The 60,948-nt window shown below is 38.0% G+C and overlaps 4 protein-coding genes across 4 annotated transcripts in view; 1 reads left to right on the top strand and 3 right to left on the bottom strand.

Annotated features, from left to right (window-relative positions):
* The first annotated feature begins 225 nt into the window (after window positions 1-225).
* Window positions 226-18,584, top strand: LOC140240902 (uncharacterized). Its single transcript, XM_072320683.1, has 7 exons — window positions 226-265; window positions 3,231-3,653; window positions 5,004-5,563; window positions 14,856-15,158; window positions 15,777-15,926; window positions 17,313-17,416; window positions 18,272-18,584. Exons 2-7 carry the CDS (start codon window positions 3,337-3,339, stop codon window positions 18,344-18,346), a joined length of 1,509 nt encoding a protein of 502 aa, XP_072176784.1. The 5' UTR covers window positions 226-265; window positions 3,231-3,336; the 3' UTR covers window positions 18,347-18,584.
* A 2,534-nt stretch (window positions 18,585-21,118) lies between these two features.
* Window positions 21,119-34,868, bottom strand: LOC140243322 (aqualysin-1-like). Its single transcript, XM_072322999.1, has 8 exons — window positions 34,758-34,868; window positions 32,336-32,473; window positions 30,193-30,334; window positions 28,089-28,195; window positions 27,053-27,194; window positions 25,763-25,947; window positions 21,770-21,941; window positions 21,119-21,249 (listed from the first exon to the last, which is right to left on the bottom strand). Exons 1-8 carry the CDS (start codon window positions 34,866-34,868, stop codon window positions 21,119-21,121), a joined length of 1,128 nt encoding a protein of 375 aa, XP_072179100.1.
* Window positions 34,869-40,071: 5,203 nt separating this feature from the next.
* On the bottom strand, window positions 40,072-51,523 carry LOC140240892 (aqualysin-1-like). Its single transcript, XM_072320674.1, has 8 exons — window positions 51,413-51,523; window positions 49,464-49,601; window positions 46,690-46,831; window positions 45,813-45,919; window positions 44,592-44,733; window positions 43,929-44,113; window positions 41,529-41,700; window positions 40,072-40,601 (listed from the first exon to the last, which is right to left on the bottom strand). Exons 1-8 carry the CDS (start codon window positions 51,521-51,523, stop codon window positions 40,471-40,473), a joined length of 1,128 nt encoding a protein of 375 aa, XP_072176775.1. The 3' UTR covers window positions 40,072-40,470.
* Window positions 51,524-59,194: 7,671 nt separating this feature from the next.
* The window catches only part of LOC140243311 (superoxide dismutase [Cu-Zn]-like), a 21,216-nt gene continuing 19,462 nt past the window's right edge, over window positions 59,195-60,948 (bottom strand). The window contains exons 4-5 of the mRNA XM_072322987.1: window positions 60,366-60,483; window positions 59,195-59,323 (exon numbers count right to left, since the gene is read on the bottom strand). Coding sequence (XP_072179088.1) covers window positions 59,195-59,323; window positions 60,366-60,483 — 247 coding nt within the window. The remainder of the gene's footprint in view (window positions 59,324-60,365; window positions 60,484-60,948) is intronic.

Below are 60,948 nucleotides of genomic sequence, written 5' to 3'. Positions count from 1 at the left end.
TTCGGAACTTTCAAAGAAAGCTTATTTATTTCAAAATTACACTGAAAAATTAAAATGCCACCAACTGACCTAAAAACATATTGAAAATACTTTTAACAACTCAGTCGCTCTTCTACTTTTGTGTTGTTCTTGTTTTTGTCTTCATTCGGATTATCCTTTGCTCCGCCAACATTGGTAACCACAGAACTGTAGAGGGCCTCATTGCCGTACTTACGGAAATGGCGCTCTCGGAGGGTTCGCAGCCCAAATCAACCGAAGAAATAGGGTGCGTAAACGGCTTTCAGGATAATGGCATTATTATCGAATGATACGATATGGCTTGATATTCATAAATATACGAAAATATGTTTTCATTGAGATGATTTGCAATAACTGCAAGAAGTATTTTCGAGGTTTCTGCTGTCGTGTTATACTGTTCGAATCGGGACAGTGGTTATCATTTCCTCAGTCCCACACCCGTCTTCACAAGTTGTTGAATTATGAAGATGGTAACTTTCATTTAGGCCTACTATTAATCCATCATGTTAGATTTAACTACTAGTTTCGCTTCGAATTTGATCGCCGTATTCCACTCTCACACTTGAGGAATTGATTTATGGGCACGATTTATGGATAACTGACTTGAGTATGATTTGACTTCTCGCATTAGGCCCTACTTTATATAATACTGGTTACATTTGTGTGATTTACGATTTCACTGAGAAAGTTGCAAGCAAAGCCACACACAAGGGAAAGTCAATCACAATGTCTGATGATGAATGCTGCCTCGAGCGTAGACCCCGAGTCTTCCCATTGTTAGATCTGACTCTATAACTAGCTTACTAGAAACTGTGTTCTAGACCTAAGTCTACATCTAACTTGTTAGATAGGTTCTGACTTCTGAGAGTGAGACTCTTATCTACTACTATGTAGATGCCTATCGACTATGTGACTAACACTTAAATTTTTACTAGACCTGATTATTCCAAGGACCTACAAAATGTAGGCCTACTGAAATTTTACTTTTTAATTGCAAGTGCATCTTGATCGCAGCGGGGTCAGGTCAGTCTGTATAACAAATTAGAGTTCTATTTAACATAATCGCAGTGCAAGCGATACTAGCAATAATATGAACTAATTTAGTACGGTATCTTCCTCCTGTAAAATGAGGAATGTTTGCGTGCATTTTGATTTTGTGAATTTCGGCGATCGTGGAGTCCTGTACTGAACGCGTACGTCACATTCACGACGGGTTAGAGTAAATATTTTTGCTTGTCTTTAATTTCGCGAATAGCACCCGACTCGCAAAATTCGCGAAAATAAAAACCTCGCAAAATATTTGGCGTATACAGTATAACAAGGCAGTGTATACAACCACACTCGTATTCAGCCACACTCACATGGTTGTTAACTTGTAGCCACAGCCCGAGTCACTGGATATATGGATAAAATTACAGCCACAAGTGGATACAAGCAATGAGGTATAGGCGTAGGTGGTCTACATACATTTATTGTGTACCGGTATGCAACATCACTACGGCGGAAGAAATTTATTTCTCGTACATTCTAGACAACTTTCTGAAAATGGTCTCCATTTTATCCTCCTTGTCTTTCTTCCGCGCTTTTTTTTTTTTTTTTGTCACTAACGTTCGCCTGTTTCAACTGCAAGATCTTAGTTTGGTTTAGTTTGGTTTGGTGCATCCCCATTCTCGCGATCAATGGTGATGTGGCTATGCCAGCGGCCAGTCGGCCGGCGCAGCATTGCAGCAGTCAGTGCTGGCTTTAATACGCTACTATTCATACCCTGTATGCTGTAAATACTCTTACACGCACAAGTACCATGGGTATGCGGCTCTGTTCACGCACTTCATTTAAATGTGCATGTTTTTGTGCAGGGCAAGGCTGCGCTAGACAGAAAAATCCGTCTGTCTGGAGGATATTTTTTAAAATCTTTTTTCTTTCTTTTTTTTACTTAAAAAAAAAAAACACCTTTTATGGCTCTCGTCTATTGCTCTCCGTGAAGCCAGTTGTAGTCTCTGTAGAGCATATCCGCGATTACAAGATGCAGACCAGTCTTTCAGCTAAGGGCTGCGCTTGCTAGCAGCCAAAGTCCCAGTAGTAGCGTTGCGATTGATTGTAATCAATCGGAAGTCCCCCAATCCAGCAGGATTTCATTAATGAAGGATTTGATCTATACATACATATTATTGCATTATGCTTGCAATGTCTCAGACAAAATCGAGATGTGCATTCCATGATGCTTATCTAACACCTTCCTCATGCAACAAATCAAGTACAGTAGCTCAATCCTCAAAAGGTTACAATCATTTAAATTTCTGAAGTGTACTGAAGCACTCTTATGCTGTTTTGTGATGTGTTGCAAATTTTCTTACTAAACTTAATGTTCGTGACAAATTAGTGAAGGTCTATTTCATTTCACACTCACTGTTTCATATATTTTGATCATTTCCTATTGTTGACTGCTAGAGAGAGCAATTTTGAATACTAGTATTTGTAGGTTCAGTATACATTTTTATATTAAGGGCCTAGTATGTCATTTAGTTTTAGAGTTACTACACTTTATTACCTCCGCCAAGGAAGGAGGTTATGTTTTCATCGGCATTTGTTTGTTTGACTGTGTGCAAAATATTAGACTTAAAATGTTGTGTACAGATTTGGATGAAACTTGCAGGAAAAGGTGATACAGATGCTTAAATTTTGGTAGTGATCCAGAAATTGTTATGGACTTTTGAAGGATTTTTTAATCTTTTGGCAGATAGGGTCTATAAATTTGGGAGTTCAAGCTGCACATATTCGAGGTTTGCATGCGTGCTCTCAAGCGTGTGCTCTGCTCAGGCGAGGCACCACGCAGCTAGAAGCTGATGACATAAACAAAAGGCATCTATATTGTGAAATTGGGCGATTTTCAGCATGCATATATGTGTGAAAATGAGCTGCCTGGCAGAGGTCTGCGCTCTCCGACTGCTTTCCTAGTTCTTTTTCATTCTTTTATTCTTTTTATAAGATACAGCACCATTGAGGATGAAGTAAATTGAGATTTTAGGTCATTTGAATGTATTTTCAAGTTTGCACGGGTTTGAGTTGCAAGTGGATCAGTATCTGCTGTAACAGTTTTTAAATGACTACTTAATATTTGGAGCAGTGATTTAATTCCTTTAGAACATGTGAGTTTTTGTTGTAATCATCATTCATTTTGTAATCACTGGAATCCATTTGCCCCCCCCCCCCAGATCTGAATCATCTGACTCAAGTAACGACAGCACTAGTGTTTGCAAGATTGTTCCGCTGACATCTATTAAACCGCCCAGAGAGCAAAGAAGCTTTTCACCTGTTCCAATGGATGGCAGGGACAGCGAAGATGGTGAGCTCATCATTGACGAAACAAAGGTACCAGGATCCGACAAGGATAAGCCTGAGGTGCCGCCAAAGAAAGAAGATGTCGAATACAAGCGTCAGGTGTCTGCACCCTTCAAGAAGCGGCGGGTACCCTCGACGGAGCTAGAGGGGGAACCGGTGTCCGTCAAGGCCGGAGAAAAGCAGGGGGATGATGAGGTGGACCTAGTAACGTTTGGACTCCCGCCGGGCTGGAAGCGCAAAATCACGGAGAGAATGTCGGGAGCATCAGCGGGCAAATTTGATGTGTACCTCACAAGGTTGTTTAGCAGCTGCTATGCATATGTAATGGGGGAGTTGTCAGGAAATGTCAAAGTTATGGGCAGTTATCTGAATAAATGCTTGGTTTTTTGGTCTCTAAAGGCAAGTTTGCCAAGTACAAAGTATGAGATTTTTCAGTTATTTTATGCATGATATTTATTCATTTATGTGTTTATTTATTTACCTCGTTCTGAGTAAAATAGTAACATGAAAAGATATTCAAGTTATGATTGGCCACCATAAAAAAAAAAAAAGACAGCAGAAAATGGAGGAAAGGAATGCATTGACTTTAAATCTGAAACATTGTTCTGTTGCAGGCTCCAGGCTCCATGATGATCCCCTAAAAAAGAGCCTCATTTGCTGTTTACCCTTGCTGTTCTGATGACTTTGCTATATTTTGAAAATTGCTCAAAGTATTGTGAAAATTGGATATTACCAGTTAGTGATTATTTGAAGAAAGTTGTTAGCCATGGGGGCCAAAGGGCAATGGTCAAAGGTCAAGTAAAATGCTTGAATTCCTGAATTCTTGTGCTCTAAAACAATTTATCCATCCAAGTGAAATCTGGTTCAAGGGATGTAAACACTCAACACATTTGTGGTTGTGCTAAACTTTCAAATACCTTGTATGTCAATTCATTTTTTTGCCAATCCTGTGAAAAGATTTACTATTATACTAGTACCTATTAGGAGAACAGTGCGATAGGGCAGAGGCATACCAGTTGCCATGGCAGTCACCAATCAAGTCAGGTACTGTCGTGTAGGTCCTGCAAGCGATAGGTCCCATGCATCTGCTGTTATGCTAAATGGATGTACCAGATATGTTTCAGAAGATTTGTGACAGAACTGTGATCATGAAAGAGATTTCTTATTTTATTTTATGGGAGGTCAAAGGTGAGTCAAAAGTGAAAGATGTGATGCTAAATTGTTGTTTTCTACTGTTTGCTAGAAAAGTCTAATAATGTATAACTTGATAGACAGAAATTAAATAGGGAATATTTCCTCTGTGCAAAAGGTGCTTAGGTTTGCTTTTCATTAGTTTCAGTCACACATGGTAGAGGTTTCAGTTTAAATTATTGCAGGAAATACCCTTGTGGTGTCTGGAGCCTGTAACATCTCTATATGGTGGATAGTTTAAATTCTTGGAAAAGATGAATGAATGTAAATGAAAATAAAACATCTGTCATGGCCTTGCAACAGAAGGCAACATCACTGCCTCTTGTTTGCTAGCTTTGTAGTGATATTGTGTAAAGACCCAACAACCTTATCACTTACAGCTATCAAGTTCTTCTTTTTCTGACATGAGGTCATTAGTTGTTGTTTTTTTTTCCCCCCTTTTGTTCCCCTTGCAGTCCTGAAGGCAAGCGTTTGCGTTCCATGAAGGAAGTCACAGATCACCTGGCCAAGACCAAATCAGCATATACTGCTGCAGACTTTATATTCAAACCCAAGAATCTGAAATCCCAGGCCACCCCGGCTGCAGTTAGGTCTCCACCCCCAAACAAGCAGCCGAGGGCACGGTCAAAGTCCCCCGTCAAGGCGGCAGCGAAGCGATCCAACTCTCGGGAGCCGAGGGGGTCCCCGAAGAAGCAGAAGAAGGCGAGGGAGGAGAAGGCCAGCGTGGTGCGGGAGCGGAAGCGGCGGAGTCCGACCAAGAGCGCCGCCCTGCCCAAAAAGAAGGGGAAGGAGCCGCGCAAAGTGCGCATGCCGCCCCCGGAAAAGGCGAGCATGAAGAAGAACAGGCAGGAGAAATTCCAGAAACTGCTAGTGAAGATCAATTTCCAGCAGAAGGGGACAGACGAAAGCAGTGCGGAGAGCGAGGATGAGGAGGATTCGTTTGACGAGGGTAGTGGTCTCGAGGAGGAAGAGGAGGCAGTTTCCCCTGAGCTTTCGCCTAAGAGAAGTCCCAGAGGTGCGAAAAACTAGATGTTCTGAGTAGACCAATTACATGTGGAATACTTTCTATTTGCCATTATATTACCTCTCTATTTTTTTTTTTTTTTTTTCCTGAGAATGCAGTTGAATTGATGACTTTAGCCAAATTTTTTGAACCTTGATGTATATGACTAAGTCATGTTTGTGTAGCATGCTTGCAACTTCTCCTGTGTATGTGTAGGAGAGGGGGAAAGGGAGAATGTAAGTGTTGCTTGGCTGCAGGAAAGGATTACTTGAAAATTTTGATGCAATCAGGGTAATGAAGTGTTGCATTTCCAATAGGAAGATGTGCTTCTTTTGGTTTGTTGCATGTGTCGAGTCTTAGATGAAGAGAGGCAGATTTTATAAAATAACAAGAATGATGACTAATGATGATTAACAGCTTATTGCATTGTTCTAGCCTGTGTATTAGAAGCAAGACATTTTAAGCCCTTGTACTTCAGTTGTATACAGCACAGCCCTTCATCAGAAATCTCTGGTTTTATTCTAAAAATATGGCTGAATCCCCTCCCCCCATCCCCTCCTGTAAAGAGAAAAATGCTCCGCTCAGTGGGCCTTGAGTTGCTCAGGCAATAATCACCGCAAAACTTCTGCTGTCGGATTATGTTTCTGCCTGCTGGTTTGGTGTGCATGAAGTGTGCTGTTTCCCCAAATATCAATCCCTTATCCTCTACGTGTGTCACTGTGTCGGCAAGGTAAAGGAAAATGAGTTTTAGTGCTTCGCCCGACAAGAAACTGGCGCAAAAATAAAAGCTAGTGAATATTTTTGCTTCTAATATACATGTATGTGTGTATACACTTTTTAATGTTTTGATTCCATAGAGTTGTAAAGAACGTACGCAAAATTCATCTTGCCCGGCCGAGCACGAAAAATTACTCGCGTGTAAATTCCACTTCTACAGTACTGCATGCACTATTGTTTTGAAATGTGATGCCACACCTAATTCTTTGTGACTGATTGAGGCTTACAGTGACCATTTCTTAACATTAGCACTAGGAGGGGATTAAGATCATAGCTAAGATTCATTTTCACAAATGTTATGCAAGAAATAATACTGCGTAAAATCTGCTTTAATGTTCATATTTGCTGCGTAGTTTCTGCCCAGAAATGAGAAATACTTTGAGATGTGAAGGGAAAAAATATGCGTAGCATGATATATAAACAAACTGGATTACAATCAACACTGATACAACAAGATATGTTATTGAGAAGATTTTCCTAGTGCAGACTTTGTTAAAAATGCATGTCATTTGCACAACTCACTCAATATGGTGAGCTGATTTTAATATGTAGATATCATTAGTTCAATAGAATTTTAATGATAAAACAGTCACTACAGATGTATTTCCCTACTTGGTTTCTTTGTTTACAATGACCATTTCTTTGGCATAGATTAGCAGATGCTTCCACTTCCATATGGATGTTATGAATTCATAGATCTATAGCACATCTTCAGAAGAGATTAGAACACCCCCACCCCCACCCCCCCCCCATGAAAATTCAAATAAATAGTCAGGTGGTCTTGATATTAAAATGCAAAATACACATATTGACACACTTCGTTTATGACACAAATTTGTGCTAACCATGTGATTCACTCAATTGCAAGTGGGACTTGATATGTGGCAACAGTCTGTTGTCCTGCATGTGTGTATATATGTAGCAATCTGTAGCTATGGGTATCCATTTTAATGAGATTTTATAATACCTAGAAAAATCTAATAGTCCTTAGAATCTTGGTGTATCTAAATGGGCTTTGCCTGTACTTGGTATGGAGTCCACTCTTTGAAAAAGACTTGTTATGATTGTGATGAACGTATTCTCCCAGTGGAGGTAGGGATGTTTGCGCGTTTGTAAGAGGTCTGCAACATTGCGATAATATTTGCCTTGAAATCTAACTCTGTCTTATGCATGTGACTGGAACTTTAAGCCCTATGGAAGATAAGATAGCTTACAGTTTGCAATAGAAATTAGATTATCACGTACAGTCAACCTCACCTTAGTTGACCTAGCTCAGTGGAAAACTTGGCTAAGTTGAAGAAAAATTATACCCCAAGACAGATATTAACATGTGCTAATTGTATTGTGTAGGTCAGAATTCATGTAGATCAATTTTTTCTTTTTCTGGTCTATTTGGATTTGACTAATAGTTGAGGTTGAAGTGTATTTATCTTTTATCCTTTTCAGTGAGAACTGACATATTTATGATTTGCATTTTGAATTAAAATATACAGTCAACATTGCCTAAGTCAAATCTATTTGGACTGAAGAAATAGCTTCAACATAGAGAAAATTTGACTTATGAGGGATTAAAATCAATAGAATATAAAGAGAAGAGGACTTGAAAAGACCCTCAACTTGAGGCAATTATTCAACTTATGCGAGGTTGATTGGAGCAAGGTTGGCTGTATATCAGAATTGTTGCTTTTAGCTCCATTTTCAGCTGTACGAGTTATTTTCTCTCAGTGTTATCGTCACCTCAACCAGTACTGTACAGTCCCTTAATTAAGCACTCCTTAGACTGTACACATCATTTCAATTGATGACCATGGCATACATTTTGTTGATTCCCTATCACATCCTGTATACCTATAGCCTTTTTTTTTTAGGGTTCACCTATTTTTGTCTTCTACCGCCCAGAGTTAGATACTGAAAAACCATAAATTTTTAACATGCATGAAACTTTTCAAGAATTTTTTGAGGAGCCAAGATTGGCAAAAGTAAAGTGCATGTGAAAGGTTTTGTCTATACAATGCATTGAATGCCAGTGGCAATTCGAGAAAGTTTCATGCCGCAGGAAAGGCAATCGCTCCAATTCGTGATACATTGTAGTTTCATGCTGCCACTGTTTCTGCATTGCACTAAGTTTGTTATCCACTCTTTGTCCCTGGAATGAGTCCTGACGAGGCTATGGCTCCATATCATATTAAAAAAGTTTCTTTGAGAGCAACTCTTGCTGCGATGGCAAGTGTCGTAGCAATGACATGAATCCTTCTTCCTGAATGTCTGTTGCTACCAGAAGTTGTTATTCTAGCAAATATTGCTATACTGACACCTTTTATGAACTGGGGCCCAGATGACTTGTCACACACCATACATTGCACAAAATCTCACACAACATAAACTGTTTCCAATTAAGAAACTCTTGGCTGCCTGTGTGAATATGGTGCCAGTGTCTCTGCTATTGTTCGTAAACAAAGCTGAACAGAACTGGCTTGATATCATTATCAAATTCTTCAAAGAAGTGAAAATCTGTAAATGGATTGAGTTATAACAAACTCATCTTCCCGTGGACAGTAATGATAGAATGAATCATTCCAGAATGGCTTTAATCAGCACAGGGAGATTTATTGAGAGATACATATCATGATTGCTACTACAGCATAATTTTCCAATACCTACTGTATACACCATATACTTAGCAAGTCTAAGTTTTCACGAATCGGGACTTACCACAATTTGGCAAGTGGTTAGATTTGTGAACTTGTGGAGCACAACCTTGAGCAAAGAAAAATATGTGTGCCATGTCACATCCATGTCGGGATCAGAGTTAATATTTTTTGTGTGTTTCTTAATTCACAAATAGCACTTAACTCTCAAAATTCACAAAAATAAAAACCTCATAAAATATTCGACGTGTACAGTACTTTGTACTGTGGAGTGTTTTCATCCATTTGAACATCATAATGCAGGTCAGTCAGCCAAGTTTGGCAACTTGTTAAATTTATGCCACCACACTGTAAAACATCCAAGACACTGTTTTACAGTGTGGTAGCACAGTTCTACAAGTTTTCAAACGGTGTCTTTGATTATGCACGGTTAATGTTGTTGTCCATGCAGTGTTCTAAAGCAATTCAGACACCTAGCAAATGAGCAAGCTAGGATGATCCATCATAACAGAATGCTTTATTGGAATATTGCTACTGCACAGAATATCAGTATGAAGCACCTAAAGCTGATTAATGCATGATCTGCTTCCAGGGATAAGTTGGCACAGATATTGCAGTGTCACTTGTAACCTAGCACAATATACCAAAATTATAGAAATTGGGGCGATGGCAGGCAGGGGCAGGGAATGAAAGATTTTATAGCATTATTCTACATAACATTTGTTTGTTTGTTTTTAACAGCTATTGTTTGTATGTTAACACGTTGAGGACAGGTTGACTTTGCTACAGCACACATTTCCCATAGACACCTGGCCGAGTATACTCAGCGCTCGTCCTCAATGGGTTGCTTTTCCTTATTTCAAAATCTAAAGGACGGGAACAGTTTGTCATCTTTTGGAAAATGATAGTGTGTACATGTACAGTATCATTACATCTATGCTTATCCCCTATATTATCCCCTATTTGTTTGACATGCAATTGTACTAGACAAAGGAATAGCGTGACAGTGGTTTGTGTAAATATTTTTCTTTGCAATATTAGAATCCCTGAGACTCTATTAAGTGTTATTTTGTGTGCCAAGTGCCATATACTGTAACAGAAAAAATGAATAGTGACATTCGTTTCTGAAAGGCTATCTGCAAAATTTGATCCTGAGGGTGGGGGCGGGGGTTATGATGGGATTAAGATTTTGTCAGTTATGACCTCACACCTCACTTTGTGCATTTTATGATTGATTTGTGTTAATGCCATTGCCTGTTTGCTTCCTCACAACATATACAAACTGGACTGTCATCTAACCCTTTCATTATCACTGGCAAGTTAATTGCATGCAATGTAAGTGACACTTTCAGGTAGTACCTCTGAAAGGTTTTACTAAATCAAGCGTGCAAGCAATGCACACGTTGCATTTCTTGTGTACATACACGGTGTATAGTCTTGAATTTGGGGTTCTGGTAAATGAATTGTAGGTTAATTTCATTAAGTGCTGGCATATCCCTGCCAGCAATTGTCACTGCAGCCCTTGCTTCTGTTAATGGATTCATTGTACTACAGATGTGTTTTAGCATTTATTTCCCCAACAGTCTGGTTTTGCATTTATGAAGGTTGTCAGACAAAAGAACAAACAAACAAACAAACGACGAATAAAGGAGTTTGGATTGTGGAGTGAAGGGAGGGGCACTTTGGATGTTGGAAGGGGTTTACAGCAAAAATATGTTGGTCTTGGGTTTGCAACACTTTAATAACATTTTGTGCTAATCCTTGTATCCATTCAGAGAGGAAGATGTATTTTCTAATGCTGGCCTTTTCTTCATTCTTCAAAATACAGTGTACATTGTAGGCATCACAAGCCATTCATAGGTATGGTTGTACAGCTGTATTGTGTTCTGCCATTGAGTTTCATAGGTGATATAGGTACATGCACCAATGATTTGTTCTGGCTCGATAGTACAGTATACCAAGTCGTGTCCGTGTTCCAAACCTGACTCTATGGTTTAATCCAAATGTTGTATACACACTGTAGGTGTTACAGATACAACTGTAGTACAAATGTATGTTGTTTCAAGGTATCTGCACATTTCACCAAAAATTATGATGTAGAAATACAATTGTAGATTGAATGCTTGCAATGAATACTCAGAAATTAGATTTATACATCGGACTATTTGAAGAAGAGAATATATATCTATATATATATATTTTCACATGCAGGATAGTTACTTTTTTTCCTGTAATATGATGTCTGTACATATTTGAATTTCTATCGTCTTTTTATGAATTCATACTATATATAGACAGCTTGCTAAAATGTAGTTTCATGTATGATTTTCATGGAATGGTAATTGTATTTCATGTCGAGGCATTGTCCAGATATGTGCTAGTTGTAGACTTGTAGATTTGTATTTGTCACCGGCTTCTCCTGACCTGGTAAATAGTGATGAACTGCTGTGTTGTCTCCCTCCCTTTTTTCTTCTTTTTTTTTTTTTTTTCTCTTAGGGATAATTTGGTATTTTTCTTCTCTTTCAAGAAATTAGACATGTACATTGTATGAGTACAACTGTGCTTATGGATTTGTGATGCTCCATGATGTATTTAATTAAACTGCTTAATGATTTGTACTTTTACACCATTTTGGCATGCATGTTTCTTGTTTTGTTTGTAACTTTGGCATCATATTATATTCCCATCCATTACCCTTGGCAGACACAATGTACATGTATTCAAAGGATGAAGGAAAGGTTATGCAAAATACAGTATCAGGAGGGAAGAAATGAAGAACTAAAGTGAAGTGTTGTGAAAAAGGGGGATACATGTACATATGTATGCATCATTTGCCAACATACTGCATATGACATTTGATTCATCATCACTTTTTCTTTTCATTTTCACAAAGCTAGGTTGGCTCAGCATTGCATGAATCTGCGCTAGACAACACAAACAAAGAAATGACCAAAACAAACAGAACAACAAGAAAAAACAAAACAAAAAACAGTAACTACTGTAAAACCAAAAAACATAATGTTCACATCCATTTTAATTTTGTGAATTTCATAAGAGCCAAGATTCACAAAAGTACAATGCACACAAAACTTCTTCTACATTACATACTTGTATATAGCATTGATTGCCAGTGGCAATTTGCGAAAATTGCATGTTGCAAAAAGACCGTCGCCTCCAAACCGTGAAAAAATTCATGCCGCAAAAAATATATTGCTTTACAGTATTTTTAATGTTCATTCGTGTGAAAAAGGGGGTGCAAATTGAAGAGGTGTATAAACAGATGGGACAAGTGCATAACAGCAATATAAGAATTTCACAGGCAAATGCTTACATACAGTGACATGTACTTTGTATACAGACAAACAGACACACACACACAAAGGACTGGAGTTCCCCAGCTGCAGACATCCTAAAATTGTCTCACCTATGCTGCTCTGTAGCCATGCACATGAATACTGTGCACATGCTCTCTTTCATACTCTACACAGTTGTGCCAGAATATCTTCTCCTATAATATTGTTTTCAAGAAGCCTATAATAAAAATGCAATACATCATAATATGCTCCACTGTGAATGTACTTTATGTACATTGTACATGCATTGTACTGTATATCCAACTCAAATGTTGAGAATCCAGCATCTCAATGATTTGGTCTGTATTATTTTCAATATACAAATGACATATAACAAATATTTCCTTTCAATTTCAGACCCCTTCCATTTTTTTTTTCGCTATAACTGATGCAGTGTCATGCCATGTACATCTATCATGCAGTACAGTAGCTCACGATGTTATGAATGCTGCCACCTACGACAAGTGGTTATTATTGTAACTGCGACAGTGCACATGCCATTCCGGATTGAGATGCCATGCAAGCAATAAAAGCCGAGTTCCATAATTCCAGTGCCCTGTTTGACTAAACATGGGAACTAATACACATGTACATAAATCGAGCCAAACAGTGAAGTTTTCTATGGGACAGATTTAGATCTGGTTGGCAAGGGTATACATAAACATTCAAGATATACATGTATTCGTAACGTGGCAAGATGGGCGCCGGAATCTTATTGTTCCCAAAATAAAATGGCTTAGTGAAAAAGTTTCTTACTTCTTAGGACTGCATGATTGATCCAAAAATTGGACCTAAGATCAGTTGGATTGAACTTGGGATTGATTTTAGAGTTTATTGAAACCGAGACTGGTGTCAGTCTGAGTATGTCAGGGGTTATGGAACCGTACATTACGTATCAGGCCCTTCCACGGAATACTTATGTTTACCTCCAAACCAAATTTGCAGTCATCTAATTACGCGATGTATAATTATATGCTGTATTTGATAGTGATATACAGTAAGACTGTTCTTCACTTTGTTAAAAATAAACAAAGACCAAAGTATAACTTAAGGCTATCAGGGTAATGCCATTGTTATCATATTGCTTGGTCTTTATGTTTTTCATTTATTTTTCGTAACATATTTTTATTTCTTTTTCAGAGAGAGAAAAAAAAACCAACATTAATATGATCACGGCTTTTTTCCAGCAAGTTAATTATCAAATTATGATGTTTGTTTTGTTTTGTTTTGTTTTCTCAAACACCTGTCTTAACGGGGCTTTTCTGACGATTTCTCTCCTTTGAAAATACTACAGAGATAATTACGTACAATGTACGTGTACTTGATATTCGTGGCTTTGATTCTCCGGTATGCAAAATAGTAGCATTTGACTGACAAAATGCTTATGCAGAAACAATATTATAGTATTCGTAGGCCTGGTCATAACTATATTTTAATTTAAAAAAAAAAAGGGGGGGGGGGGTTGTTTTGGTATTACAATGTACATGTACTTGTGTTTTCTTTTTCCAGATTATGAGACGGGATATGTCTGCGTATATTAAAACGGACGATGTGGATATTCATCATGTATCATAATGAAATAAAATATCTGTACGGAGAAGAAAAATATGAACAATCCATTTCATTTTTATTGCCGATAGGATTATTGAGAGGTATGGGGGGGGGGTCGGAGAGACAGCATGCGCGTTCCCTAAATCTCCTTTAGAGGAGTACCAATAAGAACGACGAAATACGTTCCGAGAATATTGTAAACAACAAAACAAAACAAAACAAAACAAACAAACAAAAAGGGTGTGTTTGACTTCATCTGGTAATATCTAATAATTTTTTTTTCCTCTCTCTCTCTCTTTGGACTCTTGAAAAATCTAAAAAGAGGGTTAAAAACTATCCTGATATATTTTGAAAAATATCTCGAACATTAAATGTTAATTAAATGAATACAAATTTTGTATTCAATTACATTGCGCCTTTTTCAGCGTTGCATGAAACTAGGAAAAACAATCAAAAGTTTCTCCTTTTCATTTATTTTGATTTTTAAGATAAAAATGATGCGCTGCACTTGATGGCACACGACAGTATACCTGCGTATTTCGCATATCCCTTATTTAAATACACTGTATAATAGTAAAACTGTAAAACTGTTAATACGAATGAATACATTAGCAAAATGAGTAAATAGATATACAGGAACTTGTTAGTAATGATAGATTGGATTCGTAGATGTCTAGCTATAAGTACATGATAGCTGTGAATTAATGTTAATAAATACATAACTAGAAAATGCATGTACTGCATGAGTGAATGTTTGATCAGGAATCACACTGAGCAACGTGTAGGCCTACTTCCCTCTCATGATCACTATCTTCGTTTTATCTATCCGCTCTTGTTGCGAGCCTTTAGTTATATAAATATAGGGGTGCCATAATCACGTTTACACACAGTCAACCAAAAGTAAGTCTGTTCAGCACGTGTTTCACCTCCAATATCTCATACGTTATAATGTAATTTCTTTTTCGACTTTAAAAGGAAAACGCTCGACAGGGTCGACCACGGCCCGACATGTTACCCGTAATCGCTCACGCATTCCATCATCAACGACAAGCAAGACGAAAGCGAATTTTTCCACCGGTGTTTCACCGTCAACGAGGAGGAGTCCGTACTTTGGACGTAACAGTGTCTCGCTCCCTCCTCCCGGTAACTCCCGCAACGGAAACAGGTCGGCGCGCCAATGGACCCCGCCGCGCTCGCCGTACAATCTCCTCCAGGAGAGCCTGTTCCACGACCCGTGGAAGCTACTCGTTGGGACCATCTTCCTCAACCGGACCACAGGTAAAACAGTGACCCTTCACGTTGTGATCGCTTGACGGGACCTCTTATTTCATTCAATATTCAAGTGTTGCCATATTATGAGAGTATTATGAATTACGCAGCTGAAGTTAAATGCGATCTCCAGTATAGAAAATGAAATGATAGTTTTTACAGCCATATTAATGTTTTCAATCTGAAAATGTGTCTCTCACTATTAGTCCAACAACTTGGTGACGCTCTACTTTTTAAAGTCAAGACAATACCTCACAGCATTAGAAAATGAGGAAATTATAACATAAATTCTAAAAGTCCTCTCATTATACTGTTCCAGAGTGATATACTTCTGTCTTTCCGTTATCAAAGCCCTTGTCGACATTTTACTGAATTCTCGACATTGCGCAGATTGTTATACCAGTGATGAAGGAGACAATAGCGTCATGTAGTAGTACATGTATCATTATCGACCACATAACCATAATCCCGATACTTGAGAAACATGATTATTAAAATCTGTACTTACTTATAGACCCAAGAACCTGTTCGTCTGAAGAATCTGTAAACGATGTGCAAGATATGCGTGATTTGTTGGATATTTTTCTCCATTGCTTTGTTCTATATCATTTTACCCTGAAATATCAGGGAAGAAGGCAATCCCAGTTGTGTGGGAATTCTTCAAGAAGTGGGACACACCGGAAAAGACCAGGGAGGCGGACTGGAAGGAAATCGCAGACCTGCTACAACCGCTCGGTCTCTTTGAGAAGAGAGCCAAGATGCTCATCCGTTTTTCAGGTACCGGCATTTTGGAGATTTTGTCTTATTTTTTTTTTATACCTCTAACTAGCCGTACTATAGGTATGATAATTAGTTCCTATATAGTATGGAGCATGCGCCGCGTCATACTGTCGGTTACAGTTCGTTTAGAAGGTTCGTTTTTCCGAAGGCCGTTCTTTCAGAGTTTTGTTATTCCGAAGGTTCATGATTCTCGTAAAGAAATTGTGTTCGTCAATCCAAAAATTAAATAAGGTTCGCTCTTACGAAGGTTCGTTAATCCAAGAATATATATATAAAAAAAAGGTTCGTTATAACGAAGGTTCGTTTGTACGCACCCTTCTCCCCCTTTTTTTGTATTAGCTATTTTTCGAAATAAGGAACCTTATTTCCTTTTTGTATTATCGAACCTTCGGAGTAGCGAACCATATACATCATTTTTTGATGAACGAACCTTCGAAATAACGCAACAAAATGTTTGGATGAACGAACATCCATAGGTATTATACGGAATAAGTGTGTTGGAATATAACGAACCTTATTTCATTTTCGGATTAACAAACCTTCGGAATAGCGAACATCACCCATAATGCCTCTCACGGCTAAGGACTCGTAATAACCGGAAGATCTTTGGTTTTATTCCTGGCCAGTGAGAATACTCTTTGACAAAGTTTTCTACGTCATAATAAGTGTGGCTTTTGACTCGGAAGTGAATACAATTATCTGGCACTGCTTGGGTAAAAACAGTGATTGAGTCATTAGGGAAACAGTGCGAACACCAAAGGGGTTTCCATTGATGAATGAGACCGACATACGCGTAGTTATACTGTCAGTCAATATCCTCTGCAGTCGTTACTGTCGGTCGATTTAGAAGAGCGGTTAAGTACTTTTCGTTTGCAATCGACTGTCAATTTGTTTTCTACAGTTGATTGATAACATCAAGTCTTTTTGGACGATTGTTGGACAATTGGATATTCGTGCTTGCCTTATACCATTATCGGTGACCGATAATTTCTATCTTTTTAAATAAAATTTGAATTGCGGAAAGCATAGTAAATGATGGTGTCGCGTTTCGTGGCTCAGCTTAACACACATACAGGCACAAACAAAATCTCTTTGTAGTCGTGTAGACTTACACAAATCAGACTTTTTATTTCGTGTTATCTGAGAGAAAAGAATAATATTCTATCACCTTTATTGATTTGAACAGTGGCAAATAGAATCACATCTTGACCAGTCTTATGCATTCGCGGTTTTCACATAATACCTTTGCCTCTCTCTCGTCTCTTTTTAAAGTGAAATAGTTTGTATGTATAACGTATATATTTGTTTATTCATTCGTTCATTTATCTATTCATTTTGTTTGTTTGTTTATTTGTTTTTTGTGTTTTCTGGTTATTAATGAAGATGAGTTCCTCACCAAGGATTGGACCTACCCCATCGAGCTTCATGGTATCGGAAAATACGGCAACGACTCGTACAGAATATTCTGTGTAAATGAATGGAGACAGGTAAAAATATCTGTTTCTGTCTCTGCGTGTCTGTGTTTTAGATTTGTCCTTTCATTTCGCTGATATTCTTTCTGTATCGTTTATCATCGTTAACACTCTATTAGTCTGTTCCGATAATGAACAACAAAATATTGATGTGTCTGAAGGTGTCGTACCAATAATACCGTTGACTGCGGGTGATCACATTATTTTCAAGATGACTGTAGTTATGTTACGATCATTATGATCATATTCATTGATCACATTAATCGTATGATCGTTATCATCATGGACATGACAGGGGCGGATCCTGGAATTCCGTAAGGGCGAGGCGCCTTAACAAAATTAAAGGGGATCGCACTCCTCCCCCCCCCCCCCACCATTTTTTTCTTTTTATTTCTTTTGTTTTAACACAAAATAAAGAGGGGGCGCGCACCCAATGCGCCCCCTATGGATCCGCCATTGCATGAGGCTACAGTGACGCAATGACTCTTTTGTCCCGTCTATGCCTTTATTTCTTCGATCGCTTGTGTGCCTGTGTGTGCGCTCTGTGTACTTCCATACCATTACCTTTTTTTTCAATAAATTGAATGGTCACATAATCCTTAAGCTTGTCTTTTACGTGAGCTCAGTCTTTTCCACTGACACAGTGATTTTGAACAAATTATTGATTGTAGGTTATACACTTGCTCATTTTCTTTTTCTCTATTCCGCATTCAAAAGTATGCTTATAATTGTATTTTGTGTGACATTGACTTGTTGTATCTGAAAGAATTTGTGATCATTGAAACAAAATATGAATTGAACTGAACTGAACTGAATTGAAATGGTACCAGGAAAATTTCGCTGTGTGTCTTCTTTTGTCCCGCCATCCAGGTGAAACCGACAGATCACATGTTGAACAAATACCACGACTGGTTGTGGGCCAACCACGAGGAACTCGGCGTGTGAAAGGTGTAGCCTCCCGGTCAGCTCCATCACAGATAAATACCAAATATTAGGGTTTTTCCCAACATACTACACAGTCAATATATCCACAACCTGTTGAAGATTGCAGATGTGTATATTTGTAGTTATGCAAATTTTATTGTGTACATTGAAATGTACTATGTGACAGTCGCCTTTAAGAGTCGTTATTATAACCAGATATATATCCGCACAAATCTCCAAAAAGATTGCTTATTAAAGAATGGACTTATTTTATAACTGAATTTTTATGATGTTTATATCTTAATTGTGTGTTTTATGACTATGATGGTACAAGAATGATAACGAAAATTAGAAATGTCTACTCCCGTGTATGAAAAATAAAAACAATGAATTAAAACCAAGGAGAATTACAGCTGTATCAACAAATCGAGGGCTGAAGATGTGTACATTATGTACAGTGTATGTATACATGTATGTTCTGTTATAAACGAAGTTATATACATTCTCAGTTTCTTTGAAATCATATCTACATTGAATTCTGGATATTGGGGTGCATTGATAGCATGAATGATCCAGCTTGTAATAGTCATAATTATGCTTTCCCTGTGGTACATGCAGGCCGATTGTGTAGGCATTAACACATCTTTGTGGTATCCACGCCAGTTTCGTGGACAGAAAAACTTTAAAAACTTGTCCATGAATTTTGTAATTGCTAGAGGATTCTGAGGTATTGCTCTTAGTACGTAATCAAATCTGTTCAATTTTTTCCATTTTTTTTTTCTAATGTCGCTGGAATGTCTTAATGGCTAATCATTGCTTGCACTCATGAGATCAGGGGCCGCTTTCGTTTTTCGTGTTTTTCTTCTTCTTATACCTGGTTCTCCTTCCAACATAGTGTCCAACAGTCCAAGAAGAGTGTATCCCTCATTGCTCGTGCAGTCATTTCGTCGTAATATTGCCGAGGAAGTGAATGTTGCTCTGATAATGACCATAGAAAATTGTTTTCATCTCTCTCATAGATATTTTGATAAGTGTGGAATTTTTACTGTCATTATGCGCAGATTATACATAAGCCACATGATACACTGTTCACCATTTTGTCTTATATGTCAGTTCGGGTAATGTACATGTCAGTGTGCGAGGGAGTTTCTTCCATTTTTTGATGAAAATGTTAACAGCCTCCCAGTTAAGACAAAGAACTGAACACTGTGATATCAAAACCTCTCTGGTAAAAATGTATAAAAGTGTAGCAAAGTTAATCAATTTCGTCTGAAACCCTATGAAGTTATGTACTTTGTAGTTTATGTGATTACTTTTCACAGAGCCTCGTAATAATAATAATCAAATAATAATGATAATAATAATAATAATAATTACAGCATTTGTAATGCGCCATCGATCTAGTGGCCTATTCTGAGGTGCATCATTATGGATACTGAATTCTGAATTTACATTTTTCTCATGGCTTTTTATACAATTTCCAGTAGTGCTAACTCGACATTCCTTATACATAGACATCGAATCAGCCAATCCTTAATATGATACATCTGGACGATGTGATATGACCAAAATAATCCGCTCAGATTATAGACGTGTACGTTTGCACTTGACGGTATTTAGGCTTGATCTAAGGCGCAATTATTTATCTGTTTTTATTATTATTTTTTTTTTTTTTTGTCTTGGTGATACATGTAACACATTTTCCAAGAGATCGAATCGGATGAGACGGATGATGATTAACTACCAGAGGATGTAGGTGATGAGTTTATGTTTCCTTATTTTTGCACAAAAAGAAACAAAAACAAAACAACAACCCACAAATACATGAATATAATGTCGCAGTGAATTGCAATTGTAGGTACATGTACATGTGTAGGTAATTGTGATACTGTATATGTAATGGCAATTTTATCGTTGATTAAAATTAATCTGTTCACTTTGTCTTTGGCAATCGCCTAAACTGGTTTTGTTTCTGTCAGATTTGCATGAGTGATTTGTCTTTCTTATCTATTTTAATTTACTACATCCTGATTTAAGTGCCTCCATTGTTGTGTAACTTTCATTTACATGTACAAACACTCACACAAAGGCACAACACACACGCCCACACACACACACACACACACACACATGCAATAAGGTAATTACCCACACAAAGAACAGGAAAGTAAGATTGCAATTTAACCCTATGTTATGACATTAGAGTAGAATGGCGCATGGCTATTGATTCAGATTTCACATCGAGTCTGTTATCCTTACAAAGTATACATGCGCGCAACCAAAGCTCCAGCCCACGGTATACGCGTTCAGAAAGTGAATCATAGAGGCTGTAATGCATTTACGGCTCATTTTGGATAAAAGAATTCCATTTTATTTTTAGAATAGGACTGTATGAGATATCATTTTTACTTGGAAAATCAGGATGTTTTATTCAAATAAGTGACCAAACTCCCTGTTATTTCTTTTATTGTTAGATTCACCAAAAAACAAATACACGGCAAACAAGATCAGGTTGATCAGACTCATTTAGGATGATCATTAAGTTCGTATTCTATTAGATGTATTGTCTGTTCAAGGGTTTGTTGATATGGATTTTCCGTGAATCTACGACCACACCATTCCAAAAATCGGCTCAAGTGCTGTTCCTCCCGAGAAATGTTAAACCTTTATCTGGAAAGAAAAACGTCGTATGACATGGAATACGCTATACGCTCTATAAACTACCATTCGAAGATCATTATTCATCGGAGTGGTTTTCTTCGTCAAATTACGTCATTTGAGGAAGACCAGTATTTAAGCACAGTAGGCCAACTTGTTTGGTGTGTCCATGGGATCTTCCACCACATCATTGGTCGCACCATTCTTTATTGTGTCATAGGTCTCAGAGACGGACTTGCCTAAGCCGAGAAGAACAGCAGCAATTCCTGATATTTGGAAAGTAGAAAAAAGAGAGAAAATGATTAATGAAATTGATAGAATATGTTCAGTTATCATAAAAAAAAAAAAATCTTACAATTGACAGTGTTTGTGTGTGTATCTTCTTCTTTTTTTCCCGCGAAGGGGGGGGGGGGGTTAACAAATTAAACCACTTCATTTTACATTGGTTTTGTTGAATTTATCATCACAAACGAACCGATTGTATACATTCAATGCAAAATAATTAAATGGATGCTTTCCCAAGTGCTAATTGACGGATCATTTTGGTCGTCTGGTCTACGCAAGTTTATTCTTTGTTTGAAGAGGACTGATGGGTCCCATAAATTGTCACTTAAAGATTATGCATTATGCGTTACGAAAACGAGTGAAGTGCCCCTAACCGACAAAGGAAAAAAATGGTCATTCGTGCCAAAGAGTTAACTCCGAACTGGCCTATTATTTTGCTTTTTTGTTGTTTTACTTTGCTTTTTATTTTGAAATAATGGAAGAATGTGGTGCTGCCCTCACCGGAGACATGTGGACACGCCATACTGGTTCCGCTCAGCGTCGTGGAACCAGTGTTGGAGTTGTGCGTCAGACTGACGATGTCGCTACCGGGAGCGAACAGATCCACGCACTGGCCATAGTTGGAAAAGTAGGAGCGCTTGTCCTCACTGTCGGTGGACCCAACCGTGATAGCCTGGTTACATGGATGGAGCAAGCGCGGAATATCGGCATATCAACAAAGACTTTCATGGCAATGCACAGTTGCACACAAATTATTGGTGAACAATGAACATTACCAAAACAAACAACAAAACAAAACAAAACAAAACAAACAAACAAACGAACAAACAAGCGAAAATTCATTGAATTAATGATGATGATGATGATGACACATGCATTACCCTCCGGAGGGGGAGGGGGAGGGGGAGGCACTGGCGTAGCCAGGGGGGGGCGATGGGGGCGGTCGCCCCCCCTAAGATTTGGACCGGGGATTTGGGAGGCGAAAAAAAAAATGCGTGTATACTGTATGCATGCACATGAAGCGGGTCTCCTTTGCAACCTTTCATTAAATAAGATATTGTTTTGAATATTTCACTCAAAGTGTGCACCAGATCGTTGAATTTCAATTCAAAATATGCAAAATCTCTCGTGCTTGGGAGGGGGTATCCCCCTCCCAAACCCTCCCCCTCTGTGCCTCTTTCCCTAGCTTAGTAAACTTTTTAGATTTACCAAAAAAAAAAATATATGAATAATTCTGAGTGCACAAGACTTATCACTTATATTCCGAAAACTCAAGGTTCCCTCATGTATAAGGGGAATTTCCCCTTTTAATCGACCCTTTCCTCCCTCAGCCCCCCCCCCCCCCATCAGTTTTTTTTTTTTGTTTGTTTGTTTTTTTTTTTGTGATTTCCCAAATGTTGATTCCATCAAATATGCGTATACGAGATATCTCAATTTCAGGCAAAAGCTCCATCGGAAGGGAAGGGTGGAGATGACACTCGCCCACACCTTCTCCCTGCTCGCCCGCCCCTCCCCCCCCTTCCGCCATGCATAGAAGTAGACTGTGGCTATACCCAGATCACTTTGTTTCAATTCTAAAAACGCAAAAGCTCCGTGAGCGGGAGGGGGAATCCCCCTTCCCGTAAGCTCTACCTCACTAGACTTTATACATACACACAGATGGTGCACATTCGGAATAAGAGCTAAATTCCGTGATTTTAACACTTCGATGAAAAAGTATTGCACCAAAAATTTGCACCAGATCGCTGAATTTCAGGTCTGAAAACGCAAAATCACCTTCGTGTGGGAGGGGATATGCCCCTATCTACACCCTCGTGTGCATGCTTTTTCTGTTTGATTGCTGAACTGCAGACAGCGTTCATGATATTCAGTGTAAGAATTAATACAAGAAGATTATTTAAATGATATACCATTTTATAGGCAGAGATTGTTCAGTAATAATCTACACTAAAATATACTGCAACCTTAAACAAGTGGGACTGTTTCAACTCGTTAAAACACGCAAAAACATGCATCAAATTGCACCATTTGCAACATCAAAATGCAAAAAGTTCTCACCGTGGGAGGGGGACACCCCCCTCCCACACCCTCCCCTCCCCCCTCGCTCGCTCCGCTCGCTCGGGTTCAGTCGCGTTCATGATATTCAGTGAAAAGAATTAACACAAGAAGTGTATTTAAATTGTACCATTTTATAGGCAAATTGTTCAATAATAATCTACATCAAAATAATACTGCTACCTTAAACAAGTGGGACTGTTTCTCGTCGATAAAACGAGCAAAAACATGCATCAAATTGCACCATTTACAACATCAAAATGCAAAAAGTTCTTACCGTGGGAGGGGGGACACCCCCCTCCCACACCCTCCCCTCCCCCCTCGCTCGCTCCGCTCGCTCGGGTTCAGTCGCGTTCATGATATTCAGTGAAAAGAATTAATATTGAGAAGTGTGTTTAATACCATTTTATAGGCAAATTGTTCAATAATAATCTACACTAAAATATACTGCTACCTTAAACAAGTGGGACTGTTTCACGTCGATAAAACGAGCAAAAAAATGCATCAAATTGCACCATTTGCAACATCAAAATGCAAAAAGTTCTTACCGTGGGAGGGGGGACACCCCCCTTCCACACCCTCCCCTCCCCCCTCGCTCGCTCCGCTCGCTCGGGTTCAGTCGCGTTCATGATATTCAGTGAAAAGAATTAATACAAGAAGTGTATTTAAATTTATACCATTTTATAGGCAAATTGTTCAGTAATTATCTACACTAAAATATACTGCTACCTTAAACAAGTGGGACTGCTTCACATCGATAAAACGCGCAAAAACATGCATCAAATTGCACCATTTACAACATCAAAATGCAAAAAGTTCTTACCGTGGGAGGGGGGACACCCCCCTCCCACACCCTCCCCTCCCCCCTCGCTCGCTCCGCTCGCTCGGGTTCAGTCGCGTTCATGATATTCAGTGAAAAGAATTAATACAAGAAGTGTATTTAAATTTATACCATTTTATAGGCAAATTGTTCAATAATAATCTACACTAAAATATACTGCTACCTTAAACAAGTGGGACTGTTTCACGTCGATAAAACGAGCAAAAACATGCATCAAATTGCACCATTTGCAACATCAAAATGCAAAAAGTTCTTACCGTGGGAGGGGGGACACCCCCCTCCCACACCCTCCCCTCCCCCCTCGCTCGCTCCGCTCGCTCGGGTTCAGTCGCGTTCATGATATTCAGTGAAAAGAATTAATACAAGAAGTGTATTTAAAATTATACCATTTTATAGGCAATTATAGGCCACACCCTCCCCTCCCCCCTCGCTCGCTCCGCTCGCTCGGGTTCAGTCGCGTTCATGATATTCAGTGAAAAGAATTAATACATGAAGTGTATTTAAAATTATACCATTTTATAGGCAAATTGTTCAATAATTATCTACACTAAAATATACTGCTACCTTAAACAAATGGGACTGTTTCACGTCGATAAAACGCGCAAAAACATGCATCAAATCGCACCATTTGCAACATCAAAATGCAAAAAGTTTTTACCGTGGGAGGGGGGACACCCCCCTCCCACACCCTCCCCCCCTCGCAAGCTCCGCTCGCTCGGGCTCGGTCGCTTCGCTCCCTCGCAGACTAACCGCCCCCCCTAAGATCAAATCCTGGCTACGCCGTTGGGGGGAGGGCGGGCTCTAGCCACCCCGTCCACTACAGCTACGCCACTGCCAAAGCTCACGGTTGGTGAGCCATGCTTTTATATTTATGTTGCCTGCATGTGTTGATTATTAAGTGCTACTTGAGCTTCAATTTTTTCGTAAACTTTGTGAATGATATATAAATCAATAATTCATAGACGGGACGTGTACGTGTTTCGGAGTAACAACCCTTTGGATTAACGAACCTTATTCTATATTCGGATTGACGAACCTCCGAAATACGAACGTCTCCTGCAAAAGTCACAATTTTTCTCTTTTTTTAACATAAAGAACAGATCATCTCACAGAGGAGATTTTGTGATGATATCGCTTTGCAGTTTGTTGGAGGACTTGTGAGGAGATCTTTACCTTATTCATAATAACATTGATATGTATGATTACAATCGACATAAGTGACTGTCGATCTGTAAAACTTCGTAAGGTAATAATGCAGATGTCTGATTTTATTTAATAAGAAATTCCTCTGTCTGTTAATGTCTTTGTTGTTTTTTTTCCTCGCCGTTCGTTTAACCCTTTTGCGTTTGCATGTCAATTAGCAAAAGAAACCACATAGTGTTTTTACACTCTCCAAAGTTTCTGGCACAGAAATGATTCATTCAACTTGAACATGGGATGAAGTTCCCTCAAATTAGGTCCACTTGAATAATCAATACAATGCAGTTACACTTCATTCCATTTCTTTTCATTTCATTTCATTTCATTTCAGTACATTTACTTCATTTCCAAAACAAAACAAAAAATTGTATATAAACATTTGAACAGGTCAAACTTACATCAGGGGCGGACGCTGGCGAGCTCGAGCATGCATCGGTGTCGCTGTTGCCAGCCGCGACGACGACCACTGCTCCGGCGTTCTTCGTGTTTGTCACGGCTTCGTTTTGTGCTTCAGAATAGCTCCCCCCGAGGGACATGGAAACAACGGCTGGACGTTCCCCAGAGCTCGCCACCCAGTCCAGGGCTTTTGTCGGGGAAGTGAGGAGGGAAGGTGCAGAGGTGGGATGGAGGAGGGGGAGAGAAATGGTTCCAGACATTTGCTCCTTGTTAATGACCTACCAGGGTTTTTTTCATAAAATGTTCGTAAAGTTACGAACGACTTAAGAACGACTGGTGATCAGTTCTTGTGCTGAATTATGGAAATTTTGATATGTATAGCACATCAGAACTGATCACCAGTCGTTCTTGAGTTGTTCGTAACTTTACGAACAGCTTTATGAAACAGGGCCCAGGTTGATAGCCAATTACATTACGTTTAACATGGTTTAAAACACATTCTATAAGAAACATGAGCTTGAAAAAGTGTTTTCTTTTTTTTCTTTTTTTTTCTTTTTTGCTGAGTGTATTTCATTAATATACGTATTTGGTTCAGGAGCGCAAAGCGGAGAACACAGATACATACATATCCTTCGCAGCAGTAAAATCATACTACATGTACTTTCGAGATGACGTCATTTGGCTGTGACGATTGCCTTGTAAGGATTGTTTGCCAAACTCCTTTTCTTTTTCTTGATGCCTTACTCACAAAATGACGGCGGAGATGAGATGTGATGACTCCCGACCCCGGTATACCATCTCATTTGCGTATTATTATGTAATATGAATAATATCAACGGTGATTAAAGCACTTTGAAATGCTGAATGAGATAACTAATGCTGTTCTGTATGCAAAATAAACTGTCTGCCATACAATAATCTTGAACAAGTAATCGTGTAGTCTATATGATTTTATTATAGAGGTAAATTCAGTGTAGTTTTGTGTGCATTGAGACTTATAAAGCGATGACGCATCATTTCATCTGTTTTGACTATACAGGTTTCAACCTCCATCACTTTCCGCATGAAATAACACGAACCATGTATAAGTTTCATTAACTTATTCAGCGTGTTTGTTGATCAGTTTATCATTATTATTATCTATCATTGTAATCCTACCATTCTACGTAATTGTGTTACCTGTACCCAACAAATGCCTGTAGTAAGCCAGATTAAGAATGGAATGGCATTTCGCCGTTATGCCAGACATAATGCGAGCTATATGAACATGCTCTATGTCTGCCAATATTTACCAGCAATTGAGGAACTTTTCGGTCCAGAGCCAAAGCAGTTCAAGGTGCGGAGACCATAGACGTACGCTTCATTAGCAACTCCAAAAGTAGAGCTGGCAACGGTGCCGGCGCAGTGCGTGCCGTGTCCGTTGCAGTCATCGCCCTGCACACAACCGTGATCCAAATAAAATCATGATTTGACGCTTTAAAAGAGTCGATCTGACGTGTATCTAATGATACAGGTTAGAAGCAATTTATAAACTGTTTCTTTTGCAATTTGTGTGTTCCTCGTGTCCCCCACTTTTTTGCATAATACACAGAAATACATAGGGTCTAACCACTTGGCCCCCACACTTCTTTTTTTTTTTTTTACCCCAGAAGTGGCTTTTTTTAATTCCGGAAGTTGTACCATAAAATTGCTGTTGAGGGCCTTTTTTTTTTTTTTTTTTTTTTGCTTGTTAGCTGATGAAAGTAGCACCAGAATATAATCTGCCCCCCCCCCCCCCCCTTCAAAAACGCAGCGCCGGCCCTGCTATATAGTCTAAGCTTTATAAGGATGCATGTGATGCTACGCTAGGATATCGATCCTATAAACTCACTGTCAAAATATAAGAAATACAAGTTACTGGATAAAAATAAAACCATAAACGTAGTTAAAAGTCATAAAGATTTACGAATGTACTTGTAAACACCAGAAGAATGTATGCGCTCACTTCCAGCTATCCCAATGCCCAAGACTCGATTTGGTCATCACACGACACATTTTTGGGCATCCCACCAGATTATACGGAACAACCTTCCGACCAGCGTATTTCATTTGTGATGCTTCCAATCTTGTCTCTTAATGTACGTTGCTTTTCACAGTTGATTGTTTTTGTCCAGAGTTTACTTAGACAATTTGTGTTGTATTCTATGAACCAAAAGATAAAGGACGGTATCATTATTAGGCCTATACTGCATTGTACAATCAGCAGTAACAGTATCAAGTAATATTCCTATCTCTGATGATAGATTTAGTATAGTAGGAGTCTAAACGGTCCAGAGCTGAAGTTCTTACGTCTCCGCCGATGAAGTCCATTTTGATGGATGCTCGGCCATGAAAGTCTTCGTGCTCCTCATTGATTCCCGTGTCGATCACGTAGACATGTACGCCTTCACCGTAGCCTGGAACCAGACGTGAAAATTAATGTACGTAAATTGTACACACACACTGTGTGCAAGAGCGATGTATATTAAGAGCCCACAGAAGATTTGAAGTTAAAATTTAAGAACATGACGATGAAGAAAATAATTTCAGTAATCTGAAAATCAATTCAGAAAATCATTTCAGTAAAATCAGGCCTATAGTGATAGAGCAGTAATATGATCATAATTGTGATTATTATTATAATCACCATGAGAATGATCACAATGGTAGCAGTGCATTTCATTAAAGGGTGACACAGCCGCAGTGTTGTGCCTCCTTTGGAGTAATACGTTTTTTGATAAAAAGCATTATTTTTCTTAAAGACATGTAAAGTGCGTGCGTGCTATAACATGTGGACTGATAAGAGATGATAAGTACTGATGATTGATGTTGACAGTGTGACCTCACGCCAACGTGGGCAGCGCAGATATCTTGTTGGCAAATTCTCCCCGATACGATATAAGACGGTGTCTTACCAAGTTTTCGAAACGTTTGAACATAGATCCCGAATAAAGTGATGAGAAAGAGCCATATTTCGTTCAAGGACCCAGTTGGGTGCACCTCGACAACTGACATGATCGAATAATATATGCAAGCCTTTACAACGCTATTCAAGTATTTAAACAACCTATTACGACTAACATGACAGCATGACTAAGGTATTCATTTTCTCCGTCGAGCTAAGTAGAAAATTTGATCACCTGCAGCGTTTGGCCCTTTCACTGTCAATCTCATACGATATACATGTTTGTTTTAAAACATAAAAGGTATAAAACATATGAAAAGAATGGTAAACGCTCCATCAAAATCAGAGAGAAAATAAGAAAAATATAGGATTTTAAATTCATATGTTATCACCGGAAAGTGATATTATTACTCACAACCACATACATGAAAATAATGATTGACGACAATGACGTCATCGACCTGGAAGGCGTTATTGGCTTCTGATTGGTTCGAACAACAAATTAAAAAAAAAAAAGGTCAACAATTTCATATCTACGATTCTTTTCTCCTATTGAAGCCACGCATGATTGCCAGCTTATTACAAGACTACAATCAGACAATAATATGTTGCAAGTTCTTCTCATTGCTTGCATGTTCAAAATACATGAGGCCTATATTTTGCCGAAAAACGTTGATGTACAGTTAAAGAGTAAGGGTGCTATGACATCATTATATCCTCCATTTTGAATAGATATGCGGCTCGATTGACATAAAATTGTTTCATGAAACCATTACAAACTTCAAAACTTTATAGTACTCCTTATGTAGTATTCAAATTCATGAAATACTTCCGTCGAGATGTTTCACACTCCAACCGATTGACAAATTGCCCTACATCGACATAGGGCATTTACGTCGACGTAGGGCAATTTGTCAATCCCTAGTATTAGTTTCCAATATCGATTCGGATGTCATGAGACCTCTGTCATTTGTTCATCTAAACAATATGAGTTGATCCTACTCTATTGATTTTAATGAAGCTCTTGTTGACATGGTGTGAGAAATGAAACTTAATTAGTTTTCATGCTTTTTTCAACTTGAAGAACTTTGCGGGTTTTTTTTTTTTCAATTTCTATGGACGATTGCTGCCGAGTATGAATGGAATCTGTTTTGATCTGAACAATTTCCGTTATGTACAATTCTTTTCAAATCTACTTACTACTGAACATACACGGCAGCTTTTTCAGCGACCTTACAACTGGTATACCGCACATCCCAACTATAGCAACAAATTAGACTGTAAATTAAATATTCTATACTGAAACATGCTTAATAAGCTGATAAAGAACCCTTTGTTGGGTTAGTTACACTGCGCTTTCTGTGATCTGCTGTACTCATATTATATCTAAATGGCATTTTTTTTTTGTTGTTTTTTTGAGGAATGGGAAATTTGTGATACACAGCTTTGTTAAAAACAAGAGGAGTGGAAGTTGCGCTAACAGCCTAGACTGAATAACGAGTCACATACCCTCTAGATTCATTTCGTCGTCAAGCTCCTTATTGAATTGATCAATGCGATCAATACCCCAGGAGCCTGGTTGGTAGTTGGCACTGTAGATGGAGATGACTTCATCTTCCTCAATGTACTTCACACCTGGAAGACTGCGAAGCTGTTGCACCAATCAAAGAAAGGGCGCGCGCGCCCGGAGCGGGCAAGAGGGGAAAAAGGAAGAAGCCAATAACATTACGGGACAGTAATTCTCAGAAGGGCTCAAAATTCATCTTCCACCACTTTGAATTTCCTTGCAATATGTTGAAAGTTTTTTTTCTCTCTTTTGTTCTTTTTTTTTTTAGATAGCACATTTCCCATTTTCATGCATTACATGTGTACATTCTGCAGTTCTGCAGGCATATGGCAAAGTCTGTGCTTCTATTTTTCTATCTCACCAAAATGAGAGAGTTGTGGAATCTTGAATTATAATAATCTTCTGGAGAAACATTACGTAAATTATCATAGTTAACGCCAATGCAATTACATAACGTTATGATGCCACTGTCAAATATCTTTTCCAGAGGTTTATACATTATAGACATGTAGTAAGAGAAGTGAAGTTTCAGTAGTAGTAGAAGTAACATTTGGAACATTTGAAGACGAAGTAGTATAAAGTAGTTCTATTGCTATCATTCTTTACCATTTCTCTACATCAAAGATCTATTCATTTTGTCTGTTATCTTAGCGACTATAAACTCTTTACTCTTTACGAAAACATCATTTCTAAGTCATCAATTCAATCAATCAAAGTTTATTTCCAATCAACGAAAAATCAAAACGTAATACAAAGTATACATATCATAAAATGATATTGTCTACACTTTTACAAAAGGTTCATGTAATATACGAAATAAATTATATACATCAACATATGTACAATAATCAGAAGGAACGATGCGTATACATGTATACTTCGCGAGCTTTCAGAAAATAACGTCAATTTTGGAAAATAGCGATCCACAAAAAAAGCTAAGCTTGTAGGACGTGGATCCCTAGATAATTGATGAGTAAGCAATATATTATTCAAGTTTGTTTTATTATTTTCTTACAGCATTTATATTGAATATAGATTACTTAAGTCGTTTGTAAAAATATAGCTATACGCTGGCTTCGACAATAATAGGAAATAAGTATCAATGCTAATGCCCAGACGGTGTTCATTGATGTGAAGGATATAATTTTCTTTTCTTCTCGTGAAAGAGCAACAACGACAAACGAACAAAAACAATGTCGCATCTAACGAGATGTTTTAGACCGTTACATCAGTTCTTAATTTAAATTTTATACCGATTATGACTGATGAATTTGAAATTTCGGGTCTTACGATATTTCGATTGCTGTTGACTGTTTTGCCTTGATTTTCAGGTTTGATTTGCATGTATTCGTTGAAGTTACCGACGAACACTGCTCCTTTTGTTTGATTGTTTGATTCATTTTCCATCTGAGAAGATGGCTGGATAGCCCATATTCAGCTACGTTAAGCTGGTCTTCCATGGGGTCCAGTTGGGTGTGAGGTGGGACCACTTCACCGGGTTAAACACCCTGCTCTTTGCGATGAATGAATGAAGCGGGATCTTTTACGTGCATGAGTTGTTACTCTCTCTCTTACACGGGACCTCCATTTTATGTCCTATCCGAGGGACAGTCTAACAGAGTGTTTTGCCTCTTGCTAGAGGGGACGGTATGCTTACACACAACATTGCTCAGTCCAGACCGGGTTCGAACGTGGGGCAGACGTGCTACCGAGTGAGCCAACTCACCGCCCTTACTGAGCCAACTCACCGCCCTTTACAGTCTTTAAAGTCTAAAGTCTATATCAAAGCCCTTTCGGCAAGGAAAGCAGACTCAGTGTAGATTGCACAACTTCGACCATCTCTTCAACATTGATTTAGCTTTGTTATACAAGAAGATTGACGTTAATTCATTTAGAAACAAAAAAAAATTGAGAAACAATGACGTGCACTAAACAGTGTTAAAATCCACATTACGGCCAAAGCCTGATGCCCTCTTATCCAATTATATACATCAAATGGAAATTAGGATTATTAACTATGATCCAAGAATAATTGGAAGGTTTGCAAAACAGGAAGTCGTGAAGAATAAGGCTATATTTACGCACGAGATTTAGGGCTCTACCGGCAACGTCGGCTTGAAGAACAAATCCATTCAGAGCCGTTGAGAACTTTCTTTCTACGGCGGTTTTCACCGTCACTTTCTGTTGAAAACGGCTGATGAAGGAGTCTAAGTCAACGCCATCCTGCGGAAATCAACAAAGGATTGATAACCGTGAATAAGATAATCTACGATTTGCGAATATATTTGAAGAAGTTACCCTTTTTACTTGCTTGTAGCTTCATTCATGTACTTATATATTTCGGAGAGCTAAGAAGTCCATAATGACTGAAATTATTGCATAATTAATATCCAAATGGCAAATACTTTCTCAACGTTTTGTGCATAGTAGTTATTTCATGCTCAAAACTCATGCATTACGCGAAAAAAAAAAACATCAGGGAAATATGAAAGGACATCACCCTTATGGAGGTGGAGTAAGACACTAAAATATCTTCCACATACATATCCGCACTTAATGAAAGTGTTAGAGTGTTTTCATTTCACGCAGACAATATGATGTGTTGGTATCGAAACATTACAAAAAAAAAAAAAAAACTCCCAAGAAATGCTGCAAATATATATATATATATATATATATATATATATATATATATATATATACAGGCGCGCCGGAAGCAGTTTTGGATTGGGGGGGGGGGGGCAAACATTGGAGGGGGCTCACGATAGACCATACATATGTTACACAATATACACATACACACACACACACACACACACATTATATATATATATATATATATATATATATATATATATATATATACAGATATATATATATATACATATATATGTGTGTGTGTGTGTGTGTGTGTGTATATATATATATGTTAAGTGGCGTACGATGGGTCGAAACATTGGGGGTGGCCACCTTGTGGAAAAGTAATTTTGGCGGTGTGTATGCATGTCATGTGCGTGTGTGCGTGCGCAATAATGGGACTACAATACATTACGGAATGTGATACATTCAACAACGCAGTCATTGAGCAACATTGTAAGTTTTCCTTACATGGATTATGGAATGACGGTGTGAAACGACAAATTATATACTGTCAGCAACATCAGGAGAATTGCATAACAATAAAATGCGAGCGAGCGGAGCGAGAGAGCTTGAAAATTTTGACATTTTACAGTCCCCAAACTGCCGTTTGTAGCTATATCTTTCGCTTTGGAAATTAAGGGGGGGGGGCATCGGGCGCAACTGCTGGCAATTACTGGCGGCAACATTAGGAGAATGGCATTACCATTCAATGCGAGCGAGCGAAGCGAGCGAGCTTGAAAATTTTGACATTCTACAGCCCCGAAACTGGCGTTTGTAGCTATATCTTTCGCTTTGGAAATATGGGGGTGCATCGGGCGCAACTGCTGGCAATTACTGGCTGCAACATTAGGAGAATGGCATAATGATTCAATGCGAGCAAGCGAAGCGAGCGATCTTGAAAATTTTGACATTCTACAGTCCAAAAACTGCCGTTGGAGAAGCACCGGGCTCAACTGCTGGCAATTACTTGCTGCAACGTTAGGAAAATAGCATAACGAATAAATTTGACGATTAATTTTGACATTTTACAGTCCCCAAACTGCCGTTTGTAGCTATATATATATATATATATATATATATATATATATATATATATATATATATATATATATTTAGCTTTGGGAATTAAGGGGGGGGGGGGGCGGCCCAGGCGCAACTGCTGGCAATTACTGGCAGCAACATTAGGAGAATGGCATAGCGATTGAATGCGAGCGAGCGGAGCTAGCGAGCTTGGAAATTTTGACATTTTACAGTCCAAAAACTGCCGTTTGTAGCTATGTTTTTTCGCGTTTATTCATTTATATACATATCTATCTTATTTTATCTATTTTTATTTATTTGTTTATTTATTTATGTATTTTTTTTTTTGGGGGGGGCTTTTTTTTTGGGGGGGGGGGGGCAAAAATGCGTTTTGCCCCCCCCCCCCCCACTTTTTGGATTGGGGGGCGGCCGCCCCCCCCCCCTGCCCCCCCACTTCCGGCGCCTATGTATATATATATATATATATAATTCGCTTTCATTTCATCTCAAAGAATAGGCCTACTGAGAGAATCAGCCAGTATTAAGATTTTTTTTTTCTCCCCAGATAAACACAATTTTATAAGCTTTTTTAAATCAACGTCATGTTCTTCTTTTTTTTTTATGAAATAGCCAAGAGGAAAAGTTACAAAAGTGTTCGAGAAGTATGCCTTACATTCCTCTATTTTTCGTGGAATAAAGCTTTTACAGCTCTTAGAGACCTATACCTTTCTATATATATGACGAACATCTTCCAGCCATAGTGTATAGGATTTTTCGTCTCCCATTTCATTCTGTTTATGAGACAATATATGAGGATAATGAAGTAATTGATCGATCGGCAACTCACCTCTAACACCACGATGTAGCGCCCCTTAAGACGGTTCTCGGCCGGAATGTGGAATGGAGCCAAAGCGCTGGCGGCGGCCACCATCAAGGCGAGTAGAAAAACGTTCGTCATCTCTGTTGATATGTTCTCAAAAAACTCTTCCAAGTTTCAAAGGTCTAGAAGTGGAATGTCGTGGAGGATTTATAAATCAGGCACACCATTTGTTTTACCTGTTCTTTTAATACAACTTAGCTCTCAGATCCTTAAATAGTCTACTATAGAAAGTGATCATCTTATTGGTGGTGAATGCCAGCAAAGAATTCATCGTCAAGGGGGTTATTGATGGTAGTATAACAGTTTATTACCTCACAGCTAACATCCAGGAAAATCTTTTAAGGCTTGGGTACTGCCAACTTAAAATGCCTACCTATACAGATGGAAAATTAGGTCCTATTGTGAGAGAAAATAGTCCAAATCTATATTACTCATCTATGTCAATTCAATAATAATTATAGGTTCAAATTTTCATAAATATAATGCATGGCATAACCAGTTTTGAAAGCAATGGGCTAACTGAACTGTTAATATCTGCAGATGATGCACGATGCCTCCCCGATGCCTACCAACTACCTATATGGGCATTAATATGGGCCACTAACTTACTACGAATAAGTACTCACTCTCCGAAACACGGTGCAAACTTCACTTCTCCAACAGGGTGAATGTTTCCAGTTCTCGAACTTAATCCCTCTTTATAATAGTCTTCGATTGCCGAAGCGGTACCGGTAGACGATGGTAGCGCAACTTTGATAACATGAGACTAATACCACCTGCTCTATCTACATGCTGCCTTTGAGCCTTGACAAATTGCAGCCATATCTTCCCAATATTTGCCCTCAAACCAATTACTGCCAAGAAAGTGGGCAATTAGGCCTACCCCAGAATATCAAGATATTGATGCCTCTCTGTTTAGTGACATCCAATTTCGTATAAAAGGACGGAAATCCATTTCGGAAGTACCTCAAAGATATCTGATATCCCAAACTATCCGAATCTTCTTATAATATTTTACTCTTTTTGAAAACAAAAAAAAACTATGATATCACTAAAACAAAGTAAATGGGGTTCAGTTGATTTACTCACACCTTTAAATTGCCTATGTAATTAAAACAAACAAACGTCGAATTGTTACAGAACAAATTTTCTCAATGGATGTTTGATAGCAATTTCTCAATTTTCTCAATGGAGTTTGATAGCAACAGAACCACTACGACTTCGTTTTCAAGTGCTTCAAATGTTGCTTCTACTACTACTACTACTACTACTACTACTACTACTACTACTACTACTACTACTACTACTACTACTACACTCTAAAAACGCAAATGTTGAATCAACATTTAAAAGGGCCGAGGAGTGACAGCATTTTTTGAAGTGTTGCATCCAACTTTTAAAATAACAGTTTAAATGTTGAATCTAGCAGGAAAACCAACACTTTCAAAATGTTGTCACTCCTCGGCCCTTTTAAATGATAATTCAACACTTGTGTTTTTAGAGTGTACTACTACTACTACTACTACTACTACTACTACTACTACTACTACTACTACTACTACTACTACTACTACTACTACTACTGTAACTACAAGACAACTTCACTTCTTTTACTTAACATACCCAGCTCAAACTACAATACTTTTACCATTAATAAGTCTCGATGGCGCCTTGTCATATTTGATGTAAATTTTACCTCATTTCTTTATTTGTCCTATTGAATTTTAAAACCATGACATAAAAATTTGGCTTTGTTACACGAGCAACATCCAAACATAATATAAACAATGTATAGTTAGAATTTGGGTTCAAAAGTTTAGTTAGTTGTGCACTCATTACAACAGATCCCTGAAGCAGATCCGTCATATAAGGTTGTAGGGTACACCATACATGGGAGAAACGGACAGATGCCGGCATACAATGTTGATTTTGAGATTGTCAATAAATGATTATGTCCAGAGAACTCCGAGAAGCTGTTTGCTATTAAAGTGACAACCTATATATTCCATGTTTATATAATACTAGTAATATATCAATAAATAATTCAGTATTATACTAGTAATATAATATGATACTATTATTTAATGTTATATTATCATACAGAATTGATATGTTTAAGACATCAAACATGCAGAACAATCAAAGTTTTACGAGTAGTTGACAGAAAGGAATCAAAAGAAAGTAACAGAATTTCACATCCTTCTCGGAGTAGCCGTGTCGGTCACAGTCACATATGCAAATGAGACGAGTTTGATTTCAGGGTCTTTCATAAGCCTCCCGTTGACCTATACACAAATCTTTGTTTTATACAAAAGACTACAAGGAATATACTTTGCATTACATTGTTATGCTGATGTAGTTATCTAAAAGTCCTTACACACATTCTATTTGAAGGGTCCTGTTTCAGAGCGTATGCGAGATTGCAAGTTTACAAAACAGGTTCTACTTCTAAAGTTATGTGCTATAGGTCAATCGTTGGGAGCTCAGAGATTAGACGCGACGGTAAATCTGCCTCATCTTAGTTAGAATCGTAATAACACTAGTGTTACGGATGTCACTGTTCGCTGAAAATAAAATACATCACAACTTCGAATCTACGAAAGGCATATTTTGACTTTGACTCTGACCTTCTCCAGTGGGCTCTAGCTATTGCCTATCTCAGTCCACACATGGCATGATTCACATAATTTATCATGCAGAAAATGGTGCTTGACCCTTGCGACTTCTTACACACCACGATACTAGCAGTTGATAACTCCATGGCTGTCTTAACTACATGGCTTTTTCAATGTAGCGCCCTCCACTCCCAAAATTTGTCGTCAATTTTAGCTTGAAATAATTGTTCAATGGTACTCCAAATCAGAACATCATGTTCATTGTGCTGGCAAACTGTAAAATTGTCTCAAGAATGAAGAGATATCGAATCTGTTCATTGCCCATTTCGTCATTTGGATTATCTTTTTTGATAACCAAGGCTGTTTTCAGACGTAAGTGATGAGAAACTGATAAGTAATGTGAAGGATTACAGGTTCTGAAAGTGATTCAATGAGAATTACATAAAGTTTTATGGGAGTGAAGCACCTTTAAACCGACACCAAGTGATTAGGAAGACGCTAATATCAGGTGATCTGAACTAACTAAACTCTTACGTTCAACTGTGTGTAGCGTGGTGACTTTTTACTTATTTTCATGCGGAATATTTTGCGTTTTGTGTATATCATCATCAGCAGAGCCATTAATGACCCTTTACATGTGCACAAAAAACAGAGAAATATTTCAACAACCTGCACTATGAGGGCAAGTGAATAATTGGACTTACTTATTCTCATTGATTATTGCTTACCAGTGTTTTATTTTGCCGAATAAATGGCCTAAATTGGCCTCATAAATACACAGACACAGACACAGACACAGACACACACACACACACACACACACACACACACACACACACACACATATATATATATATATATATATATATATATATATATATATATATATATATATATATATATATATACAAGAAAGGGGGTCAGAAAAGTTCCAGGACTGGTGTCATAAAAGATTTATTTCAAGCAAAAACTTCAAACTAAGAGGTTTCACCTTTGAAGTAATCTATCTGGAGTATGTAACTGTGATCTCAGCTCTCTGCAGCCATCAGACTTTGTTCTAGATAATTTTATAAACACATCCTCTGTTTCAAGTCGTTCAGCAATGAGCACAGCGCAATGAACAAACTTGAAGTTTCTGGTACGGTTGGGGAAAACTCCGTCAGAGGCGATGAGATTACTGCAGCTGTTAGTGTACGGAGATGAGACGATGTCGCAAACATGTTTTTGAGTGGTGCAACAGGTTTACTGAAGGATGAGAGGTTTTGGAAGATGACCCTAGAAGCGGAAGGCCCTCAATGACCAGGACTGAGGTCAACGTTGAGCGCATTAGGCAGATGGTACATGGTGATCGTCGGCAGACTGTTTGAACGATGGCAAATGAGCTGGGCATGAATCGGGACAGTGTCTGGAAGATTCTCACTGAAGATCTGGACATGTGGAAAATCTGCGCAAAGATGGTGCCAAAACTCCAGAGTGATGACCAAGAGAATTGACGCATGCAAGTTTTATGCCCAGCTCATTTGCCATCATTAAAACAGTCAGCCGACGATCACCATGCACCATCTAATGTGCTCAACATTGACCTCAGTCCTGGTCATTGAGGGCCTTCCGCTCCTGGGGTCACCTTCCACAACCTCTCATCCTTCATTAAACCTGTTGCACCACTCAAAAACGTGTGTGTGACATTGTCTCATTTCTGTACACTTGCTGCAGCAATCTCATCGTTTCTGACGGAGTTTTCCCCAACCATACCAGAAACTTGTTCATTGCGCTGTGCTCATTGCTGCGAACGACCTGAAACGGAGGATGTGTTTATAAAATTATGTAGAATAAAATATGATGGCTGCAGAGAGCTAAGATCACAGTTAAATACTCAGATAGATTACTTGAAGGTGAAACCTCTTAGTTTGAAGTTTGGGTTTGAAATAAATCTTTTATGACACCAGTCTTGGGAACTTTTCTGACACACCTCGTGTATGAATATATACATTTTTTTTTAATTTATTTATTCATTTATATAATAAAAACAGAATAGAACAGCGAGTAAAACGTAAAATATTTCATGAATGAACGACACTCGTTTATTTTCTTTTGGCACAATTTTTCCCCTCAGTCTTGATGATTGATTGAGTGCATAATGTACGTTTTCTTAAGCCGTCCTCTCAAGGAGTGACATCTTGTGAGTACTGCGATTGCACACTCGAACACTGTATAAGTAATCTCAGTTTTATCAGATCCAACATCTAGGTAAGTTTTTTTTAATAATAACCTCTATTGATGCATGTGTGTTTAAGTTGTGGTTATTAATTTTGTTTAAATGTACTTCTGTCAAGCGTGGCCATCTCGACGAACAGCTTTGCTCTTTATGACTACCCCTGCGAATAGTTTTCATTTTATTACTTGAGAAATGCAGCAATTCTAGATATTGCAATAACAAATACAAGATTCTTTCTTTTATAAACCCTACTGGAAAGAACACAGTATCGCACAGTGTGTTCACAATGTGTTCTTATATTCGACTATGTGAAAACGTTCGAATTTAACAGTGTGAAGATGATTTCACACTGTGGTGTGGTTTTTCACAGAGTGTTCCCATAGTAATGCTTTGTTTCACACGATGAATTGACGACTCACATTAATTGTATTCACACTGTTAAAATGATCGAATTTAACAGTGTGGAGAGATTTCACACTGTGTTCACAATGTGCTCTCACTATAGTTCTCACACTATGGGACACTGTGTTCTTTCAAGCAGGGAAATTTGCTTCGAATAAAGAAATCAACAACTGAAAATCCTTTATGTGATAATATCTTCACTTATGTCGTTGAATTTGTTACTGTATGATTATTTCACTGATTTATCATGCATTCACGTTATGCATTTTGTTCTCTGTGACCATTATAGTATGTTTTATACATTTTTAAAAATAGATTTTCGAGTTTGTATCATGAAAAAGTTGAAGAAATAAAATGAACTAAACTGCACTGAATTTGAATTAGGATTATAGTGTCATCATCCACTATGGTGCCTGTTTGTTTGTTAGTTTGTTTTCACTGGACACTTTTAGCCACAGTATGCCAGCTTATTGGCAGTTCCCATGCAGTCAGACACACAATCTGGAGTGGCGTCGTATACGATCTTGGCGTAAACCTGCTCGGCGCTGTAGCCCATTCCCAGCATAACGGCAGCGATACCTATAAGGACCGAGAAAGAATTAACTTCGAAGCTTATAAGATCCATCAAGTCAGTATCTCTTCTATTAGCACAATCAAAGCATGAATTATCGATACAGTCGATGCAAATAGATGTGAAGGTTCTGATTTCAATTACAAAGAACATAGTATTGAAAAACACTGCCCAATTTGTGTATATTATGCTTGCCTCTTTGTGAATTTGAATTCTACAACGTTCATCATGGCATGATACTCATGAGAATTTGAATGCGTTACACGTACTGATGAAATTAAATTGAATGAACTACATTGCAGTTAGCTTTTTGAATTTTGATCTTGGTGATTATTCAAAATCGCTCGAACTTGAATGATCGCATCATTAAGTCTATCGAACGCATATCTGACAATCTGGGGGGCGGATAAACTTATATTTACATATCTCAACATGACAATCGACAATTACGCCTATTCACCAACTCATAAAATCATTTGTCAACTTCTCACTGAATCAGGGACTGTATACAGGCCTACAGTAAACGAATAAATCAATGCAAGTAATGCTTTTGATTTTCATCCATTTTTGATGGGGTGTACCTCACCAGACCGACACCCACTAATCATCCAGCCTACGACTAATGCTGCCCATGATTCATACAACTCACGAGTTATAAAGCCCACGAGTCAAACAACCCATGAGTTCGACACTAAGCAAACAAGGCCCGCGAGACCGACACATCGAGCTCCATGCTGTATCTATGGAACTCGTAGGCTTCTTTTTTTTTTTACCTATGTGTTGAAATTATGGGCCATATGACTCGTGGGCTGTATGACTTTCGGAACCTTTTTTTTTAGATGTCGAACTCGTGGGCTGTATGACTGGTGGGTGTCGGTCTCGTGGGACGACCCCCTCTGATGGGGCATGGACTTTTGTAAGAAGCACTCACATACCGGAGACATGTGGACAAGCCATGCTCGTTCCGCTCATTGCTGTGGTATCGTAGTTATCACTATAGTCAAGACTCGTAATGTAGGAGCCGGGAGCGAACAAATCGACGCAGTCACCGTAATTGGAATAATAGGCGCGAGTGTCGGTGTAATCGGTGGCTCCGACAGTAATGGCCTAGAAAATGAGGAAATTAAATTGTAAGGATGAATGCTTTGATCATCAAATTTAATTTTAACAATTTCACCAATGGTTCAAGAATTCAGAGGAACAAAGCATTATTTCACCCAATATTTCGATACTGGACAAATTAGATCACTTCTCTTCTTTTCTAAGTTGTCGGTTATGTTTTTAAAGTATCTTCCCATGCTGGGGAAGAGGTATGGACAATATTCTTCTTCAGAAGAAAAGAAGAAAAGGAAACATCTAAATCAATGCTATCCATCTTCGTAATATCCTAAACATTACAATCATGGAGAGAGACAATGTACACGTGCATCAGACCTATCATTCATCCAAACATACAAACGCTTATACCGGATTTGATTTGTGGTGTCACGTTTTAGATGCATTCAAACACATATAATAACTATGTTGTGAGTGTGTAGAATATTTATTTGAGAAGCACCCTACGGCTTCAGTAGAGTAAGAGATTATCCAAACCAATTACACGACCGAATTGTCTTTTGCGTCAAAAACAAATAATTAGAAACAACAACATATCCAAGTCTAGGCCCCGAATTTATATTCTGCAGGGTTATTCTATCTTGGCAGGGCTTTACACATTTATTGGTGCTTCTCCTAAATCTGGTTGATTTTGATACTACGGAACATTCCAGTAAAAAGAAAAAAGAAAGATGACTTTCTCTTGCTACGGATATTTTCTTCCCCTTGTCTAATCTCGTATTTTGTTTGTTGACTGGCCAACGAATCGAAGCTGACTATACAGGCACAAAACATACCACTGAAGAAGAAAAAAAAAATCAGATCATCGTTTTTGTTTCTTCTAATATTCATACCTCATTTACTGCTTTTCTTGTTCGGCTAGCCGAGATTTCACAGGGCTCTTACATTTATGCTCATGGTGTCCAACAGTAGCAATTCCACGAGTCTACTATGTTGCACGTGTATATTAAACAGGTTGAGTCTAATAAACAAGCGCCCCCCCCCCCCCCCCCGGGGGGGGGGGGGGATTGTTCTCTAGAATAATGTATTTTTTCTTATTTTTTCTCTTTTCCTATTTTTCCTATATGTTATGTAATATGTAAGAAGGCTGCATGCAAATTAAGCAATGCTTAAGCTGTAACCCTTCTGTATTATTCATTGCACCGCTGAAAATGTTTTGTTGTACATCAAAGGCAATAAAGAAACTGTGTTGCTGTAGTGTAAAGACAATGAAGAAACTTGCTTTGTTAACAACTAATGTTTATGTATATGTATGGCACCAATACATGTGTATGTATCTGCATGTGCAATGATATAATGCACGAACCAATAAATCAAATGAAATGAAATGAAATCAAATCAAATCAAATCAAACACAAAAGTCTGTTCTGTTTACTCCTCACTTGATGCGGCCATAGCTTTCCATTTCTTTTCCGAATGTTCCATGTCTCTAACTATGCCAGTCTCAAACAAACTTCAGAGAAATCATCGAGAGAATCATCCACAGGGATAAAAAGAAGGGGCTGGGAAGGGAGTAACGGATAAGGACTTGCATGGGCGTGGCTTCGAGGTCATACCCCAAGGCGGTGGGGTAATGACAAGTGGACTGCTTCTTCTAATATCTCTGAACTCCCTTACGAACATGTATTTCAAAACTCCACCAACTTTCAAAATTCCTTTTAGATAACATCTGAACACTGTGTACAGTTAGCTTGCCGATGGGATTAATGAGAGTTCATCTTTTGGTTGTGAATTCAGCTGAACATTGAGCTTGGGGTGTGTTTATACCCAAATTGGAAAGGCAGAACCAGCGTTTTGAAACGCTGATCCAAAATGCTGATACAAATCACCGTTTAGGAGGATATTATTTATGTTCATTTTTTTTTTTTTCGAGAAAGAGCCGATTTCGCGAACATGCAATGTGCATTGTTTAAAACTATAAACCTGTCTCATAAGAAGTTGTTGTTCAGCGTAAGAGATTTTGTGCTTATGCTTCCCCTGTAAATACGAGTATAGAGAGAATCGTAAACGCACCTTTTTGTGCGTTTTGAATCGACGTTTTGAAACGTTGTTTATATCAAGGTTAGTTGGGATGCAACCGTGTTTTGCGCTAATCATATTTTAAAATGCTGAATATCCCCCCCCCCCCCCCCCAAAGGCAAGCATAAACCGAACCATAAGACTGGAACTCTAATCTATTTTGATTTGGGATCGAAAAAGAAATAGATAGTTATGAGTACCTCTGGTGCAGACGCCGGTGAGGTTCTGCATGCATCTTTATCCTCGTTCCCCGCAGCCACGACGACGACCACTCCAGCTTCCCTTGCCCTCGCTACAGCTCTGTTTTCCGAGTTAGATTTGCTTCCACCGATAGACATAGACGCTACGGACGGCCTATAACCGTATTCCACAATCCAATCAAGGGCTTTATCATTGTTATGAAACAGGGAAAAAAAACCCGAGAAAACAAAGATTAACGATTATGATGATAGCAGAATAAGATGATGGAAGATATTGCAATCCATAGAACATGGAGTTAAAATGAGTGAATTTGTAATTGCATTTCTGTTTACGATTAGACATTATCAATGAAATGTTGTAGATCGTATAATCCAAGGCAAGTGGCGAATGTCTTATATATATATATATGTACAGTATATGCAACTCTTTACACTATTTTTGTAGTTTCTTAAAACACTGCATAATACCCACATTCGCACACAAACAACCGATGTATATAAATGACAAGTGTGTTTTTATTGTGGGTGTTTGTGGTTGGTGTTCGGGGTCTTGTCAGACTGTGATAGTTTTAGAAGAAAAGAAAAACAACAAAAGGAACATAATTTTATTATACCTGTAAAGATATATTCCTAACGTAAAATTTTTGTTTCGTTTTGTTTTACCGGCAATGGAGTCCAGCGTGGATCCCGACCCACGGCAATTCAGAATGCGTATCCCAGCCACGTATGCCTCATTAGCGACTCCGTAGCTTTCACTGGCAGCGGTTCCGGCGCAGTGTGTTCCGTGACCGTCACAGTCGATCCCCTACAGCTTTCAGGCATACAGACGAAATCGACGCCATCTTTAAACTTTTTTTTTCTACCTCATTAGTCTTCGACTTTATTAGACTAAAAGCTCATCTGTATTGGAAATTCAACTGAAATTCGTGTTAAATTGTTGATCACAATACAAGATATTTACCTCCGGAATTTTCAGCCGTCAACTCTATATTATATATATATATATATATATATATATATATATATATATACAGCCTTTATCAGCGGAATGACCCGTCTTTGCCTTGATCACGTGACGGTCAATAAGTGAAAGTCTATTTCCGGTGGTAAATATCTTGTATTGAGATCAAAAGTGTAACACCGATTTCAATCTTCGACTATGTTGCTATTAACCTATTCACACTGCAGAACACACGACATTAAAAACCAAAGGTCCAGCTAAATTAGTACAGCGTTTTCAGTATAAATAATCATATGAGAATAAACATTTCATCAGAACATCAGTGACACAGGCATAATTTGAACTTTAACCATAGCAACAGACAAAACCAAGAGTCGTATGCCATATATTGTAATATTATCACACTTGGAGGAGAATTCCATCCTGATATTATGCTGCTTTGCAGGGGAGGATCCAGGATTTCCGTAAAGAGGAGACACCTTTTCAAAATTAAAAGGGGCGCACGCCCACCCCCATTTTTCTTTTTTTTATTTCTTTTGTTTTAACCAAAAAAATAAAAAATAAATAAAGTGGGGGTGCGCGCCCGGTGCTCCTCCTCCTGGATCCGCATACTGGCTTTGTTTGAGAATAGACAAATCAGAGAAGTAAATCAGTATTTTTTTTTTATTGACCTACCAGTTTGATAGCCGATTAAATTACCTTTAATATGGTATATAGTACATCAATTTCAGCCAAGTATTTTATGAGAAATATGAACTTGAAAGAGTGTTCACTTTCTTTCTTTCTTTTGGCTGAGTATATTTTACAAATTTTAACTGATCTACTTTTCCGATGCTTTTTGTTGTTGTTGTTTTCATAAAAAGCAACATCAGGACAGAATTCTCCTTTTCCACGTAAGACAAGCGTCTTGAGAATCTTCTTACGTCCTCGTTCAGCATATCGGCTGCGACATACGCACGATCACCAAAGTCGTTGTGATAAGGGTTTATACCAGAGTCGATCACGTAGATGTGTTGTCCAGCCCCATAACCTAATGAAAATTAGCGGTAGATCGGAATACCGAGATAATGTAATTTACCAGCAATTTGTTGTAGTCTGCTCATCCAGCGATGGCGGCGCTGAAACTCTGAAAATTCAGAACTTTTGAACGGATTGTCCGATTTTCCTCACACTTAATAACTGATGTGTTCTGTCTATATTGCTGCATTCACTCACTCCACACGTATATTTGGATGAACTTGCCTTTCATATATTATTATGTCACCTATTTAGGGCCTATTATTTTGTTTCATCATGACCACATCAGTCTTCTACGAAGGACATGATTTATTCATCAATTTGTCAACTTGTCATCGGTTATCTGTCAATAAAATTGAAAATACCATAATTGGCTTTTTCAGTATTTTTTTTCCACCGCTTTTGGTCCCAGTATCATTGTCAAATTCGAGAACAAATTCTTTCATTAGGGCAAACCTATAAAGTTATTAGAGTTCATGTGAAAAACGTTGTGTCGAATAATCTAACTTTTCGCAACTTTCCAACAACTTGAAAATGTGATTGAGTTTGATTTATGGAATTTGTCAAAGAAAAAAGTGTAACAGATTTAGGCTTTAACGCGGGATACAAAGGGAAATGATAGAAAAATATGAAGAGCTGAAAAATGTAGACGTTGATCTCCCACACTTTTTGTCCGTACTAAGATTCTCTTGAAACCAAACTCTCCAAATAATTAGAAAATGACAAAGTGCAATCAGTCGAGTTATGGCAATGATATTTTTTGTTTCAAACGCAGTAACGTACCACTAAGAGTCATGTCTCCGTCTAAATTGACTCCTCTTTGATCGATGCGATCGATCCCCCACGATCCAGGATTTCTGTTCCTTCCCTGGGCGAAAATAACGCGGTCTTCTTCTACAAAGTCCACTCCAGGTAGCGATCGAAGCTTTAGATGGATTGGAAGAGAAAAGATATATAATGTAAAGAAACTTATAATGCATTTTTGGCCAATATAATATGTTTTTATTTGAGTCAAATTTTCGCTTTCTTCAGGAGTCTTTACAATAGCTGAATCAAAGCAAAGCCAAAATTGAACATGGATAGAGCGCGCACTGTCAGACAGACCATGGAGCTACTAACAGTTCTCTGTTAGTAGCTCCATGGGCAGACTTTGCTAGGAGACGTGTTTTGGGATTTTGCTTTTGTTTTGACACTGAAAAGTGTCAAATCTCCTGGAGAAGGCGCAGGACGCAGAAAATTTGGGTCAAATAAACATAATATATTGGAAAAAATGCATTACAATTTCTTATCTTTCTTGTGGAGGCAATGCGTGAAATCTCTACACATACATACATACACACACACATTTATATATATATATATATATATATATATATATATATATATATATATATATATATATATATTGTAGTTGCTCCGCGTATTGGCAGTACTAGAAATAGCAATAATAATGTCACAACAGGGAAATGCATTAAATGCCAATCTTGATTTAATGAATAATCTGAATTTTCGAGGATCCTTCCTCTTCATCAGGGATGACTAGTCATCCCTGATGAAGAGGAAGGATCCTCAAAAATTCGGATTATTCATTAAAATCAAGATTGGCATTTAATGCATTTCTCTGTTGTGACATTATTATTGCTATATATATATATATATATATATATATATATATATATATATATATATATAATGTGAATCCTCATACATACATGTAATATAAATCCTCAACAAACTATACATTCCCTATGGATATATACCCAACGGATATTTATATAATGATAATTATGGGTCTAGGGCAATTACCCCCTGGGCAATAAGCCATTTCGCTATCTCAGCGCCGCGGTGCATTGTGGGATAGACTCGCGGATCGCTGGAGATAAACAAAGAGCGTTGCCATGCGTAACGGAGTGCAATACACACTGACCGAGTGTACCGAGTCACGCGGCCCTGATTGTTTTGCTCATTAAACTCGCAAAATATTGGATATCAGACCCCTTTATATGACTCAAAATGGCTGGAGACGGTGTTCAGTTTAGTCTTGAACAAATTCAACAGTTCACTGTGAAGGAATTACAGATATTTCTTCGCGAAAGAGGACTGAAAACCGTGGGTAGAAAAGCCGAACTACCGGCTCTCGTATTCAGTGCTGTATGATTGAGGGTACCACCTATCGTCACCCTAAGGACTAAGTTGTAGCTTGTTTATTCCTAAAATATAAAACAAATTCGCCTAATTCTTACCTCAAATATGCCATAAATACTGCAGTTTTGAATGTCGTGACCGTCTCGTTGATTATGAATCTCCGTTATAAAATAGCGCAATTTTAGTGCATGCTGTCCGTTTTCTTCGCGCAGCTTAAAAGAGTACCTACAAATAGCGATCGGCACCCCCTCCCTCCATAGGTATAATACACGTGCATTTCAGAGCCGTCGTTACTGAGCGGATGTGTAATTGAAACTGTTTAGTTTGGTTTTTTAGTTGTTTATGAGTTTGATTTTCGTTTCTTCGTTTTTATTGTTTTCATAGCTACTACTATACGCAAACAGCCATGATACGCAGGGGGTGCCGATGCCAAGGTACCCTGCCGATATACCAAGCTCAAGACAGGATTACGAGCAGAGAGCAAAATTACAAGCTTTTTGTTTTTTTCATTTTGAACAATTTTTCATTAAAATTGAATGACATTTTCCCGTTAAAAATTTGTCTGCACTACCTACTTAGCTCGGATGGTAAATATGGAATAAGATTTCGGTATTTCAATCACGATTTCAGTTGTGTTTTGTCACACGGCACGGCTCGGAAATATTCTAATCGTAGTTATATCACAGTCCCACTTGTGATAAAATGTGTTATGTTTTAACTAACTGGTGGAATTTCGTTGAAAGCAACGTAGGAAAAATACATTTTAAACGAGACTAACAATACATATTAGGGCTTAGATATTTGCCAATGAAACTATTGACATTCGTTAGTAACAAAATAGCGATAGAAATGAAGGAAATCCAGCGATTCTAGTAGTACGGAGTACGAGTACGAGTGAAGATGCACAATCCGCACGGTCAGGTCGCCTCGCTCAGGCTTGTTTATCTCCAAAAAATTGGAGACAAGAAAATGTCGCGCATGCGCAGTCGAGACTGCGAAAAGGCTTATTACCCCGGATCCTTTCCCTGGCCCTAATCATAATCATAATCATAATCATAATCCTGAACCTAATCCTAACCCTAACCCAAACTTCTAACCCTAAACCTAACCCTAACCCTATAATCTTTACTCTAACCTTACCACTAACCAGTAATTAGCCGGGGGGTAATTGCCCTCTGGGGGTAATTGCCCGGATACGATAATCATATATCATATACTGTACATGTTCTTCTGAGCGCATGACACGATCCCTTCTCATGCCTTCACAGCCAGCCACAACACAATACACACGTCTGACGAACAGCTAATTACACTCTGCCAGTATCATCTGCTTTGACTTCTTCGCTTGCCATTCCTTAATTCTTCTACTATGTTATGCCACATATTTCTACAAATCTGGCGCTGGTACCTACAAGATTGAGAGCGACACCGCCAACATCTGCTTGTACGCCAAATCCGTTCAGCACCTTTGAATACTTTCTCTTAATCTCGATCTCCACGGACACCTCTCTCTCAAAACGACTGATGAAAGAGTCTACATCAACTCCATCCTGTACAAAATAGCAAAGAAAGATCGGTGCTCCTATTGAATTAAGATTAAGTGCTATATGAATTTAATGATGACATAATTCAAAGGATGTCAGACAGCAAGCCCAGTTACAAAAAAAAAAAAAAGTTTAGTCGTAAAAATATGAGGGTTCCAATTTACCTTGGTGCAATAAATATTAAACTCAAAAGTTTTTCATTAAATATGTAGAACATAATGAACAATATGGAAATACATTCGTAGTATGCATTCACAGTAAATGCATATTATATTCTCATGCACCTAAATGTTTTGATTAAATCTTTACCGCATACTGATGAGCAGGAAATATGTCTTGCCCGCGAATGATGCTGGTTTTACCAACAGACCTTTTACCTTGAAAAAAGAACTTAAATATCAGATCCACAATAAGTAAAATGGTATGATGATGATGATGATGATGATGATAATAATAATAATAACGATAATAATAATAATAATAATAATAGGGGGTATCTATAATACCCTTTTACCATTTAGTCTGAGTGCTCAAAGGGCATGAAAAATCGCACACACAGCATAAAAACAGCATGTGCTAAATACCAACATATTTTTCTGCTCCGACTTCTACACAGAATTTACAGGATTTCATTTCGAAGTTCTGTTTTTGACGTGAAGTTAAATCTTGAAGCCAAATATAAAAGAAGAAAATTAACTAAACATAACCAAGTCACCAAAATGAAGCAGAAACATCATAAGAACTTGAAAGAATAGTTTCTATTTGCTCAATCTACTTTAAATTTGTATCTTGGAATCTATATATACACAAGCAACGCTTCTTTGGTATAAAATCCTCATATTTCTAATGTATATATATTTATATATATATTTGTTATTTGGTGTATTCGACAATTCAAACGTTCAATTTCTTTTTATGATTTACTTGTAAAAATGAATACAAAAACAAACAAACAAATTCACAAATTGTAAACAATGAGATGGGGCAGAATGTGGAATGAATGGGGCGCAACCAGCCATGAGGGGCATGTTTAACAGCATTTCGTAAAAACAACGCAAATCATAATTATACATAGCAAGACGCGAAAAGTAAAATGCATACGCATTTCATCAAAAGAAAAAAATCCGAAAAAAAAAATGAATCGCAAACTGTAAACTTTCCATTAATATTCATTTCCTTTACGTTTTGCGGAGTATAATGAGGTCAGCTAAAAACTAGATGTCAAATCGTATAAACTTGCTATGGAATATTTCATTTTTCATATGCAAAGTCCCCGCCCCACCAGACTAATAGATAAAATCACACATTACTTGAGATTGACAGTTGTAAAGAATGACAATTAATGAAGCGGGATTATGTATACGTCAAAGAACACAAAAGAAAATTAGACAAAGAAAAATAAATGTCTGTTACGTTAATCTACAAAAGAGCGGCGTGATCACCCTCATCGCAGCAAGACGTAAGCCCCGTCCACACAATGGAGGAAATGTAAAGTATATACATGGAATGCTCAGCCAACTTCTGAATACTGCGTTTTGTGAATAAAACACACTCAACATCGCCGATGGCACTCGCCACTCAAAACTTGCAAAAGGGCGAACAGAATTTGAAGGAGGAGGAGGACAAGAAGAAGAAGAACAAGAAGAAGAAGAGAAGAAGAAAAAGAAGAAGAAGAAGAGAAGAAAAAGAAGAAGAAGAAGAAGAGGAGAAGAAGAAAAAGGAGAAGAAGGAGAAGAAGAGAAGAAGAAGGAGAAGGAGCAGAAGAAGTAGTAGAAGAAGATGATGATGATGAAGAAGGAGAAGAATATTATAATTACCTCTAAGACCACAATGTAGCGTCCTTGGACACGGTCCTTGTCCGGGATGTAGAATGGAGCCAAAGCGCTGGCGGCGGCCACAGTCAAGGCGAGAAGAAACAGGCGCATCATCTCTGATTCTCTTCGGTTTCTGTCGAAAAAAAAAATGTATAAAATGAGGATATATGAAATACATTGATATGTATGATAATGTTAAACAGCATCGTGAGTGCTTACAGTAGGTTTCCCCAATCATTTTCAAACTTTTTTCATTCGATTTAAAAAAAAAATGTTACTTCAATTTCGTCGCAGGATGTCGGGAATAGGCCAATCTTGCTTTCAAATTCGTCTTTCGTCGTTCATTTTCAAATAAAGTCCATTCAATTTAGACATTTGGCATACATTTTCGTCATTTACAGTTCAAATTCGTCAGTCTCACTCGCAGCACTCAAAACAGCAGGATCGATTTCGTCTTTTGTCAATCATTGTCGTTAAATTTTCATTCATATTCGTCTCATATCTCTATCCGGTGTGATTTTCCAGACATTCATGTATTTTTTTTTTCTGTAACCGTTCACATTTTACATTAAGAAGTTAACATACACACAAGTGCCCCCCCCCCCACACACACACAGAACCACAGATACAGACACACACACAAGCAATCCGAGTCCACACTGATACACACAGACGTACTGTCTCGCAAACGAAAATACTGACAAACAATAAATTTCTAGGCAAACATGATTAAAGACAAAATTTAAGTGTAGAATTGTAGCCTGTTCAATGTCAAAAAATGGATAACATACTTATGTTTGCTGCTTTCCAGGGTACAAAATTAAAGTTTGCTTCATGCATTATGATGCTAAACCTGAACATTACGAGTTAAAGTTCAAAAGGTGACACTGACACACTGTCCTGGGTTATGTCTTTTGACTGTCGTTTATCCTTCAATCAATTTTGGTTGGCAGTCATGTTTTTTGCCTGTATTGCCTAAGCAAATGGTTAGGGAATAATGTGTAACGATGTGATTTACCAGAGAAAGTAAAAATATGTCGGCTTAAAGTTGGTTCACCATCAAAATAAAGAATCAATAACATCTGACTAATTTGAATGAAAAATTCATGAAATTGTGTGAACAAAGACGAATTTGATCTTCACATTCTGTGATCCGTCAGCGGGAGGGACGAATTTGAATGACAACTGACGATTTTGAATGCTATGTCTTCGAAAATGTTTGACGAAAAACGAATTACAATGACAATTGACGAAATTGAAGTTAGGATTTGCTTTCCACCTGCTTCTCGGGACGAAATTGAATAATAAATCTTTGAAATTGAATGACAAAAGTGCGAAAATGGATGGGAAAACCTATAGTCAATAAAGTTGAACAAAGACCAGTTAAACGTCTGAATGGACATTATGCTTCCAACTGCAGGAAAATATGTTGTTAATGCTGAAAAGACATACGAAAACTCAACTAAAGCCTCGATGATATTAACGTCATTCATTCTGTTTTTCTGTTCTATCAAATTCAAATAAGATTTAATTTGTATTCAAAATGAAACCAAAAGATATTCAGGGCCTTGTGAATAAAATTGTACTTCACAATGTGCTTACCAGTCGTGTAACTTGGCTCCTGTCGTCGCAGCAAAACACTGAGTGACAGTCAGAGCTAGATAGTAGATGATAATTCGTCTGTTGCAACAGGAACATTTATAAACAAGTTTCTGCTTGCTGAGGACTAGTGCGAAATTCTGCATCTGTTTGACCTAAATCAGCTATGACGGGAGACAAGCAGCTACGTGCCTCCGATAAAGAAATGAATCTGTTTCTATATTCATCCTCTGAAGAAAGATAATGATCATTTACCATTTGTCGCTGAATCATTAAGTCTGTAATCATTCAGTATTGCTACAGCTACTTTAACAGCTTGCATTTTAAATATTTATTGTCACTTATGGCTAAATACCTTAAAACTTTCCGGCCCATGGAATGCAGTGGATTTTTTTTTCTATTGGTACGCCAGTGATTTCCTCCAGCAATTAAGAAAAAAACAAAACAAAAACAAGTTGAATATTTTTCATTGAATCTTCTTCAAAACAGAACTCTTTCGCGAAGAGCATCCCAAGGGAGAACTCAGTGACAGAATGTTAGCATTGGAATTGACGAGACGAAATAGGATCCAGGTGGAGTAAGGAAAGCAAAGAAAGATGATTGAGGTAGGAAATGTACCCAGAGAGGAAGTCAACGTTGAAGTACCCGATTGCATTAAAGTGTAGTTCCAGTCCATGTTAAACTTTGGCTTTCTGTAGCCAGGGTAAGGTTAGGGTGTTTTCAAACTTGGACATGACATCAAAATAAAAAAGGAAAACAACCATGTGACGATAAGTTTGGGTCATGAACTTACGTTCAAATCTTTACTTGATTTCTTCTTTTTACAAGAAAAAAAAAAACTTAAATCACTCGCATGAGATGTTCTGTAATAACTATATAAGCAAAAAGCAACTTCAGAGAACAGGTGTTTAATTACTGAAAACTTTAAAACATATTATGGGTCATCATCATTACATGATTCTTTCATTATCAGAATTAAATTTCGCTAGAACAGCATTTTGCCAGCGTCAGATAAGTGCACAATTCACCACACGCTATCTTCACCTCAGTCAACAAAGCTAGTCAGTTTCGTGACTAGACACCATGTCTCCAGTCTACCACATATCTTCTGATATCGCAATCATCATCAGACACCGATAAATTTCAACCACCATCGCCTGAAATTCACATGAACGGTAATAGTGTATAAAGGTAAGTATACTGTTCTACCACGTGATTCCAACCTGCTTGACGTAAATTGGAACATGAAAACATCCACGTCTTTCATATGATGTTTGATTCCTCTCTTATTGAATCGTCATTGAATCGTGAAACCTCTGAAAAAGACGAAAAATGTGTATAAGGTACAAACAGTGGAAAAATGTGATTGAAAAGTGACATAGTGTAGGCTGTTGTTTTGAATTGGATTTCTACCCTGATATGAAATAGGAGAGAAGATGAATTTCATAATGCATTAATTTCACATTCAATGATTTTCTTTCAAAATATGTCACATTTGAGAGGGTTTAGAGCTGTTACGTTATATTGGTGATATTGCTATGGGTTAATAATGCACATTACAGAGGACTTCAGTGAGAATTATCCTGCCGATAGTAACTTCGGCAATGTGCATTATTTGTTTTATAAAAATGGTGACATGGATCCTTGCTATTTTATAATGCAACTTAACTATATCCAAGCAGTGTGCTGTACAAAAATGGGCCTATAGCATGAGAAATCAAGTATTACATTACTTATGAGACCGTTCTGAAGCAAATAATTTTCACACAACAGTAGATATATAATGTACTCTTAAATGAATCCCACAAGAATTGGAACAATCATCCTTCAGCATTCCCACTGATTCCCACTGATTGGTTACTAGCCATCCCCTTTAAATGCCACTTGAACAGCTAAAACCATGAAAACAGTGTTTTGTGTAAATAACATCAAACAAGTGTGCAGTGTAATCGTTCTCGTTAATGATACCTTGTCGTCAAAACTCGTGTAAATAAGCGTCAATCGGGAGGGGGGGGGGGGTGAAGGCAATTAAAAATGTTGGGGCAAACATAGCATTTTGCCCAACCCTATAATAATTCCATCTTTAGCTACAGAAATTTATGAAATATTTCAAAATTCGAATTCGCGGGCCATCGGTTTCCTTGAATTATGTCAACGCATTTAGACTGAGGTTCTTCTGATGGTAAATAATGGAACCTAATAATTCTCGAGCCACCCTTTAACCGATTACATTCTCTAGTATTAGCTTTATATTTGATCTAATTACGGCTATCATATTTGAACATAAGTCTACTAATTACAGCTTTACTGTACATAAATTTATGACGAACGGTTAAAAATAGGACGGGACACAATCACACGCCTTATGCAACGTGGAGGTGGGGTGGGGTGAGGTGGAGGACAGTCCCACACTCCTCCTGTTCTATAGACTCGGACATTATGTTTTGAATCGATTTGGTCAGAAGTCAGAAAATCATGCAGCTATTAATAATTCTGTTTAGGCTCTATTTGTTGTTGTTTTTGTGATGATAAATACATTTCTCGTTATGCTCGTGTGAGAGTACATATTGTGTTATCGTGATTATGTCACCCCTCCATTCACTTTATTTTTGTCTTAGCCGATGAGTGATGTCCACCTAGTCCATCAGTTGTCATGATTTAGCCATTCCTTGCATTTTTACTTTCTTTTTTTTTCTTTACTGTTTGATTGAAAATCAATATTCCAACCAAAATGTGCACCAGATCGTTGAATTTCAATTCTGAAGATGCTCAAAACTCTGACATGTAGGACGGGGAAACACCCCTTCTCAGCCATCCCAGCTTGGTCGCTTCGCTCCCTCGCACGTTTCCGCACGTTTTGTCGCCCTCATCCTAAAAACGGATCGGCGCTCCTATCTGTGTATGTATGTATGCCTCCGTGTAAGTGCTATGACACTTAGGGTTGATGAATTCTTAGAAAAACTTACACATAAGCTTAGCTGTAACCGTAAAAGTAATACATTTATGGACAGCAGACCCTTAGCATTTTACCAACGCGAAAATCCCATACATGGGACTACAATGGGCTTTAGGCTATGCTCTCGATTACGAGTTACTTTCTTTCTTTTGTTACATTAGTTTCTGAACTCACATTTGAAGCACAAAAAAAAAAATGTTTGTTTTTTTTTATAAACAATCCTGATCAGGAGCCTTGTCGTATGATTTTGACCCACAAGCACAAACTGAGATAAAGATGATTTTACTTGACAACATTTTGTGCAATCAACCACACCGTACTGCATACTGTTAGTGCATAGCTCAGATAATCACCAATCAGTCAATCACTTACACATGAATGCAAACAAGAAACAACAATCAAGAGAAATAGGCGATGATCTCATAAATAGAAAAAAAAAAAACCTTTCACAATCAAGCACTGCATATACACACTATACGTTGATTTGATATGATTGGATTTATTATATCCACCCAATTCATACCAATTTGAACTTTGACAGCGCAGTTTGTGTAAATATATTTTGAGTTTTTGTGTACTTTTATTTACAATCAAGTGAAATACCGAATATAGTTATCATAATCATAGTTATCATCAAAGAACAATATTAATCATACACAATTAAACACTACACATTTTCCACATGACATTAACTTTACACTATGTTAAGGTGTTTCTTAAAGATGAAAACAAAATCGAAAACACGGTGCAAAAGTTTACACTAATTGACCTTTTTCTACAAAACTGCAAGTACAAAAGTTTGTAGCGCATTACGAATAAATAAGTTCTTTATCTACGCTTACATTTCGCAACATTAATACATAAGATATTGACGTAAAAAAGCATTTTGTTCCAGATGGCAGCTACATAATCTATAATTTAAAGGTGGTCTTACCTTTAACATGTTTCAACTTTTTTTTTCATTAAAGGATCCTGGCATAAGAGTTCAAGCAAATAGTCATTTATCATTGGCATGTGAGCAGTTATTACAAAATACAAAACAAATCGCCATGCATTGTATTTTGTTTTGTTTTGTTTTGTTTTGTTTTTGGTCTCCGTGATACTTGTTAGTGACAGACTACAGACTAACTGAAAATGGATAGAAAAGGTTCAGAAGAGAGTTTCCGTCCTTCAATAAAATAAAGAATATATCCTCTGTCAATAAAAAAAAAAAAAAAAATGAATATCACATTCGAGCTGGTAGTGGCACCATGTCAGTTTCTGTTGGAACGGGTATACAGGTACTAATATTACCAAGTATATTCAGGTATGGTTTTACCGGACAGCATGTTAATTCCGGACGTGCACATTTTTGCGTACTAATGATATTCAATACGCGCGGGACGTCGTAGATGAGCCTCACAGAGCGTTGTATGGACCGAAATCGCAAAAACGTGACATAAAAATGGAAAAAACGGTAAAAAATTCACATTTCACCTCAGATTTACAAGAAGATGTCGATTTATCACAAGGTTTTTATCGCGTGAACTGTTCGAAATGTTCAAGTTTGATAATTTACCTTAAAATACAAAATTTGAGCCTCATTTGCCGAATTTTTTCTTTGTCGTCCGCTCGGTAAGAATGTGTACGGTGAATCGTGGGTATGAATTGTGATTCTGGTGCAAGGACAAGGTGCGAAAGATAAAAGATTATTCCATTACAAAATCGTGTCCGGAATTATAATGCGATTTTACACCGCGCACAGGACAAATTTTTGGAGAGGGATATATTTGAAGTCAATTTGATAAAAATCGGAATGAATGATCTTCATAATTATGCCGAATTCGTAATTTTGAGGACTTTGGGAATAACTGGTGCTATTTTTGGTCGAAATTTCATCCTCTGAGTACGGAATTCAGAGCCACGAAAAAAAAAAGCGTCCGGTGATACGATCCACTCTCCTACGTGGCTGGTTAATCCCATGATGGGGATAATGTCTGTTCCTGCTGATCACTATCATTTTTCAGATTGATAAACTAATTTCCAGTATTCATTGTCATATCAAGAAGCAACATGAAATATTAATGCATCAATATATCATATCAGTATAGGTACCATGTAAATTATTTTTGTTTTCAACCTAAATAATGTGAAAGGTACAGTAGAAGCTCATCTGAATTGGAAATTCAATTGAAGACGGGGGGGGGGGGGTGCTACAAACTTCCGAAAGTCTATGACCATGATGACCCGCTTATTGACCGTCACGTGATCAAGGCAAAGACGGGTCATTCCGCTGATGAAGAATGTAGCGTTGACGGCTGAAAATTCCGGAGGTAAATATCTTGTACTGAGATCAAAAGGTTGACACCAATTTCAGCGTAAAAGTTAATCATATAGATTGTGGGCAGTCGTATCAAAGCGTATGTTCTTTGGCAAGTGAAATAGACCATGACAGAAATAAATGAAAGCTCCCTCGCTAAGGAAATGATCTGCCGAGAACTTTTGTGTAAACAAAGAGTATAAAAATATAGACCTACACCTTAGTGGACTCTAAACAAATTCTTTTCAGGATTAGGGCTGCAGCGACAGAAGGGTATATGATAATGCCCAAAGTTAAAACCTTTGCCGATAAAATGAGGTATTCCTTCAGATGTATGGAATGAGCTCAGTGCATCACAAGAAGTTCCACACGTGCTACAATTAGTCAAATGGTTACTTCGCAATATAGAGCTACTCATAGAGATGATACTATAAGAATCAGGTGGATATTTGCATTAAGACTTGCGACTGTAGGTATTTTTCGTCACGTGTTTTCTCTCTATCATTTATACGAAGGTATAGTCCCGCATGAAATCGACAGTGGAATATTGTCATTTGCAGTGTGTGCTATAATTATGTCTATGAAACTTACTCAAGCTGTATCAACGTCATTTTGTCACTGTTTGTTGCATACGATCTGTGGGTTAACAGGGCCTCACTGAACAAAACTTCCTAGTACCTTAAGAGGCACACTTATACTTAGCCCTACGATCAGATACACATGAGAATACGAAGTCTAATATCACTCAGCAACGGGTTGGAAGGCAAAAAGCATCAAGGCGTTCGTCAGAGTATAATATGAAAGATTCTATTTACAAGCGTGTTTCTCGTGCATGGCAGTATGCAAAACGGGGAATGAGGGATCAATAATGTACCAGAGCAAAATACAAAATGTAGGAGATACATCCTTAAAATAAAAAAAAAGGAGCAAGTTAGCTGTCTGTCCATTCTGAGCCACTCGCCCAGCCGATCACGCAGCAAGCCAAACGTGCTCCGGCGTTCCCGCTAGCCCGGCTCCCGTCATTGTCCACCTTTCCGAGGTCGTCCTCGCCAGCATGGAGCTGCGATCAGGAGCAAGCAAACAACATATGGATACTCACAAAATTTTAGATGAAAACATGATCGGAGACATTAGTAGTAGTACTAGTAGTAGTAGTAGTAGTAGTAGCAGTAGTAGTAGTAGTAGTAGTAGTAGTAGTGTGTGTGTGTGTGTTTCTGTCTGTCTGTGTCTTTGTACGTCTTCAGCACGAAGCTATGATTACGATTCATTTCAATTTGAGTTTTCCTTCGTCCACACTAAAACAGCAACTATCAATGACAACCAATGCTAAAGCGGTAACATACATAACAAAAATCAAAATAAAAGTACCGGGAATATTACATTTACCGTATATACTGGTGTAATCAAATATAATTAAGGGACAATAACAGAAGCTGAACACAAGACAAGAAGTAAGAGCACATAATCTTATGAAAATAGGGATCAACAAAAAAAGAGAGAGAGAGAGAGACATGAGCCTTGTAAAAAGCGGAAACCTATTAATATAAGAATTAATTAGGAAAACAGAGTTTCACCAAGCATCTCATTTCCACCCATACGTGTACATACTGATAATCGCCCAAAGTTCCCATATACCAAGAAGCCTTGAGTTTACCACGTTTACCTCATCAGCTTCCTGCGTGCTGCGCGACGCCATGAGCAGAGCACGCGCTCAAGTGTGCATCTTTCAAAGCAAACATCAATACGCGCAGCTTGAACTCCAAGTTCATTGATCCTATCAGCCAAAAGATAAAAAAAAAATCCTTAACAATTCATTCAAAATTCGCGGATCACTACCAAAATTTAATCATATTTTCCTTGTGTTATTATCAAGTTTTGGTTTACTTTAGGTTACATCCAAAGCCTTTCACAACTATTATGCAAACAGACAAACAAACCAACGCCGACAAAAACATAACCTCTATGCGGAGGTAACAAGGTAATTCAACAGATAAACTAAAATGCAATTCCAGTTATTGAAACATTTATTAAAGATTAAAACGTATCATCGTTCCCTTTCCCCGTTAATGTTCACAAACGAAACTTTTTCGAGCAATACCCACCACGAAGCTTCGTCCAATGATCGACTTGTTTCCAACGAGCGAAGCGAAAGTGTCGTTGAACCGGACGTCGATGTCGCCGCTGCTATTCGTGACGACGTTTCCCAAGTCTCCTACGTGTCTGTATCACAACAGAACAGGTCAGAGTTGAAAAAAAGAAACATAATGTAAAGTAGAACTAAAAATACATAGAGGTGTCTTTTTATACCATCATCTTCTAGGGTATATGTCGTATATTGATATAATCTTTAATGGGTTTATTGATAGAATTTTGTATGGGTTGTTTGATTTAGCTTGAGCTGGCTATATAATGATTTAATAAGACAGAAGTTCCCACTAGAAGATGTATCGTCACTGAGAGGATGGGGGAAGAGGAGGGTGGATTCAAGCATACTTTTAGGTCATTCGGTTTACTGTTTTACTTTAACTGATCAAATCTTGAAAGAAAGATGTTGTTCAAGGGGGTGAAGGGTCAGATGTGAGTTTCTTCAATTTCTTGTGAGTTTCTGTCTTCCGTTGTTGTCCGCCATGGACTACTTAATCTAGCAATGTCGGAATTTCGGAGCTTGGGTATTTGTTCCATGTT

This window comes from Diadema setosum, chromosome 2 (assembly GCF_964275005.1).
Source record: "Diadema setosum chromosome 2, eeDiaSeto1, whole genome shotgun sequence".
Taxonomy (NCBI): Eukaryota; Metazoa; Echinodermata; class Echinoidea; order Diadematoida; family Diadematidae; genus Diadema; species Diadema setosum.
This window is presented reverse-complemented; position numbering and strand designations above follow the sequence as displayed.

Bases quoted from the DNA above. Each gene is read 5' to 3' on its own strand.
- LOC140240902 (XM_072320683.1), top strand. From the start codon at position 3,337: ATGGATGGCAGGGACAGCGAAGATGGTGAGCTCATCATTGACGAAACA. The intron at 3,654-5,003 runs GTTGTTTAGCAG...TTCCCCTTGCAG, and splicing joins TTTGATGTGTACCTCACAAG to TCCTGAAGGCAAGCGTTTGC. The intron at 15,927-17,312 runs GTACCGGCATTT...TTATTAATGAAG, and splicing joins GATGCTCATCCGTTTTTCAG to ATGAGTTCCTCACCAAGGAT.
- LOC140243322 (XM_072322999.1), bottom strand. From the start codon at position 34,868: ATGACGAACGTTTTTCTACTCGCCTTGATGGTGGCCGCCGCCAGCGCT. The intron at 25,948-27,052 runs GTAAATATTGGC...CCCCGACAAAAG, and splicing joins GAAAAGTTCCTCAATTGCTG to CCCTGGACTGGGTGGCGAGC. The intron at 21,250-21,769 runs GTGAGGGCAGCA...TCCAAATATCAG, and splicing joins GGCGTGTCCACATGTCTCCG to GAATTGCTGCTGTTCTTCTC.
- LOC140240892 (XM_072320674.1), bottom strand. From the start codon at position 51,523: ATGATGCGCCTGTTTCTTCTCGCCTTGACTGTGGCCGCCGCCAGCGCT. The intron at 45,920-46,689 runs GTACGTTACTGC...AATTTTCATTAG, and splicing joins CGGAGACATGACTCTTAGTG to GTTATGGGGCTGGACAACAC. The intron at 40,602-41,528 runs GTATGTGAGTGC...CGGTCCTTATAG, and splicing joins GGCTTGTCCACATGTCTCCG to GTATCGCTGCCGTTATGCTG.